The sequence below is a fragment of the Canis lupus genome, chromosome 5 (genome assembly GCF_011100685.1).
Source record: "Canis lupus familiaris isolate Mischka breed German Shepherd chromosome 5, alternate assembly UU_Cfam_GSD_1.0, whole genome shotgun sequence".
Taxonomy (NCBI): domain Eukaryota; kingdom Metazoa; phylum Chordata; class Mammalia; order Carnivora; family Canidae; genus Canis; species Canis lupus.
Genome location: NC_049226.1, coordinates 10,360,814 through 10,432,902, shown reverse-complemented (window position 1 = coordinate 10,432,902; position 72,089 = coordinate 10,360,814). Strand labels below are relative to the sequence as shown.

At 38.9% G+C, this 72,089-nt stretch overlaps 3 protein-coding genes across 10 annotated transcripts; 1 reads left to right on the top strand and 2 right to left on the bottom strand.

Annotated features, from left to right (window-relative positions):
- Window positions 1–16,164: 16,164 nt before the first annotated feature.
- OR10D4 (olfactory receptor family 10 subfamily D member 4) lies at window positions 16,165–17,100 on the bottom strand. The gene has a single exon (NM_001389098.1). The coding sequence runs from the start codon at window positions 17,098–17,100 to the stop codon at window positions 16,165–16,167; it is 936 nt and encodes a 311-aa protein (NP_001376027.1).
- Window positions 17,101–27,140: 10,040 nt separating this feature from the next.
- Window positions 27,141–28,079, bottom strand: OR10N1 (olfactory receptor family 10 subfamily N member 1). The gene has a single exon (XM_038535567.1). The coding sequence runs from the start codon at window positions 28,071–28,073 to the stop codon at window positions 27,141–27,143; it is 933 nt and encodes a 310-aa protein (XP_038391495.1). The 5' UTR covers window positions 28,074–28,079.
- Window positions 28,080–39,448: 11,369 nt separating this feature from the next.
- Window positions 39,449–63,864, top strand: VWA5A (von Willebrand factor A domain containing 5A). Of its 8 annotated transcripts, none has more exons than XM_038535822.1 (19): window positions 39,449–39,605; window positions 40,895–41,087; window positions 42,773–42,819; window positions 42,939–43,141; window positions 43,447–43,669; window positions 43,790–43,965; window positions 44,253–44,367; window positions 47,833–48,005; window positions 48,268–48,356; window positions 48,561–48,705; window positions 49,152–49,231; window positions 53,091–53,205; window positions 54,068–54,232; window positions 54,511–54,611; window positions 54,850–55,103; window positions 57,235–57,372; window positions 59,235–59,365; window positions 62,135–62,261; window positions 62,821–63,864. In XM_038535822.1, exons 2-19 carry the CDS (start codon window positions 41,023–41,025, stop codon window positions 62,898–62,900), a joined length of 2,427 nt encoding a protein of 808 aa, XP_038391750.1. In that variant the 5' UTR covers window positions 39,449–39,605; window positions 40,895–41,022; the 3' UTR covers window positions 62,901–63,864. The 8 variants fall into 8 exon arrangements, 7 of the variants coding, with proteins under 7 accessions (XP_038391750.1, XP_038391751.1, XP_038391752.1 ...); XM_038535823.1 differs by having other exon boundaries at window positions 42,770–42,819; window positions 47,836–48,005; XM_038535824.1 differs by lacking the exon at window positions 57,235–57,372 and adding an exon at window positions 57,429–57,557 and having other exon boundaries at window positions 42,770–42,819.
- The last annotated feature ends 8,225 nt before the right edge of the window (window positions 63,865–72,089 follow it).

Genomic DNA, 72,089 nt, shown 5'->3' with positions numbered 1-72,089 from the left:
TAAATAAAATCTTAAAAAAAAAATAAAATCACAAATCTGTCCTGACAATTAATACAAAGAATAACCTATTGGACATAGTTATGTGTATATAGAGAAGAGAAGAGAGAAGAGGTAAGAATATAGAGAAGAATATAGAGAAGAGGTAAGAAGGGTGAAATATTTCCCCATTGTGCCAGGATGACATATCTTTGTGGTTTTGAATAAGAAGAAAGGAGAAATGAATTCCTAATGAAAATCTTGTAGAAGAAATGTTATCAAATATTTCAGTGCATAAAATAATTCTGGTACCATTTAATTCTCCCTATAGTCGATTCCTATATGGTGCTAATTCCTGAGATCCTACTTTTACACCTCATAAACTGATTTAAGTTATGTTCAGGGTAAAGTATGCATCATGCAGAAAAACGGAATTAAGACTCTTGATTTTGAAAACCTGCCATTGAGATTGCCCTCTGAATTAAGGTGAAATGCCCCACCATGGTCTGCAGATGGCACCATTGGGACATCGACAAGCTAGATTCATTTCTGCATCTTGAGAGGCAGCTAAAAAGATCCTGGAACTGAATCGAGAGGATAAAGAAAGGTTGAAATGATGATTACGACCACGTGAGAGCGGACTGGGAAGCTTATGGTTTTCTGATGATACCACCGTGAATAAATATCTTTTTGGAGAAACAGCTTCAAATTACTGTCATTTTTACCTGCAGGTGCCGCTATATGCATTGTTCTGTGTGCCACAGAAGGAATTTAGGTGAGAAGAGAGAAAGTCTTGATGGGAATATGGCTGGGAAAGGTTACAGGAGCCCTTGCCTTTGCAAACTGCAAAAGCACTACTCTGATGCTAATACCTGTACCTGTGTTAGCCCATAGCTTCATTATTCTCCCCCTCTTGGCTACTAAAGGAGGAAGAGTATTGGATATTTTCTTTATCATAAAAAGAGGTTTCATCCCCTTTATCAAGAATCCCCAGGGATGATTTTAGCCTAGAAATTGAGTGATGATAACATGTTACCAAATTTTAGTTTCAACAAAAGGAAAGGATGGAGTTTCTTAGCTACAGGATATTATCACCATTCCTTGACAGTAACGGTAGCAATCTATACTGTTGGGTGTTGTCAAGTCCCTTTTGATAAAATGATCAATGAAAACATTCACAAAACTCCAGGTCTTGAGAAAACGTATAGTGCTGTATTTCTGTCTTTGTTTTTTATAAAATTGCCCCTGTAAGTGTTGCTTTAACAATGTGAACGTTTAAGACACCCACTTGGACTGGGGAAATTGTTTTATGTCCTCTGAAATGAAACTTTGGCTGCCTAAAACCTCTGGTTTCCTATTTGGTGACTTTGGTTGATAATTTGTTGCATTGATTTTAGTACCTAAATATGCTTGTAGGTTTCCTCAAGTATCACTACTTGAAAAATTCATTATCAGGCAGGATTGTTTTCCTCTGCCCGGATCTTATTTAAAATCACAAATCCAGAGATGCCTGAGTGGCTCAGTGATTGAGCATCTGTCTTTGGCTCAGGGCATGATTCTGGAGTCCCGGTCCCATGTCAGGCTCCCTGCATGGAGCCTGCTTCTGTCTCTGCCTCTCTCTCTCTCTCTCTCTCTGTTTCTCTGTGTCTCTCATGAATAAATAAATAAAATCTTTTTTTAAAAAATCTGAAACTGGGCCCCATACACATTGCTTTCTCAAGGCTGTGTACCTGGGGGCAGCTTCTGGGAGTGGGGAAGGCAAGTGGGATGCACATTCCAAGGACAGGAGTGGGGGAGGAGCCTCAGATTGCCAGGTTCAGTTTAAGGTCAACCTGTGGTCACATCCTCTTGATGACCTCCTCCAACATCTCTTCTCCATGTATTCATAAAGGTATAATATAAACCTATTAGCCCAGGGTGTTTCTTATTTAAGCAAAGTCTTTGAAACCCTTTGGCTCTTTGTGGTTAACACAAGTCATACTGGGTGGCTAAGGAACCTGTGTCTCTTTCATTTTGCTCTTGGAAGACCATGAATAACCGTGTAAGCAATGAAGGAGCGGTGAAAGTCTGCTTTCCTCCCCACACCCTCAGCTCATACTCCTGTGGGAAAGGCTAGCTACAATTTTCTTCCTTTCAGGCTGTCCCTCTAAATAGCCTCTGTTTGAACTGCTTGGTTTTTAACTTTGAGTTTCCTTTTTTTTTTTTTTTTTTTTTTACCATTTTAGAATGCTCACTCCCAAATTTTATAGCTCCCCCCCCACTTGTTTTGAGGTGATAAAATTAAAGATTTCCCTTTTAAGATAATGCAAAAAATATTCTGGGAGAAGATATGAGATTAAAGCTATGTTTTCATTGCCTTCCTAAACCAGGGAAGAAACTGAGGTTATACATGTGTGGAGGAAATAGCCCTTATAAAGTAAGTTGTCTCAGTCAAGAGGATTAAACATGATGGTTTATGATAGTGAACAGTTAAGAAACAGTATTTCCATTAGTGGGTTAAGTACATTCTGAGGTCATAACATGGATTTTTTTTAGTAGCTACTTTACTTGAGATGGCTATCTATCTATATTCATTGATGTGGAAAATGTTTAGGGAATAGGAATATTAGAGTATAGAATAGTAACTACAATATTATTTCATTTGTGTAAATTTTTATATATGTGGGCATACATATATGTGCTTGGGGGAAGATGTCCACCAAATTATTATCAGTGGTTCTTTTTTTTTTTAAGATTTTATTTATTCATTCATGAGAGACACAGAGAGGGAGAGGTAGAGACACAGGCAGAGGGAGAAGTAGGCTCCCCACAGGGAGCTTGATGCTGGACTCAATTCCAGGACCCCGGGATCACGACCTGAGCCAAAGGCAGATGCTCAACCACTGAGACACCCAGATGCCCTCTTTTTTTGTTTTTGTTGTGTGTGTGTGTGTGTGTGTGTTAAGCTTTATTTGAGAGTGAGAGAGAACTTGTGAGTGTGTGTCTGTGTTGGGGGAAGCGCAGAGGGAGAAAATCTTCAAGCCGACTCCTTGCTGAGCATGGATCCCAGCATCCTCCCCCCCCTTCCCCGCGCCCTGCATCTCACAACCCATGAGATCACAACCTGAGCCAAAACCAGGAGTCTATTGCTCAACCACTGAGCCACGGAGGCACCCCTTTTTATCAGTGGTTGTTAATGGGTAGTGGGATAAAAAAATATTTTTATTTGGGTGTTTCTTTACTTATGACATCATTAGCATCTTATTATTTAAAAATTACATAGTTTTTAAGAGGAAAAAAATAATAGTCCTCTTCAATAAATCTTCTAGTAATTGTTCTCACCTAACATAACTGGAATCCACTGACCCCACTATATAAAGCTAGATGAGAGGGAAGGAAGCCCAATAAGTTCTCAACATACTCCCAAAGGAAAAATGATAAAACCAAAAGAAGACTTCCAAGGGAGGATGTAAAATAGGAATCCGAGGATGGGGAACTAATAATTAGCACAGCTAATTCTAGAATTTCAGAAAAGCCATGAACTAACTTCTAAGAGAAAAATGCTAAAAATTATTGATTTTACATTTAAATTTTTTTGTGTGTGTGTGTGCTACATTCTGGATGATTTCCATAGTTAAATTTCTGGTTCAGCAATTTATTCTCTTTCAGCTGCTCTTCAGTCATATATTGTTTTTTTTTAATTCAATAATATTATTTAGGGCCGCCCGGGTGGCTCTGCGGTTTAGCGCCGCCTTCAGGCCAGGGCATGATCCTGGAGTCCCGGGATCAAGTCCCACATCGGACTCCCTGCATGAAGCCTGCTTCTCCCTCTTCCTGTGTCTCTGCCTCTCTGTCTCTCTCTCTCTCTCTCTCTGTGTCTCTCGTAAATAAATAAATAAAATCTTCAAAAAAAACTTTAAAAAATAATATTATTTATAAGATTTCTATTAGTTTCTTTTCATAACTTTTCTGGTCCTTATCTCAAAATTTATTGTTTTGTTTTATAATAAGATTATTGCTTTAATTGCCTCTATTATATTTTAAATTCTTTTAGATGCCCCATTTTAAAATTTCCAATGACTTTTTCTGATTATTTTTTTATTTTTTTTGTATGTCTTTTCAGAGTACTGGTTTCCTTGAATAGTTGATGAAAACTCTTGAAACAGTTCTCAGTTGTGAGTCCTCCACTGTGTGCTGATTATTTTATGGGTGTGGCTCTGGCCTGGAGCTGGCTTGGGTTGTCCAGCTCTGGTCTGAGCCTAATTTGGATAGGGCGGCTCAGGTCCCCAGCCTCAGATGGGTGCTATGGGTGTCCTGGCTGAGTATTTTCAATTTCTTGTTCATAGAGAATTCTTTCTACCTGTTTTCATCTGCAGTTATATATTTGTTATAGTTTTCTATAAATGCTCCGTGTTTAGAGTAAGAGATCAAAGTTTTGGTATATATTTACTCTTTCTTCTAGAACCAGATATCCAGGATTTAATTTTTTACTTTATAACTTCATAACCTTTTTATACTTCTGCTTTTCTGACCACCCTGTAATGATCCATGATAAAACCTTTGGAATGAAGAGGAAGTAGTGGTAGAATTAAGTGGAAGAGGGTTTGACTCACTGGAGCATAAATACACTGGGAAATTTGTGTCTTTTCACATTCTCTTCTGCCAAAAGAGAATAAAACCCAGATTGGAAAAAGTGAAAAGTGAGAGTTAGGAATAAAAGTGGACAGCAGGTTGATTTTATAGGGCTTTTAAATAATTTAAAGTAGATGTATAGCAATAGATGCATAGCAAGCAGTATCAGTATCAAGAAGTGGCCCAGGACAGTACTAATGAGCCGGAGGCCAGTGTGCACCCCCAAGAGCATACACTGGCAAACATCACAAACTGCTCCAACATGCCACTGTGAGATAATGGTGTGTGTCTTAAAGAGATAAGAGGAAATGGGCCTGCAGGTCTAATCAACATTCACTATTTGACAAGATTATTTCAGTTTCCATCAGATTATCATTTATCTCTGACGACTTTCCTGCCCTTAATGTCACTTATGATTAGGTAAATATTCATTTCTGACCACCTCTCTGCTTATTTTGTTCCTATTTAGATTTTGCTACAATTATTAAGAGTTCTTTGGTGATCTGCTACTGTTGACACAATAACTGTCTTTGACAGCATCTTCACTCTTCTTTTAGTGAAGGTAACTTTATTTCCACTGAGAAATTCTACTGAGTCTTTTGACTGGGTGGAAAGAAGAGAAAAAAGGGATAGGTAAGGGCATAGGAAGTATAATCTCGAAGTTCTTTCACTATATTGTAGCTGTGAGATCCTTAGGCCACAGCCCAATCCATGTATCAGGCTTCCCTCTCTCTTGTTGGGTTGTCTTCCTCAGGACGTACTAGCAGGGGAAGGCTTGTCCTCCTATCTTATCTCTGTTTTCCTCCTGGAAGTTGTCCCCCAAGGACTTCTGCTGCTTCTAAGCTCTGTGATGGCCTCTGATCATTTCAACGCCTGCAACTCTTAGACAGAGTCCCTAGAGAGACTGTTTCTCTCTCAACGTGGGTATTCCTGAAGGAGACAATGTGAATGAATTGCTACCTGTAAAGCTTTAAGGACTTTACAGTTTGATAAACTCACAGGACCAAGCTCATGTGGCTTTAGACACTGATGCAGGAGAGGAAGCACGGCATTCCTAGTGAGAACTCAAAAAATAGCCAGGCACAGCTTCCAGGCCCCATCACTGCACAGGAGATGTATGTATGTAAGAGGTGAGGCAACATGTATCGGCATTCCCTAGCACAAGGAAGTTGGCCTCCCTTGTTAATCGTATGGACCCTTGCTCTCAGTTTTCCTGCTGCTGGATCACATCAATTCTATTTTGCAATAGAGAATCTCAATAACCAGTTTCCGGTTGCTCTGAGAAACACTGCAAAGAAGCAGACAACCTTAGAAATATGCCTCAAATTATGATCAGTTGATGATAATTCTTTGCATAAGTCGTGTGATCCATTTTCATCTCTGGGCCTGGAAGGGGTGTTTGATAGTCTGGCTGGGAAGCCCTCTCCTTCCAGTGGGGCAGGCCACACTTCTTCCTATTTCTTTTCCTTATTCTCTATGACATGCCCCCACAAAGTTGTGAGGCTATGCCAGACACTTAAAGGATTTACAAGATAGAAATCCACACTTCAATATTAGTATTTTCATAGGACAGGATTAATTCACTGAAGAAGGTAAACCCTTTGTGGAGGAGTCCCCTTCTTTTGGGTGGAAGTTCCCAGTTCACAATCTTGTTTCACTCTCCTCAGATCCCCATCCTTCTGAAAATTCTAACTCTGTCATCTGGTCATCAAATGTCTAAAAGCCGAATTCCTACCCAATCTCCATCGCCCCCACCTTCCCGAAGCCCTGTCTCCCATCTTTCAGATATTCCTCTTTGCTTATCTTCATGTCTATAAACTAACTGTTGAATCCGAGCCTGATAAACCTCCCCTGTCAAAACATTAATTTTCAGGCTTAATGCAGTCTATTTCGAAGAGAAGGAAGAAATATATATTTTAAACTGTGACAGTTTGCAAGATTGTCTCTTTCACAATGAAGTTAGTATTTTGCATTATTAGGTAGAACCTAGCAATTTTTTCCTACATTCTCCCCTTCAGTCTGTTTCATTATTTGTAATGAAAATAAGCAACAGCCTTAATGGTGAGTCATACAATTTTCAATTGCTTCATACTGCGCTGCTTTGAAAGTATATGATTAAATCCTCAGGCATCAATGGCTAAATTATTTCAGTAATAGAGTCAGCATGCATGAAAAAATACCATTTTCTTTAAATAATCAAGAGTCCTTGAATTTTTCTCTATTTAATAGAAAAGAACTGGATAGAAGATAATATAATTCCCACCCACACGAACATAATGCTATACTATCCTATTGTGCCCACTGAGGTGACCTTTTCTCTAGATAAGGGGGGCTTTATAAAAAAAAAAGAATTACCTTATCTATTTTTGTTTCATATATAGGAATTGGAAAAGATTTAATTTTTAGTAATGTTCCTCTAAAAAACATTTGAAAACCAACATTCTTAGATAAGGGAGAGATGCAATTTAGTGAATGTTTTGCAGTAACATAGTCTCCCTTCTTGTGCTTTCTCCACAGAAATGAGAAAAGAATAGAAAATTGTTTGGTTTTGAGGAGGGAACAGCAAAAGGGGGATAGCCATTGAATATCTGGCATTCTTATACTGAACTATATGCCAGTAAATACCCACAGTATAAAATAGGATTTAGGAATGAAGTTAAAGACAGTATTGGTTAAAGCATAGTTCCTTAAATGTGGCTAAGAAAAACTAAAGATTCCTCTAGAAGTCTTGAGTCTTCTCATTTATTTTTGTGAATAAAGTTTGTCTTTTAACTATTTTATTTGGAACCTGAGTTCGATGAGGCAGTCACACAAATTGAGTAGCCAAATCACAGAATAAAGGAAGGCTCTAGTTCTGGGCTTTTGTCCATGGCCACAAAGAATTGCAGGTTGATGGGTTGAGAAAGCATCATGCGTGTCTCCTCGGCTGAGAGAATTTTTGGTATTACAGTTCCATTGCAAATATGAGAATAATGGAAATAGGAGGGGGGGGGGTGGAGACCAACATTAGGAAAATGTACCCTCTCGGGTTGTTTGCATGGGTCACAGATTAGCTTCAAGAATGTTCCAGCAATGACAGCCCATCTCTTTGGCACTGGATTAGGGTAACAGTAAGGTGATGAGTGAGGAGATTCACACATAACCAGCCTTCTACCCAGGTCCCTGTGACAAGTAGCATATATATCTCATGCCTCCTGGGGATCATATATTGCAGTGGGTAGCCAATGATGGCAATTTGGGGGCACTGCATCACTGTGGACAGAAAAATCTCTGTACATGAGAAAAGAAAAGATGGGCCACAGAACCCCTAAAGTGCATGACCTGTCTCTGCTTGCAAGGCAAGCCAGTCACTGAACACAAACTCTTGTCAAACATTAGAAACATTTTTCAAGGCCAAGTAAAGGGGGTGGTGTGAAGCCCAAAGGAACAAACACTAACTCAGAATATAACATTTCCCAAGAGGATATGTAACTAAAAAGAGAAAGGCAGGATAATAAAATACAGTTGCCAACCCTTAGCTATTTGTAGTAGGATAAACTCAGACTTTACTCTGTGACTTTGTATTTTAGGGAAGAGTCAACAGAAGAATGCCAATGAAAAAAAAGTTTTGCTTAATATAAATTTATTAACATATAATATATAAGATCCTGTTGAAGAAACCATTTTTAGGCATAAGAGATAGAAAAGCCATGCAAGGCACTGTAAATTTACATTTTGGATCTGTAGGCCATTCTTCTTTACCATGTCTATCTTAAAGTTAAGGTGACTAATTGCAGGAAATCTTCACTTGCCTTTTCCTAAAGAGGAACTGAAGAGTCTTGGATTCATTTTTTCCATGTGTTTTCATCTTATAAATCTTCATAGAACCAACATATAACATTCTTCCCTGTTCTTCCTTTGACCACTCTGGACCAGCGTGATCTGTGCCCATTAGCTCCTGCCTCCACTCCAGCATTGCTCTCATCTCTGTGCTTATCTGAATTCATTAAAATTATAGACCCTTCTCTAAGAATAATTAAAAAGTCTTCACATAAGAACAAGAGGCCTATTTTATCCTACCTCAAAACTCGTCTCATTACATGGGAGTATCAAAGATGGAGACAAGAACACTGTCTCTAACAAATTATAGAGTAGCCAGAAAGTGTCATTTTTAGGATCCACACAGCAGAAAGTCTCTCACAAAACATCTCATCCAGATTTTGATAGGTATCCCAGTTTCTACTTATCTTGCTTTGAAAGAAACAAACCTTCTCCTAGTCCCTGAAAATTTACTCAGTCTTGATCTTACTTTGAGATTTTTTTTTCTCTGTATAGTCATAGCTCTTGTTAGGAAAATATTAATTGATTCTTATTGTAAACTTTGGTAATAATAAAACACGCAATTCTGGGTTGAAAACTGTTAATGATTTCCTTGTAGAACCAGTTTTAATTAAAGAATCGTGACTGTTGTCAGAACAATTTAGTTGGTGTGTGTCATAATATGACATGTATAATCATTTTACATGATTCTTGTTTCTCTGAGGCTATTTTTAAGTTACTTTGTATCTCTAAAAGCACACAAATTAATTCGTTGGATATCATAGTTAATAAGTGTTTGGTCATTGACTCTGGTTTATAAATGTATTTATTGACATATTTCGTTACTGAACATTTACTGAACATCCGTATGTGAAAGCATTGTATTAAGCGCTTAAGATTTATAATTGCATCAAGGAATCTTTACAACTTAGGTGAGAAGGAGATGAAAGGGGAAAAAAGAATTAAAAATTACTGTGCTAGTGGCACCTGGGTGGCTCAGTGGTTGAGCATCTGCATTTGACTCAGGTTGTGATCCCAGGATCCCGGGATCAAGTCCCACATCAAGCTCCCTGCAGGGAGTCTGCTTCTCCCTCTGTCTGTGTCTCTGCCTCTCTCTGTGTGTCTCTCATCAGTAAATAAAAAAAATCTTTAAAAAAAAAAACTGTTAGCTCTAAGAGCCAGGATCATGATGGGTGCTTAGAATATTATATAATCCTGCCAAAGTCCACATGAGGGAGGTGTTATTATTCAGAACTGAAGGGAAAGAAACTAAGGCCTGGAAATTTTAATAAGGCCAATATCATGCAGTAAGTGTGAGAATTGAACCCAGGTCTGTATTTCTCACTACCCCTAAAGCATGATGCTGAAGGAAGCCTGTCAGTAAAAGTGCATGCATGTAGACAGAGGAGAAATCATCTTCTCCAGGCTGCATCATGGGAGAGATACTATTTGAGAGAAGTCTAGATTGAACAGGTTAATGGTGGTTCATCAAACATTCCTAGATGGACCCACAGCATGATGTGTTTGAGAAAATCACAACTCAATTTTGTATATGGTCATGTGAATAGAAAGTTCTGTGGGCATCAAGCTGTATAGGGCCTTCTAAGATGTGCTAGAAAGTCTGTACTTTCTACTGTAGACTATAGAGTGCTGTTGGTGAGTGAGGTGACCTGATGGAGTTATAAGAAGGGAATATGAATCAGCAAGGACAGGCAGCTGGACTCAGGTCATGGTAGCACTCAGCATTCCATTTGGGAGGCCGTCAGAGTGTGATGGAGGTGTGAAAAGAGGTGGTGGCCATTTGGAGAGAGAGTGAATGATAATTAGCGGAAAATAATTAATTTGAATAGTGGAACTTCATGGGTGATTCTGAGTGAGAGTGTGAGAAGGTAAAGTGTGTTCTCTCTGACTTGGGGATTTGGGCATGTTATAATGTCATTACTCAAAAGATTTGAAGGGAAGAAAGGAGGTGTTAATTTCTCTTGTGTGCTATTTTAATCACTTAAAAAGGCATTGATTTTTTTTGATATATTATTTATTTATTCATGAGAGACACAGAGAGAGAGACAGAGACATAGGAAGAGGGAGAAGCAGGCTCCCCACAGGAAGCCTGATGTGGGACTCGATCCCAGGGCCCCGGGATTATGACCTGAGCCAAAGGCAGATGCTCAACCACTGAGCCACTCAGGTGCCCTGGCACTGATGATTAATAAAGAATTACTTTCTTTGTCTTGTTCTCAGTATAAAGCTTAGCTTGCCATGCACTTGGAAAGCATTTGAAGATGCTTCTTTATACATATCAGGCCAAAGTTAGAATTTTAAATATTGAACCACACTTCACAAGTTCATGGATTCACCTGCAAGCAAGTTTGGGCTAGTATCACAACAACCCGAAGATAAAATAATGTAATAATATATATTGAGGGAACCTATCAATCATCTTTCTGCCTACTTCCTCATGTCTGAGTGCTAAAATTGATGGATACATCTAAGGATCCATTTGATGGTCAAAATAAAAAGTTGATTTTATTACTAGTAAAAGTGGATCGATAATGCAAGACAATAGCTTATCTGCCTCTAAAACCTTGGGACCAGCAGCATCTTTGATTTGCCCTCTCCCTTCTCTGGGGGCAAGCAGTACACCTACTTCAGCCCGCTGGTTGCCTGGCAACCTAGAGAGATCTGCCTGGATCATCCAGCAGCCTATCCTGCTGGTCTCTTCACAACAGAACAGAAATTGATTTAATAGCAAGGACACACTGCACCCTCAGCCAAAAAAGCATTTTCTAATCTATTTCTCATCAAAAATTATGTCTAGCCACGTTTTCCAATATAGCTCAAGAGAAGAAGCTGTAAAATGAGCACTCTTCACAGTGTGAAAATATGCCAAATAATATAATGCTAACAAATTAAACTACGTATGGATGTCAGTTCTGAATATGAATCTTCTTATTAAAATTTCAGAAAGAAATTAAAATATAAATATGAAAGGCCCTTTGGTTGTAGATTAAAGTACAAAGAAATAAGAGTTCAAAATTCTCTTCACAATTTCATATTCATCTTATTCTAAGGTAGAGGAGCCTCAGGTCATGGTACCTTCTTCTGTGGCTAATTTCTGGGTTCTTTCCTGATGAGGTGGGATGAGCCTCCGTTAGTGTTTTCCAATTTGAATTTCCCTACCATGGAGGCTCTCAATTAATTTCTATTTTCCCACTTGGAAATTTATCATTTTCACAAAACCAGCCTAGTACCTAAAACGTTAAAAACAAAAGCATTCCTAGCCATATAGTAATATGCCAAGCAAAATAATATTCCCAGGACTTAGTACATGATATAACTTCAACCCAACTGCTATTCTAAACAAAAACTATGTAAGAGAAGGAGGTTCTCTGGGGTCAGAGTGCAGGCAGAGAAATGTGAGAGAAGAGAAGTAAATCTTCACATTAGCTATCAGAATGCCAGTCAGCCTGTGTAGGTTGCCTGGAGCCCATAAACTGTGGATTTGGACTTCATATTCAATTGTGAGAAGTATCTTACTGCAAGGTTTATTATGGTATTGGGCTGCCATATCCTGGGGAAGAATTCACAGAGAGATACTTCTTCTTTAATAGAGGATTTTCAGGTATTCCTGTTTATTGCAATATTATAAAAATGTACACTGGTGACCCCTAATTTCCAGGTCTTTCAGCAGTTTTCCAGAGGTAAACTTACTCATTCCTATGTTATTATGAACAGTGGTGATATTTAATGATATTTAGTGGCGGTATTTAGGTCCAAGAACCTTGCATCTTCTGTCTTGCAAAATGTTGTCATTGTCTCTGTAATGTATCCTCATTATGCCACTTGTCTTCTATATCCTTAAAATAAATAAATCCAATTATTTGGTTGACTGGTATCCTTGGCTTGTGTTTAGTAGCTAGTATTTCAATTTTTTAATATATTTTTTAAAGATTTTGTTTATTATTTATGAGAGACACACAGAGAGAGGGGCAGAGACACAGGCAGAGGGAGAAGCAGGCTCCACGCAGGGAGCCCAACGTGGGACTCGATCCAAGGTCTCCAGGATCACGCCCTAGGCTGAAGGCAGTGCTAAACCGCTGAGCCACCCGGACTGCCCTAGTAGCTAGTATTTCAACTAGCTAGCACCAAACAAGTGAAAGAGGAATTTTTATTGTTGTTGTTGTTATTGGATAATTCAGCAAGGATTCATATGAAGAAATACTTATTTATGTCTCTTTGTCATCTCTCATTTGTATTCCTTTCTCTATCCATACTCCCATTTACTCAACCAGAGAAGTTGGTCCACGGTTACAAGATAGCTTTTTTTTTAAAGATTTTATTTATTCATTAATGAGAGAGAGAGAGAGAGAGAGGCAGAGACACAGGCAGAGGGAGAAGCAGGCTCCACGCAGGGAGCCCGACGTGGGACTCGATCCAAGGTCTCCAGGATCACGCCCTAGGCTGAAGGCAGTGCTAAGCCGCTGAGCCACCCAGGCTGCCCCACAAGATACCTTTATGAAATCACAGAATTCGTATTTCAGAGTTGGAAAGAACATGGAAGTCATTTAGCCCAATGGAAGAACCTTATTTTGATATCTTTTATATCTCCTTTCTTAAAAAGGGATGCGGCTCCTCAATAAGATATGGTCCTAGTATGATCATTTTATCCTATGGTCCTATCCTTTGTCATATTCTCAACAAGATAGATGCTATATGCTTTATTCAGTCTGTGAGAATGTCATTCTTACATAAATAAGGAAGATAAGAAAGCTCTTCCTTATAGTAGAGAGCCAATTAGTAAGAATAATAGGAATGATTATATTGGAAAATCATTATTTGGCAGCCATCATAATACTTGATTCAGGCAAGAACCACATATGGATGCTAAAACTAGCAGGTAAAAATTTAAGGAGTAACAGAATATTTACATAATCTCAAAGTACACTTCTTCCCCATGAAAGATCACTATTGATTAGGCAAGTAAAATAATAACTTTGTACTTGAGTCATCTGGCAGATACTACCTTAATCAAATGTTCAAAATTAACCTCATTAGTTATAAGACAAAGAGCCTAAGCCAAAGCAAAAGCCTCCTGGTATGATACGTTGGGAAGAACAAAGCATCATTTCTGAGTTAGTTCCTCCCAAAATACATAACCTGAACCTAATGAGGAGGAAGCATCAGACAAACTCAAATTGATGGATATCCTACAAAATGCCAGGCATAAAATTTTCAAAAACATGAGTATCTTGGAATATAAAGCATGACACAGGAACTATTCTTGATGAAAGGAAACCAGAGAGAAATAACTTTATGCAATGCATAATTCCTGGAAGTTTTTAAACTATATAGGCCACTATTGGAATAATTAGTAAAATCTAAAGAATGTCTATAGATTAGATAGCAGTACTGTATTAACGTTAATTTCCTAGTTTTAATAACTGTATTATAGTTATGTAAGGGGGTGTCCTGAGTTTTAGAACACACTCTAAATAAGGTATGTAGGAAAAAGGCACTATGTCTGCAACTCATCATATCTACAATGAAATAGCTCAGAAAAAAATGAATATACACACCTATGTGTGTGTATGATATATATATGTATATTTGTACTTATAAATAGGGAGAATAAGGCAAATATAATGAAAACAGTTTTGGGAATCTGAGTGTGGAGTGTACATGGATTTTTTTGTACTAATTCAACTTTTTGTTAAATTTCGATTATGTCTAAATTTAAAAAGTCAATTTAATGGAGCTTCTATGGGTGCTTCATCACAACAGGAAAACTAGACATCTTTTATATTAGAATTTTTTTTAGAATTTTTTAATGTTAAAACCTTTGTATGTTTTATGTTAGGAGAAATAAAAGTTCAGATTCACTGGAGATGCCTCCTACAACAAAATGATGAATTATGTTTTATTTTAGTAGTTTTATTGTCCTGATGACTTGCCTAGAAATTAACCAAAGTTCTGTAGCATCGAGATCATCCATAGATTTCTCAGTTAGCATTTATAAGTTTGCGAGATGAAAAAGAACTGACCTGCAAATCAAAAAAACTGGATTCTACCTTTGGTTTTGCCAAAGAAATATCTCAGCCCAGGCTCTTTAGCCTATAAACCTGGCTCTTCAACAGAAGGTGAAGAAATTCGAAGAAAGAAGAGATACAGGACTGGCTGGTATTACATTTTAATACACATTGTAGGAAAACTGTTAAAATTCAACCACTGCAACTTTACAAGTGTTCATTATCTTTTAGTATTGCCATGTGTTTCTTCACAGTGACAAGTGATAAAATGCTTAAAACGTGTGTTTCTGTGTGTGTGTTTAAAGAACATGAGTAGAGGTTTTTTATTTAAGTATTTTTAAAAAAATTTTTATTTATTTATGATAGTCACAGAGAGAGAGAGAGAGAGAGAGATTGAGAGAGAGAGGCAGAGACATAGGCAGAGGGAGAAGCAGGCTCCATGTACCGGGAGCCCGATGTGGGATTCGATCCCGGGTCTCCAGAATCGCACCCTGGGCCAAAGGCAGGCGCTAAATCGCTGCGTCACCCAGGGATCCCATGAGTAGAGGTTTTAAAACATATGCTTATTTCAGCACTTGCCAAGGGGGTAGTTCTGGGAAGAAAATGAAAGTGTTCACATTTAGGAAGATGGAAAGCTAGGAGCACACATCTTTGGAGTCTGGAGGAAGAGAGAGGTGAAGGAGTATGAATGCTACTGACAGCATCATGGCAGGGCTTAAAGAACTGGGTTAACTCTTGTGTTTTCCAATTAACAGAATATTTTAAATGATAGCAACTTTCCTATAATGGAAGTTATTAATTTTGGTGAAATTTATAATACAGTGATAAGGGAAAATCGAACCATGGTTTACATTTTATCCTTTAACATTTAACATGTTTATTATTTCAATTCAATTGTTCCTTATCTGGATAGGCCTTCCGTGAGTGTAACAAAGGTTGCTTGAAATTTGATTTTTAGCCAGAGTGACCACTTAATTGCTTGTAAGGTACAATTACAATATCTCACACTAGAGAATTTTATATAGCAAACCACAAAGCACTGGTGATTGGCATTTCTGTCACTGGAGTCCATTCAATATCTTCTAACAGCTCACGCCACAGTGTGAGGCTATACCTTCTACCTGGAGAACTTATTTTCAAGCATTTGCTGATAAACAGGAACTGAAGATAAGGAAAGGAAGAAAATAATCATTCTATTATGAAGAATGCTGTTTTACTCCTAAAATACAGCTTGTTTGCTTTCCCTCTCTCCCTCTCTTTTTCTATTTCTTTCATTCTCTTTCTTTATTCCTTCCTCTTCTTTCTTTCTTTCTTTTTTCTTTTTGTTTTAGTGCAAAAAGGAAGGATATTGAGTTCTGATATTCTATTTTATTCTGAGCTTTCTTGACTTTCTTTCCAACCTTCCCTCTTTCTAGATTTTTGTGAATGTGCTTTTAACTGAGATTATGAGATTATGTTCTCTTAATTTTCAGAGATTAAACAACTAAGAAATGCTTTAGGGATGACGGTGGTTCTGGGAAAGAATTCCATGAAGTGTAAGAATCAGCTCATTCTAAATAAAGTGACCCTATTAATCATCTTTCATTATAAAATAGAGGGAAACAGGAAACAGGCACATATTTTAAAACTTAGTGAAGTTAATTAGTAGATTGGCTCAGAGTATATTTAATTTAAATACCTTGGAACCTGCAAATGGGAATTTGTCCTAAGAAATGGAGAATCAAATTTTGCCCAGCAAAGCTTTAGGTTTTTCTCACTTATTCTCCACAGCAAAGCCTCTCTTATGAAATACATTCCTCAGGGCTGATTTTACATCCTTATTCCTCAGGCTGTAGATGAGTGGGTTCAGCATAGGGGTTACAAGATTATTCAATATCTGAATTATTGCACCGAGCAAGGCACTGGGATTGGGCTGGAGATAGATGATGATTACTGGTCCATAAGCACAAAGAATTGCAGTGATGTGGGCACTGCAAGTGGAGAAGGCTCTCTGCCTGCCTTCTGCCGAACGGATTTTTGATATGGAGATCCCAATGTGAGTGTAGGAAACAAGGATGAGAAAAAAGCAAATGAGAGACAGAAGACCAACATTTGTGAAACCTACCCTCTGGGCTAGAGATGTATCACCACAGGCTAGAGGTAGGACTGCAGGTATGTCACAGAAGTAGTAGTCCACCTCATTAGAGGCACAGTAGGTCAACTGGAAAGTGAGGGAGGTTAGAATAATGGCGTGAACACAACCACCCATCCAGGTCCCTGTGGCCAAGATGGAGCAGACCCTGTGGTTCATGATGACCATGTATCTCAAAGGATAACATATGGCAACAAAGCGGTCATAGGCCATCACTGTGTACAAGAAACACTCAGTGCAGCCCAGGAAATGATAGAAGAAGAGCTGGGACATGCAGCCCTGAAAAGAGATACCTTGACTCTGCCCTGAAAGGTATAACAGCATCTTGGGAACAGTTGTTGAAGAGAAACCCAGGTCGAACATGGAAAGATTTCCCAAGAAAAAATACATAGGAGTGTGCAGCCGAGAGGAAGAGACGATAGCTGTAAGGATGAGCACATTTCCCAACAGAGTGCATAAGTATAACGAGGAGAACAGGAAAAAGAGGACAGTCTCTAGGCCCTCTGTCTCAGGGATTCCCAACAGGATGAATTCTGTCACCAATGTGTGATTTCTCATTTTTATGGAGGAATCAACTCTTGGGTGTCTGTGGAAAGAAATCTGTGGTTAAATTTAATATGTATGTAAATTAACTGTGTTTAATTCAATGAAGTGGAAAAGGAGCCAAAGGATCCAGATGTTTACAGAGTAGTGCTTGATCTGCCTGCTTCTATCTCCATATTGGGTATCTTTCTGTAGGAGCAGTTTCTATTTGGATGCCCCTTACTACAGTCTCACCAAGAAGCCCTATCTGACTAGTCTTCCACTACTCATGTATGCTACCCAATTGCTTTGATTCCTAGTGCTACTTTGTGATTCTAAGAGGACAACTATGAAGACTCAATGTCTTTGTCACAAACGAGGTCCCATCCAAGTTTCTTATATTCATCTAAGACAATTTGGTCACATTAGCTCTCCAAAAATCATTTATGAACTGATAAGTCATACGTACAAAAGATACAGAATTTTTCCCACATCATCTCCTTAGGTATGAGGTCAACAATGGGAAACTATCCCAAAGAAGGTCTCAAATAGCTCTTCATGAAGCCAAGATTATATGAACAGGCTCCGTGTGCTCTAGGTTTTAGAGCATGTAACTGGTAGTCACCAATCCAGTCTCCAGAGTCTATAATTGTCTAATCAGACCCCCGTTAAGGAATAGCCTAATTTTATGGCAGCAGAAGGCACAGGGGTGATCGTTAGAAGTTCCTATCCAATTTCCATATTTAAAAAAACTCTGATATCTTTTTCAACTTTTCAACTTGTTTTAACTTTTCCAATACAGTGAGATCTTTAAGTTATAGATCAACTTGTGAATGCTGTTGCCTAAGCCCTTTACCTACCTATCTATCATCTACTTTTTAATTTTTTGGTGATTGTGAGGGGAGAGAAAGAGTGAGAGCCAAAATAAGAGAAATAAAGGGAAAACTCTGGGCACTTACATGGCAAATGGGGAATATAACTGGCTGGTGCTACTGAATGCACTCCATTGAAGGAAGGAGCCCTCCTCTGCTAAACCGTCATCTGCTTAGAGTTTGCAGGTGGATATCCTGAATTCTTCTCTTCTCAGTCACTTCCAATAGAGAATGTCACAGACCTAAATGTGCTTTAACTCCCTGATAGACTTCTCTCTGACTCTAGGAATTGCTATCATTCCCAAATACAGGCAATTTTAAATAGCTTTGTCTTCCTTTGGGTATTAATCCCTCAAGTCTGGGACCCTATTGAACAGAAGAGCAATTAGCTACTTAGACTAATTGGACCTTAGAGATGGGGTGGGGCAGGGAAGAAAAGTTACTAAAGGTGAAATCTTTCATGATTTCCATTGTAAAACATACTTCAGTGGAATAAGAATTATAAAAAATTCATTTGGTGCATGTATTACACATTTTACATTTACATTTATGTATTTCCTACTCTTTCATGTGTATGTGTTATTGTAATAAACAAATTATGTTATTTTCTTGCACTGTATGAAAGGATTGACTGAGTGCAAACAACAGCAACTGGAGTAACCTAGAGAATAAAATCAATGAGTGAAAAACTAGCCTCATGGAAGTGTGGAACTAGGGTAGCTCCAGGGCCCTCAGCAGTAGGAATTTGTGGAGCAGCCCCCGGGGAATCACCACCAGATGATTCAACCTCAGCTGCCTTTTGCTTGCACATGCTTCAGCTCCAGATTCAAATCTGATTTCCTTGGCTGGGTCACATGCTTACCTCTGTGGCCAGGGTACAGAGTACAGTGAAATGGAGATGAGCAGTTCTCCAAAGGGTAGTGGAAAGGCTTATTGCCAGGAAATAGGGGGAAGAAGCATGCTAAGAGGCTAAGAGAAAGTTTAGCTATCACTCGAAGCATCTGTCTCGTACCACTTGGCATTTGTTCAAGCTTCCAAGTTAAATGCCTTTATATGCTAGAAGTATTTTTTTGGCGGGGGTAGGGGGTGGCTTACCAAATTCCTCATTAAATGCTTTCATTCATTTGCTTATTTGCGCATACATGATTCATTTATTCCAACAAATACCAGTTATGACAGGCAGGGCATCAATTATTGGAAATCCAGAAAGGTCAGGGAAGGAGTGGTCAGATATAGACCTTCTGCTCAAAAAACTTAAGCGTCTGAGAGACAGTGTTTTATTTAAACCTCATAAAACTCTGATGAGTCTTCTACAGATGAGGAAAGTTAGGATCAAAAAACAAATCATGAAAAAAAAAAACAAATCATGAAGCTCGCCATATAATTTTTGATCTTCAAGATTCAGTGTTTAAGAAGTGTTTAGGTAGATACAGTATTCCACATACTTCTGAAATTTCGATGTGAAAAGTAAACTTAGTGTCTTTTTTTGCACATCTACCTAATGGTAAAAGGGTGTAAAAGTTCACAATTCTACTATTCTGTTTATTCTTGTCTTTGATGTTTTGAGGCATGACAACTGCCTTGAAAAAGTAATGTGTACAAATAGAAAAGATGGTTTAAAAAAAGGATGGTAAATATGCCTTTGAGTAGGAAGTGAAATACCATTAAATTTGTCTTGGTCTGGTAACAATTTATTCAGGGAAGACATACGCCATGGACTGTCATAGATATCCAACCCAAACATTGAGAATCAAGATGATCTTGTGATAAATTAATATCACAATCACAGTGAAAACACAAATAGTCTACATTCCCAAAAGGTCATCTGCTTTCAGTGATGATACCTATTACAGAATGGTGATCAGATCTCAATAGGACAGACTTTCATAGAATAACTTAGGAAGTTTTCTTATTTTTCCTCCAGAAAGTGTAAAGATGTTCTAGAATTATCATAAGCCACAAAAGTATAATTGCAAGTTGTATTTCTTCTGCATTGTTTTTTTTTTAAAGATTTTATTTATTTATTTATTCATAGACACAGAGAGAGAGGCAGAGACACAGGCAGAGGGAGAAGCAGGCTCCATGCCGGGAGCCTAATGTGGGACTCCATCCAGGGTCTTTGCCTCTCCCTCTCTCTAGGATAGAACCTAGCAGTTGGGTAGTAGTCTATGTGCTAAGCCTATAAAAACAGTCATTCCAATAGGGCATGAGAGCAACCCCAATAAAGAAAATTAATAGGATTGCTAGCAAACACTTGAGATAGGTAACCATGAATGTATAGTATTGCTAAACTGCCTGATTTGTGATTTTTCTCTAAGAAAGCCTAACAGGATGGTTTTAGGAATGGAGCAAGTAGGTGGGATCACTGAAGACTGGGTAGGAAGACATGATGGAGGGAAGGGTTTGAGTACTTTGGAACTATTTATAATAATAATAATAATAAATCTAAACTAATAAGAAGCTAAGACAAGAAATGTTGACAGGAGGAAAGAAAGTCACGTAAACAAATGAGAAGTTTCAATGACGTCATTTGTTAATTCCCCCCAAATTTAGTAGCAGCTGCAGTGATGTGCTAAAACTGCTAAGTTCACACCCCAGGCTGTGCCAAACTGCTGCGCCACCGGGGCTGCCCTTTTATCTGCATTGTTCAGCAAAATTTCTATTTGGTTTTTATTTTAATAGATTGTTATTTAAGCTACTAAATTTTGTGGTTGCATTTTGCGTAGCAATAAATAACATTAATTCTTGGCCTTGAGGCTACATCTGTAAAAGCAGCTTTTATTCTTCTTTGCTTGTTTATTTTGTTGTTTGCTTTTAAAACATTTTTTTGTTTGAATTCCAGTTAGGTAATATACAGTGTAGTATTAGTTTCAGGTGTCCAAAATAGTGACTTTACACTTCCATACATCACCTGGTTCTCATCACAAGTGCCCTCCTTAATCCCCATTGCTGATTTTGCCCATCCCCTCACCCCACTCTCTCTGGTAACCATCAGTTTATTCTCTATAGTTATAAGTCTGTTTCTTGGTTTGCCTCTCCCTCTCTCTAGGATAGAACCTAGCAGTTGGGTAGTAGTCTATGTGCTAAGCCTATAAAAACAGTCATTCCAATAGGGCATGAGAGCAACCCCAATAAAGAAAATTAATAGGATTGCTAGCAAACACTTGAGATAGGTAACCATGAATGTATAGTATTGCTAAACTGCCTGGTTTGTGATTTTTCTCTAAGAAAGCCTAACAGGATGGTTTTAGGAATGGAGCAAGTAGGTGGGATCACTGAAGACTGGGTAGGAAGACATGATGGAGGGAAGGGTTTGAGTACTTTGGAACTATTTATAATAATAATAATAATAAATCTAAACTAATAAGAAGCTAAGACAAGAAATGTTGACAGGAGGAAAGAAAGTGACGTAAACAAATGAGAAGTTTCAATGACGTCATTTATTAATTCCCCCCAAATTTAGTAGCAGCTGCAGTGATGTGCTAAAACTGCTAAGTTCTGGGGCACCTGGGTGGCTCAGCTGGTTAAGCGTCTGATTTTGGCTCAAGTCATGATCCTCACTCGATCCCATATGGAGTCCTGAGATCATCCCATATCGAGTCCTGAGATCAAACCTCGTGTCTGGCCACCTGCTCAGCAGGGAGTCTGTTTTCCCTCTGCCCCTCCCCCCCACTCATTTTTTCTCTCTCTCTCTCTCTCTTTCTCAAATGAATGAAAAACATAAAAATAAAAAATAAAACTACTATGTCCTGGTGAACAGGGATTGTCCTTGGTCTCTGCCCTCAGAGACCTTACAGTCTAGTAAAAGAAGAAAGACATTAACCAACTAATCATACATAACATAATTATTTAATAAGGCAAATGCTAGGAAGAAAAGTTCAATGGATTGAAAAGTGATAATGGGAGAGTATTTGTGTTCGCTCACGTTCCTCCTTCCTGTCAGTAAACATGTGTGCACATTAGGATTTGTAGCGAGGTGATGCTCCCTGAAGGTTGGGGAGGACTTCCTTGGGAAAATGTTATCTGAGCCGAGACCTGAAGAGTGAGTAAAGGTGCAGGAAGGGGAATTCTAGGTGGGGGGCAAAGCACATGCAAAGGCTTTGAGCCCATTTGAGAAACTCAAGGAAAGAGAGGAAAAGAACTGTGAGATCAGGCTTTAGAGGCCGAATGGGAAATGATTACCAGGGCCTGGCCTGTCACTGTAAAGACGATGGAAGGTTTCTATGAGGAGCTTTAAGAAACAGCAAGAGGGTTTTCAGCAGGATTGCATTTGAGTTTTATGGGAGTGAGGGAATATGAGGAGATAATCCCAGCTATTGAAGTGAGCGAGAATACACTGAGGGCGATAAATAAGGAAGATCTTTGCACTACAGAATTTAAGATACTTGGTCAGGAAAAAAGGAGAAAAGACAGTCAACTAGTTCAGTGAGATGTTTACTGAGATTGCGTGTGGACTAATGCCTTGCTTTAGTTTAATCTGACAACATGAGAACAGAATTCATTTTTTGCTTTTTAAGTTTTTGTACCTGAACATACACCAAGAACCAAAATTTGATTCTGATAATCAGGTAAAGCACCCACATGTGTATCTTCTGGAAACAGACGATTGTAGCCAACTGAGGACAGAAACTAATGAGGAGGGGAAAAATAGAACCACAATCCATGGGATTAGAATATTTTATTAGAAATTAGTTTGGACACCATTTAACAACATAATATAACATAATACACACTACACCACTGGTTTTAGAAATGACTGGCCATTTTTTTCCTCCAATGTAATTATTCTTTTTTTTTTTTTTTTGCCTTAAAACTTTCTGGTTTGAATAATCATCCTCACTTGATCCCATAATAAGGTGTCTTTTTTCTTTTTTCTCTTGAACATAGCTCTTTTTAAAAACAAATGTTACAATCTCATTGCAAAATCATGAGGGTAATGCAGAACCATAGAGAAGAAAGTGGAAATCACCCAAAATTGGATTATTCATTTTTATTATTTGGGTGACTACTCTTTCAATCATCCATTTATAAACAGATACATTTATATAAAGATAAAAAATAAGGTATATGTATTCACAATCTTTTTGTTATTTCCACTTGCCATGGGAATTTTGTCTTTGCCCTATTCCCTGGGCCTTTGTTTCACAGAGTCAATATACTGGGTAAGGAGAGGGCTAGAGAAGCTAGAAAGGAAAGATTCATGAAAAATAGAAAAGCCCCCGAGTAACTTGTGGAAAACAAAAGGAAAAGTTACAGTTGGTTAAGAGAAGGGATTTTTGGAGAACTTAAAGACAGAAATAATAAATAATGTGGGACAGCTCTCATACATCAGAAATAGTAAAAGGAAAAAAACTGGAAGATTTTTTTGGGCTGTGTGTGTAGAAGGTCAAATATTTATTCTCAAAAGTTTCAGCGAGGGACAGATGGGTGGCTCAGTGGTTGAGCGTGTATGTCTTCAGTTCAGGTTGTGATCTTGGGATTCTGAGATCGAGTCCCTCATCGGGCTCTACCTGGGGAGCTTGCTTCTCCCTCTGCCTATGTCTCTGCCTCTCTGTGTCTCTCATGAATAAATAAATAAAATATTTAAAAAAAGGTTTTAGAAAAATCGCTAGACTATGTACAGCTGTGTGAAGATGTGAGCTAGAATCCTAGTTCTATCTATGAGCAAACTGTGACTTAAGGGAATTTACCCGACATCCCTAAACCTTATTTCACCTTTTGTAAAATGATCTCCACATTCTTACATAGATAAATTAGATAATATACACAAACCAACTGTACAGAGCTTGGTAGGGGGTAAAGACTCAGTAAATGGCAACTTTAGGCAGATCCCCTGAAGGCTACCTTAAGCTACATATCTTCTCTGCCCACACCAAACTGAGGTATTTAGCAATTAAACTATGATCTGAGAGGGTTCAGCAGTATATGTAGTTGCAAGACAAGAGAGAGAACCAGCAAACTCAAAAACCATAGGATAGGTGAAAACTGGATAAGCAGATTTATTTTAAGTTGTGGTAAATTACACATAGCACAAAATTTGCTATCTTTGCCATTTTAAAAAATATTTATTTATTTATTTTAGAGAGAGTGAGTGGGCATGAGCAGGGGAAGGAGGAGAGGGAGAGGCAGGGGATGAGAATCTCAAGCAGATTCTGTCCTGAGCCTGGAACCAATACAAGGTTCCATCCCACAAGCCTGAGATCATGACCTGAGCCAAAATCAAGAGTCGAGGCTTAACTGACTGAGCCACCCAGGCGCCCCTACAGCATTTGTAAGTGTACAGTTTGTTAGTGTTGAGTGTATTTGTACTGTTGTGTAACCAATCCCCAGAATGTTTTGCAAAACTTGTTGTGTAACTGAAACTCTATACCCATTAAACAACTACCCATTTTCCCCTCTCCTCGCCTTTGGCAACCACTATTCTACTTTCTTTTTCTATTAATTTGACTACTCTAAGTGCCTCATATAACTGGAATCACACAGCATTTGCTTTTTTGTGACTAGTGTATTTCACTTAACATCCTTGAAGTTTATCCCTGTCATAATATGTGTCAGAATTTCCTTCTTTTTTAAGGCTGAATAATATTCTGTGTATGTATATACTGCGTTTTGTTTATCCACTTGCCATCAATGGATACTTGGATTGCTTCTACTTTTGGCTATTGTGAATGAACATGCAATGAATATGAATATCTTTTCAAGACTTTGCTTTCAATTCTTTTTGATATATACTCAGAAATGGAATTGCTGGATCACATGGTAATTTTAAATTTATTGAGGAAGCACCATACTATTTTCCACACTGGCCACACCATTTTATGTTTATACCTACAGGGGACAGAGTTTCCAATTTCTACACATCCTTGCTAACAATTATTATTTTCCTTTTTAAGTAACAGTCATCTAACGGGTATGAGGGGATGATTCATTGTGAGTTTGATTTACATTTTCTTAATGATTAGGGATACTGATAGGCTTGTTGGCCTATGTATGTCTTCTTTGGAGAAGTGTCTATTTAAAAATGGAGCTACCCATTTCTAGATCAAGTTATTTGTTTTTGTTGTTGTTGATGAAATAGGATTTTTCTTGATGGAGTAAGATTTTTAAGAAGTGGTTTGCACATGTGTATGTGTACAGATGTTTTAAATAAAATGTCACGTTGAATGCTTGGCTAAAGTTTTAGATATAGGAAAGATTTAAACTGTTTTGAATGTTTTGTTTCTTTTTCCCCAATTTCAAACAGTCATTACAACAATGATTTAGAAGTGATAAGAAAGTGATCAGAGTTCATTCACATGTCACCTTAAATTATATACCTTTAATTTTACTTAAATGTGGATCTATGTTTAAACTAGTGCCTGTTGTCATGCATTCTGATTATTTCACTCGTGTTCTTTCTGTGTGAATAAATATGTAATATGTCATAATTTGAATGGTTAATAGTCTTCATTCATTCATTCATTCAACAAACTTACACTGGATGCTTACTATGTCATTGGGCTATGTTCTGAATACAAAACAGTGAATAAGGCAGAAAATAAATCTATTGAATGAGTATCAATATTAGTGTGATGAATATATGTCTGTCAACACCATCCAGGCTTTACCAGATATTATAGCATCATAGCGAGTTCTTCCACCAATAGCTAGCATTGATGGGACAGCACACTAATACTAGAATTGCTTGGATCCAGCATATTATCTAGGATAGGTATTTTCAAAGTGTGGGAATAAAATTCCATGTGATCTAAATTTTAGTTAACCAGGTTAGGAGGCATCATAGGACTCTTCTATTGTACCTTAAATAATTTATTTACACTTAAATAGGCTTCTTTTTGTCTCGTGCCTTTTGTAAGGGCAGCAATATGTTTTATTTGAGATTTTCACTTTTTTTGTTTTGTTTTAATGGTTTCAAATAAGATTTGTGAGTAAAAAGGGAATGCACAAACTACAAATCACTAAAGAGTTATGAAAACTAAGAGGTAGTATGTCCATGAGCTCTCTAGTAAATAATACCTTCTTTCTCCCTAGATTCTGGAAAAAAATTGAAAAATAATTATCGACTCCGGTATTACTGGAGATCACGTTGGAAAATGTAAGTTGGTGGGAGAACCAGATGATCATGGTAATTGAACCCCATAATTAGATCACCTTCTTTTCAAACTACACAGGACAGGAAGATACCCAATACCCACTTTCCTAATCCTTTTACACTAAGGAGTAACATTGGGAGGATGGGGTAGTAGGAAAACCAGGACAACAGGCGTTAATAGGGTTGGTCTAGGCCTGGCTTTACTATAACTAGATGTGTTACAAAGGGCAAGATAATTATTACTATAGCTCAGTGTCACTAATCACATATGGGAGAATGGGTAGTTACAAATAAATGGATAATGGTGAAGTTGACAGACAAACACGACCTTTGTCAGTGCATATTTTCCCAGTTATTTATTTAACACTTTCTATGTATCATGAGCTCTGGAAAGGGGTAATGAGGTTGAGTAAATTGCCAAGCAGGACTTTTAGGGGAGTTATGTAAATGAGGAATTAAATGTAGAGCCTTGGGAGTTAACTGGAGTTCAAGTTTGATGTACTACTTACTGTGCAATGTTGGGACCATTATTTAAAATCTTTAATCCTCAAAGCTGTTTTTGTTTGATTGTTTTGTTTTGTTTTTACAAAATGGAAACTCTATTATGTGAAAGTGATTATAATCATCATAATGCCTGGAAAGCAGATCGTGCTCTATAAATGTTAATGAATACTATTCTTGGCAACACGGAGGAACTTAAATGTTTATAAGCATAAAAGAAGAATATTCCAAGCTCAGAAAGAGAAATGAAATGAAGAGTGATCTGGCACAGAGGTGGACTAATGAGGTGTGTATCTTGGACCACCACAGATCCTCACTGTCCTCAACCAGACAAAGTTGGCTGCCCATTAGAAAAATAAGAAATCTATCTCCAGCTGCTTGCTATGCCCCATGGATTCCTTATCTAAGAATAAGTCGCTGAGGATGACATTGATTGTAGACCTATTTATAGGGCCCCAGGGGTTGCAGAGACACACAAACCTAGAAAATTTTATTAAGCAAAAATTACAATGCTTTTAAGGCAGCATTTACTACTATTTATTTGAGAGGAGGAAATATGCAGATGATATTGAGAAATAAATTTCCAAAATCCATTTTAAAAAGCCCATAATTTATTCCAGAGAAATAAATACTAGATGGCGGAACACTCTTTTTAGGGAACTTTTCACTTCTTTGTTTCTTAAGGAATAGATTAATGAGTTCAGCATGGGTGACACAATATTATTTAATATCTGTACCATAGCCCCAAGCAAGGGGTTGGGTGTGGGCTGCAGATAGATGATGATCACAGGACCATAGGCACAGAGGATTGCAGTGAGGTGGGCACTGCAGGTGGAGAAAGCTTTCTGCCTGCCCTCTGCCGAGCGGATTCTCAGAATGGCAATCCCAATGCGCGTGTAGGAGACACAAACACTGAACCAGAGCATTAAAGCCAGAAACCCAACATTAGTGGAGCCCACTCTCTGGGCCAGGGAGCTGTCAGCACAGGCCAGGGGTAAGACAGCAGGAATGTCACAGAAAAAGTAGTCCACCAGGTTGGAGCCAGAGTATGTTAACTGAAAGGTGAAGGAGGTCAGGATGGTGGCGTGAAGACAACCCACCAAGCAGGCTGCCATGACCAAGCCAACACAGACCCCAGGTCTCATGATGAGCATATACCTCAGGGGGTGGCAGATAGCCACAAAGCGGTCATATGCCATTGCAGAATAGAGGCACCCTTCAGTAGACCCCAGGAAATGGTAGAAAAAGAGCTGTGCAACACAGCCCTCGTAAGAAATGGCGTGACTTTGGCCAGAGAGATAGAACAGCATCTTGGGACAGGTTACAGATGGAAACAACATGTCAAAAATAGATAGGAGTCCCAGGAAGAAGTACATAGGGGTGTGAAGGGTAGAGGAAGAAACAACTGCTGTAAGGATGAGTAAATTGCCCAGCAAGGTGAAGAGGTAAATAAGTGAGAAGATGACAAATAGCACAGTCTCCATTCCCGCTGTCTGAGGTATTCCCAGTAGAATAAACTCACGGAGCTCTGTGTGATTCCTCATGTTCCTGGAGCAGACAAGATGGTGAAACCATGAATGTGGAGGCTGACTCATGGCAGACACAATACCAACACATTCATCACCATCAATTTTTTTTTAAGATTTTATTTTTAAGTAATCTCTATACACAACATAGGGCTTGAACTTAGAACCCCAAGATCAGGAGTCCCATGCTCTGCCAACTGAGCCAGCCAGATGCTCCAGCCTTTGTTTAAATATAAATATGCTGAAATTAAGAATTCAGGATTCCACCAAAGACATTTAGGGGATGGTAAAACAAATCTATGCTTTTATATCTCAAGATATCATCTTCCTTCATGAATATGGATACAAAGCAATATGAAACACCACCATGGTGAAATACTGGATGGGCTAAGGGGACAAAGACCTCAATATCAAACTATGAACGTAATTTAATTAATATCCATAACCAATTATACAGCAATAAATGCCTCCAAATAGACTTGCCTGGAAGTCTCATCCTCCTGATTCCTTTTCAGAACATGCCTGCAGTAATTCAAAGACATCATCCAATGCCCTGAGTATTCATCAAAGGTTAATGTGGGCACCCACACCTTTGATGACAGCAATGGATTGTGATTCAGTGCAATGAGCATTAGTGTTTGGATTGTATTAATATTATCTTAATTGAGTATATTCCTTAATCTGGGCATTTTCTTATTTGGCGATGCTCATTTGACTGAAAAGAAACTGAATCTGGATGTCATCTTGGGATTTTAGGTGGTTTAGAGATTAGCAGCTAAGTTGTATTATGGAGAAGGTAGGTTTTAGTGAAATTATATCACATACAAAGATGTAGCTATGGGATATTTAATCTTTGCTAACAATGAGAATTTTGGATCCTTAGTGCAATAAAAATATATCAATTTTGCAACTGTTTTGTGTTTTCCACTTTTTATTTGTTTATTTTTGATTCTGGTAAGAAAATTTACAATGAGACCTACTTTCTTAACAGATTTTTAAGTGTACGTTATTGTTAACTATAAGCACGATATTGTGCAGCAGATCTCTAGACTTTATTCAGTTTGCCTTACTGAAACTTTATACCCTTTGATCTGCTCCCATTTTCTCTCTCATCCCTGCCCCTGGCAACCACCATTCTGACTCTGCTTCTATGAGTCTAAGTGTCACTTTAAAGGGAAAAGTCAGTGTGCTGAGAATCTGGAACTGCCGCTAGGGCGTGCTGTGGGCAGCTGTTACAGTGCCGGAATTCAAAGGTATTTATGAATTGTTCCCAAAGAGATGATGTTTTCACTTTCGGTTTTTACTTTCATGATTCGTTTTTTTTTTTCTTGAAATCCAAAATATATGAAAACTGTCAGTTATAATTTCCTAACTTCTAATTATAATTCCTGATTGATTTCTCCGATCCTGTTTTATAATTAAGCTACTAATTGATCATTTTATCTTCTAAAAACATGACAAGTGGTAAGATAGGTTAGTACTATTCATAGATACCAAAGAAATTCCAAAGGAACTAAATTTAGGTTCCTTTAGATTGTAAAGCCTCTGAGAGTAAACACCTTAATTTGCCACTAAATCTGCAGTATTTATCACAGTGCTTGTAAATGGTTGGCGTTTAAATATTTGTTAGGTAGGTAGATGAACAAAAGTTGGAAATTAGTTTATGAATATAGTTTGGTTGTAAATTCAATGAAGAGACTGTGTCTATTCTTGTTCAGCACTTTATCTTTAGAACTTAGAAAATAGTAGTACCCAATAAATGTGTTTATTTGAATAGAATTTTAGAATGCTCTGCAATGAGTCCTTTTGTCTTTAGACTACTGTGAGCCTTTTTTATTAACCCTGGAAGTCAATGGCTGTAGTGAGCCTCCTTTGGCTTGAGAGTCCATGCCTAATGAAAGAAATTCAGGTACTCAGTGAAATGTAGAGTACCTAATTCTCGACCTAGAAAAGAGAAGATGTACCTTGAACATTTTCATAACTGCTTGGCAACTCATCATTGTCTCTTGCTGGGGGGGAAAATATGTAAGTGATAGACAGAAGTAGAGAGCTAAGGAAGAAGACCTTCCTGAAAAGAAGGAAAAGGAGTAAGATATGACTGGTGGAACATTCTGTAGCAAAAATAAAAGGACATAGAAAGGAATTAGTGCAAAAATACTAAAATTCAACAAAAATAATTCACACAACCGTAAGTTCTAGATTTGGATTATGCATCTTAGTTCACGTGATAATTAGAGTGAGAACAGCATTATCATAATATATTAATGCAACTGATTTACTTTGTTACTACCATCTTACAGTATTGAGTCTCTAGAGAGACTTGTATTGAGTTCTTTGATTCATTGGGTTTCTTGCTGGAGGAAAGCCAGTATGCCTCACTTTTTTCCTAGATGACTTTTGGGTGCTTCCAATGAGCACTCAAATCTGAACCTGAAGTCAGTTTGTACTTGTGTTGAAGCTGTTACAGGAAGACTGCATGGCCACGGAGGGGGTGTCCCATGCTCTGGATTAGCCATCTCTTTACATAGGCACCCTTGTAAATTTCAGAACAATTTTGGTCAGGTTCAATAAACAGAGAGGACTAGTAGAATAGCTGCTGTGAGGGAATGGTGGTAAAGAAAGACAAGACTTTTATGCCAGATAGATTTAATTTTAAATCTAGTCTCTTGGGGCACCTGGTGGCTCAGCTGGTTGATCATCTGATCCTTGTTTTCAGCTCAGGTCATGATCTTGAGTCATGAGACTGAGCCCTGTATCAGGCTCCATGCTTAGCATGGAGTCTGTTTGAGATTCTCTCTCTCTTTCCCTCTCCCTCTTCCCCTACTCACACTTGCTCTCTCTCTCCCTCTTAAATAAATAAATAAATAAATAAATAAATAAATAAATAAATCTTTAAAAATATAAATCTAGTCTCTTGCTTACTGATCTTGGGACTTTTCTATGTTTCATTTTACTAATCTCTAAAATAGGAATGGTATAATATTCTAAGTATTGTTGGGTGGATTAAGTGGGATAATGCAATATGAGGCTTCTAATGTGGTGTCTTATCATATTGTAGGTACCCAGCAACTGTTACTGATTTCTATAATCTGGGCAAGAGTAAAAACACTCTTGTAGTATACTGACTTAATATTAATATGAGCATAGCTAATGTCAAAGAACTCACGGTTTGGAGGAAGTGTTTAGAAAATATCCCTGGGTACCCATGGTGGTCTCCTCTAAATTCTGCTGAGGTACAAAAATAAAACATGTGAGGGAAAAAATTGGAACCATGCCTTAAATGTCTGCCTCATCCCTTATACCTCATATGCAAACACCCATCTCTCTAAACCATTCAAAACATGGTAAAATATGGATCATGCTAATTCATGATATCAGTGATATGCAAGATAAAGCATGAGATGTTTCTGTTGATTCTAAAGCAGTTTAAATATTTCTGTAGCATAAAAACTGAAAGCAAAGAAAAATTATGAGAAATATCTCCTGAAAATAACACTATTTCAGATTGAGATTTTATTTACCATATTCTAAAAAAATTATACCTATAGCTTCAAATGTTATTTTTTAAAATCTTAAACATTCGAGTTCCTCACCATTTCTAGCTCTGCAACTAGACAGGCATCAAAAATGCACATGGAGTCAAGAAAGATAAATCAAATAGCAATTTAGAGTTGCACCCCTAGTAGATACAGACACAACTTTCTTAGACAATTCAGCTCAATACAAACATTTATCTAGGGCAGAGGCCATATTGTTACAAAATTTTTATTCCCTTGGTGCCTGCAGTTCTTGGTCATGCTGCTTCGAAGAATGGAGAAGGAGACCAGATGAATGCGGTGGGCAGCAAGGCAAAGTTTATAGAGCAATAGTACAAAGCTTCTGGAGAGGGAAGGGGCCCAAGAGAGTTGCTGTTTTGGTGTTCAAATTGAGGGGTTTTTATAATTTCTTTTGGGGAACTATCTTGAGCATCTGCGGGTGGGCTTTGTAGATTGGCTGCTAAGGTGTGCCAACCAGGGTTTTGATCATGTACCTGTTTACCTATTGGGTTATTGCTCACATGTTGATGGTTTTTGAGCTAACATCTGGAGACTAATTGCCTCAACTCGTGATAGTGATCAATGTTTTATGATTAATTATTTTGTTTCAGGGTGTTTTGCAAAAGTTATCTCTGCAGAGGCTACTAGACAGAATACTATTGTGGTCTTGTCTAAGCTATAAAATAGGTGCTTGTGCAGTTTCATCTTGGCTGTCTGGCTTTCTATTTTCTTGTTAGAGATCCTGGTCCTGATTACCTAATCTGCCTAACTGTCCAACTAACTCCTAACAATGTGATATATTAAAAGAACTTGGATTAGAGGTCTAAAGACTGAAGTCCAAGTTTTGATTTTTGGTGGTGTGATTATGGATAGGAAACTTAAAATTTCTGAACCTCATCTTCTCATCTGTAAAGAAGAGTAATGAGAATGTAAACATTCTCTGTACCAGTAAACTCAACCTAAATTTCTCATTCTAACTAGAACATTTTTGAGAGTCAAAGAGGTCATTATTAATAATTAAAGCAGGACAGTATGAGTAACATAGGAAACTTCCTGCCACATCACTGAGTAATCTCCTTAGCATCATGCCCTTCATTTGTGTCCCACATATCTGGATTTGATATGCACCACTAAAACTGTGCTCCTTGAAATGTGGGATATTTTTCTCTTTTAAGGAGGCTACATGCCTAGTGTGGAGCCCAACATGGGGCTTGAACTCATAACCCTGAGATTAAGACCTGAGCTGAGATCAAGGGTCAGATGCTTAAGCAACTGAGCCACCCAGGTGTCCCAAAATGTGGGATATTCTTATAATTGTGCTTGGTATATAGTGTATACTCACTAAATGTTTTTGATTAACTGAGATAATATTTATTTCATGGAATTTTTGTAAAGATTTAATATGATGATGTTTATGAAAGATCTTGATACATAATAAAGTGCTATATTGTGGTTAATTATTATATATACTATAGAGAGTCTTGTGCTAAAGAATTTGGGAAGTTCTTACCTGTATGAAGAGGATAGTCAATGTCTTAAACTTGAATGAGGTCACTCTGGGAAACACAGTAAAGGAGGCCAAAAGAGGTGTGGAGGCCAAACCTTGAGAAATACTACATTTTTTGGAAAAGGAAAAGGAAAGGGAGTATGTAAGAAGAAATATATCCATTCTCTGAAGAATTTAAAAGATAACTGAGAGAATGTCTTTTATATATGTTTGTATCAGAAGGATTATTTTCTCCATGCCATAGAAATATATTTTCTTGAACTACCTGGGTGGCTCAGTTGCTTAAGCATTAGACTCATGATTTCGGCTCAGGTCATCCTCTCAGAGTCATAAGATAGAACCCCACATTGGGCTTTGTGCTCAGTGGGGTGTTTGCATCTTTCCCTCTCCCTCTGCCCCTTCCCTCTCAAATAAATAAATAATTCCTAAAATAAATATATTTTCTCCATGTCAGGGAATACATCGAATTCTTTAATCCTAAGCAACTATGTGGTGCTTGGAATATGATAGATGCAGAATTAAGTCTTGATGAACAAAAGAAAGAGTAAATGAATGCATTCCTGCATGCTATTTGATGGAGTGAATGGACGTAAGGATTATAGTCATTGCATGAAATGAGAAGGAAGCCCTTGGCTGTGATTTCTTCCAACAGTCCTTGCTACTCAAGACTCTAGAGTGACAAAGTAAAAAATTGAGAAAGATGGGGAGATGCTCTGAGACTTACGTGGTCAAATGATCATGACTGCCTCAAGTAAGGAAAACAAAATTTTCCTTCCTTTTATTTTCAGTTTCTTCTATAGAGGTGTGGGGCTCTCCATTTCAAACGTCTGTCTTCCCTAGGTGGCATGGAATTGGACTTGGATGCTCTAACTGTAGACCCCAAATGGTCTTTTTGCATTCAGACTCACACAGAGGGAGGATGCTATACATTTGATGAACATTCTATTGCCTAGTGTGATTATATTATCTCAGAGTTAGCAGAAGTAGAATGATCTCCTACCTTTTAGGATTTTAAATTATCTCATAGTCCCTCTGGAACCCTATCCATGATGTATTACAAGATTCAGGGAAACAGAAGCCCTCTGAGCTTAGGGAGCAATTAAATGCTGGGTGCTGAGAGAATTTAAGAGTGAAAAAATAGTACATGGTAATCAAGATAATCTTGAAAGGAATTAGGAGTCAAAGAGCTGTGGATCCCCTTGACCACCCTTTTTTTCTTTTTCTACTTTGAAGAGACTTCCCATGGAATCTCTTTGTTCTTTACAAACCTCAGGGATTAGACCTGCCATTCCTCACCCCCCAATTTCTACCTATTCCTTTACCTCTTTTGGTTGTAAAAGAAATTCTAAGATAGTGAAAAAAGTATCCACCTTGGAGCTTCTGGTGTGAAGAACAGGCTTGTTTCTCAATAGCTGTAAGTCCTTGAGAAGGTCAGTAGTCCTTTCTGAATCTTAATATACCCATTCATAAAATGGGGTTATAATAGTATTTCACAAAGTGATTGTGAGAAGTTAATGAAATAATGCTTATACATATCCTAACACAAACTACTCACTCTTATGATTATTATTGAAAATAGATGGAATGTTAATTTTATTAATAGAATCCCTCCCCCTTACTCTGCCCTACCCAATATTAGGATGAAGTTTTGTTTTCTTTGTTGGCTTAGTTTTTTTGTTTTGTTTTGTTTTGTTTTTAGTCTTGTCTAACTACATGTAATAAAAGTGAAAGACATGGTGAGTAACAAAAACAAAAACTAATTTTTCTAGAGTCATTAAAAATATAAGAAATCTAGTAATGCTTCTCTTCTAGAGAAGAGAGAATTTAAATGGTATAAAATTTCCAGACTCTCAGGATTTAACCAGGGTAATCCAAGAAAAGGAGAAAAATCCCAAGAAAGGGAAGGTGGAACTAACATTTAAAGAGTGCCTACTTGTGACAGATGTCTTTAAAAATAATATTTTATTTAATCCTCACAAAATATATATAGGGTAGGTATTATTAGTCTACTTCACAAATGATGACATGGATCACGAGAGAAGTTGTTTCCTCGAGATTACACAATTACTAAGTAATAGAGGTAGGAATTGAGCCTAGACTCATAGACTGAATTCAATAGCAAAACCAAGTTGATATTAAAACATCAGAACCTGGGACGACCGGATGGCTCAGTGGTTGAGCATCTGCCTTTGGCCAGGGTATGATCCCGGGGTCTGAGGATCAGGCTTCCTGTGAGGAGCCTGCTTCTCCCTCTGCCTATTTCTCTGCCTCTCTCTCTGAGTCTCTCATGAATAAATAAATAAAATCTTTTAAAAAAATCTATCAAAACCTGATTCCTAGTTTTCTGTACAATTTTTGCCTCTAGATGAGGAAGGTATGCTTTCTATTGATCCTCAGGGATTCAGACCCATGAGCTTCATTCTGCTTCTCTCCTTTGGTACTTATTTGTCCTTATTTGCCCAAAGTATGTTTGCTTGTAGTTGATGGCAATTATTACTCTTAAACAATAGCATCTTCTAAAGAGTTTCTGACAAGCAGGTAAGAGGTTTTTGATGACAGCCATTATCCCTGTCTGAAATGAAAGCTGTTCATCTTACTGTGTAAATTGCTTGACACTGGTTTCTAACAAGAATTCAATATCTAGTAGCTAGATCTGTATTTTTTTCAATCCATCCTATTTATTATCCATCCATCTATGGTAAGTTCCTTTTGGGCTCGGTTTTCATGTGATCTCTTCAAATATAAAATTTGCAAGTTACCAGTGATTATATAGAAATGAGTAAGACTTTTGTACAGGGGTGCCTGAGTGGCTCAGTCGATTAAGTATCTGCCTTCAGCTCAGATCATGATCCCAGGATCCTGGGATGGAGCCCTGTATTGGCCTCCTTGCCCTGCAGGGAGCCTGTTTTTCCTTCTCCCTTTTCTCCTCCCCCTGAATGTGCTCTCTCTCTCTCAAATAAATAAATAAATAAATAAATAAATAAATAAAATCTTTAAAAAGAAAGATTTGTGCACATTTCTGAGCATTTATTCATTTGATCTTTTGAAATCTATCTTACAATGTCTACTAAGGACAGCAATCACAAGACCTAAGCATATACAACCATCAGCATTTATATGTATCTATTCATGAATCAAATAATTTCATGCATGTTAGGCATTTCGTTACTTAAAGGTTTGAAAGTTTTAAGAACACATAACGGGCTCAAGTATGATAAGAACAATACGAGGGCTTAGATGAATCACTAAGGAAACATCAGAGGAGAGAGAAAAACAGAACAGGAGGCTTATAAGAAATCATATGATGATAGGAAAGATAAAGAGCAGCAGGAAATGAGGGGATGAGCAAAACAACTTGTTCTGAACTGTACTAAGTATTTTTTTTAAGGATTTTATTTATTTATTTGAGAGAGAGAGAGAGAGATTGCATGAGCAAGGGAAGGGGCAGAGGGAGAGGGACACACAGACTGTCTGCTCAGCACAGTGCCCGACATGGGTTCAGTCCTAGGACCCTGAGATCACAACCTGAGCCAAAGTCAGACACTTCGCCAACGGAGCCACCTGCCCTGTGCTAAGTATTTCTATGCAGTAACACAAGCAGCTCTTCTTTTAGGAAGGGAAATGACCTTAAAAGAACTGGATGAAAATAAGTAGCATTTAACACACACAGGCATAAGAAGGGCATATGTGTGGCCGTGGTAGGAGCTGAAATGAATCAGACACTGTTATGCTTACGGATCTCTCTTTCCATTTTATGTAAATATGCTTTTCACATTCAAAAGAATATTGTTGGCTTTAAAAGTTTACTCTTCTTATTGATCATAATTAGGTATTAGGTAGGATACGGAGTGCGTGGCAGAGCCCAAATAACTGTTATGAATCATAGAGAAATTCATTACTTTCTCCTGTAGAAGTCGGTGCTGTTATAGTGGTTCTACTCGGTGAAAGCCTCAGGGACTTAGGATCCTTCTGTCTCGTGGATTCTCCATTTTTAGGGATTTTTGCCCAATGTTCATAGTCTGGCTATGAACCAGACTCAGAGTATATCTGCATTCCCATCAGTGAATAGGAAGAGGGGAAAGTGAGGACGAGGCCATACTTTTCTTTGAAAGGTGTGATGTGATGTCACACACATCATGTTTTGTTTCCCATTGGTCAGACCTTAGTCCTGAGGTCACATCTAGCTTTAAGGGAGGCTGGGAAATGTCTTTATTCTGAATGGCCAGAGACTTGGCTCAGCTTGGGCTAAGCTTGAGGATTGATATTGGAAGATACTTAGCCACATGCAGTCATGAGGACAGATTTTTGGGTGGGGACATCTAATCTAAAGTAGCTTGTCTTTATTCTCTAGTATACTACACATTTTGTTTTCCTTAAGCATTTATACTACCAGATGTTTTCTTATTTATTTCCTTGCTTATTTGTTTATTGACTATTTCCTCCCCCTGCAATGTAAGCTACAGCTAGGGAAGGATCTTTGTATCTTGTTATTGTCACAATGCCAATGACTAAGACAATGCCTTGCCTACAGAGGAAGCCCGATATTTATATTGGCTGAAAGAATGAATTACATGTTCTCTTTCAAAATTTGATCACTGGATTCATTTAACAGGGTATATGCCAAGAGTGAAATTATTCATTGTGTTTACACAAATTGTGAATAAACAGATAAATAAAATGTATTCATATTTTTAATAGGTATAAAGGTCTGTTTAGTTATGTGTATTGTGGGGATCCTGGGTGGCTCAACGGTTTAACTCCTGCCTTCAGCTCAGGGTGTGATCCTGGAGACCCGGGATCGAGTCCCGCATCGGGGTCCCTGCACGAGGCCTGCTTCTCCCTCTGCCTGTGTCTCTGCCTCTCTCTCTCTGTGTCTCTCATGAATAAATAAATAAATCTTTTAAAAAATCATGTGTATTGTGCCAGGTTCAGAGGCTTTTCATATAAGCATCCTTCCAAAAACCAGCATCGTATGTATGTTTTCTGATTCAGTTCCTTCCACCCCAACCACCATGTATATAGTCTGTGGCAGACCTGTAGTTTTGATCACTCTGGTCTAGTCAGATGATAAACTCTGCCAATGTTCCCAGCATCTCCCTGTTGTTGACCAGGCACTGTGGCCAACAGAGGTTATAGTCAGGAGAAACAATACCAGGTGTGATTTCTACTGAGAGAAAAGGATCATTCTCTCTCACAATTAGTTTGGTACATGTAAAGAACATAGCCCTAAAGCCTAATAATGATAAATTAGAATCTGTTCTTATATTGTGCTTTACTACGTGTGTTTATACGCACATACACACAGACATCACATCCATAAGATCCATAGGATTTTAAAAAACAAGCCAGGGAGCAAGAGAGGAAAAAATAAAACAAGATGAAATCAGAGAGGGAGAAAAACCATAAGAGACTTTTAATCATAGAAAATAGACTGAGGGGCACTGGAGGGGCGGGGCTGGGGGGACAGGGTAACGTGATGTAATGAGCACCAGGTGTTATATAAGCCTGATGAATCACTGACTCCTACCTCTGTGGAGTCAATAATGCATTATATGTTAAATTAATTGAATTTATATGTTAATAAATACAATAATAAATTATATGTTAAATTAATTGAATTTAAATAAAATTTTAAAAATAAGTAAAAACAACCTATGGAGGTAGGTATGCCATTATTTCTCTTTTATAAATAAGACAACAAACTCAGTAAATATGACTGACATTGCAGAGAGCAAGATCAACCTGAGTTTTTATACATATTACCTTTACCTATACATATTCTCAATAGCAATATGATTTTATCTTTAAGTCTCAGATTTGAATATCATTTTGAAATAAACAAGACATAAGAAACTTGAGCTTCTAGTGTCCTTTAGCCAGGAAAATGAGGATAGATATTCTCACTTACTTACATTGTTACCCTCGCCATCAAAAACCGTCCCCCCCAAAAAACCCAAAACCAATCACCTTAATTTTATGATCCTTATGCAAAACCCATAAACCACCCATGACTGGAAGACTTGGTCCCTGTGGGCATTGCCCTGTCTCCTTGTCCCAACCCCCAGCCCCATGCTGTTAGGAAGGATGCAATCTTGGGACAAATGACTCAAATTAGAGATGGAGAGTTGATAATACAATGCCCATACAGTTTTGGGCCTACTGCACTGTATTATTAGCAGGGCCTAGTGCACAGCAAGCCCTTGATAATTGAATGTGTTACAGAAATATGATGTGACTTGATGTGATTGTTGATGTTACCGTTCAAGCATTTCACTGGTTTAAAAAAAAAAAAAAAATCTCTTCCCTTTATCTACCCTCTGTTCCTTCCCCAAATGAGGCAAAGGAAAACAAGCAAACGTTCTAGGGTTGAAGAATTTTCCGTTGATCCCTTAATGAAGTGGTCGCTACTTTATAACCGGTCCCTAGAAGGGGCAGGTCTTCCTGGAAATTTTGACAGCAGCTGTTTGCTTCTGGCTGTGACTCGGAGCCCTCAGCCTGCGGGAGAAGGTAGGTGACCGGGCAGCCCACTCGGCCCCATCCCACCTTCTACCCTGACGGCTGAGATCTGCCCTTCCTCTGCCCCAAAGCTTCTGGGGCTTGTTTGAACTGCAAACCCAAGGGATGGGGGATTGAGTCCTGGTGTTCGGTCCCTGGGGGGTTTTCTGCAGTTTAGGGGAATCTTATGGGCGCTGGGAAAGGGATTTAGGCATCTCCTGATCCTCTCGAGATCCCCCCCTTTTTTTTACTTTCCTTCTCTTTCCTCTTTCTTTCCTCTTTCTTTCTTTCTTTCTTTCTTTCTTTCTTTCTTTCTTTCTTTCTTTCTTTCCTTCCTTCCTTCTTTCTTTCCTTCTTTTTCTTTCCTTCCTTCCTTCCTTGTAGAAAATTGCTGTTTCCTCAATTTTATCTAATTTAATGATGTGGAAATGAAGTTTAAAACCTCCCCCTCCCGCGCCCCCAGCGGGATTGCAGCACCCTTTCGTATAGATATTCAAGGGGCTGACTCTGATGCCCCTGTTAATGCTTGGACGCTACAAATCTAGGGCTGAAATTTTAAAGATGCAATCACTTTGCGTTTCTCTCCAAGCCCCACTGCGCATTCAAATCGCCTGTTGGGCTGCATCACGAGTTTTCCAAGGGTCCCCTGCAACAGGCTGCGGGGAGTGGCTCACTGCGCCACTAGCGCTCGGCTCCTCCCTCTCCCTGGAGGGCGGCTGAACTGCAGGGTGCAGAGACTTCTGGATCCCTGAAGGGCCCCCTTAACACGCAGCCCCCAGGCTCAGTGAGCAGCCCCCCACACACCCCCCGCCTTTCTCCCAGCTGTCTCAGATTCAAGGCTTTGACCTGGGTCACCTCCCTCTTTGCCTACCTGTTGCTGGGTGCATTTCTGAAATGCCATCCCGAGGGGCAGAGGACTGTGACCCACCATAGTTTATACTGCGAAGGGTCCAGGAGAAGCTGCAGAAAAGCAAATTTCCCTAAGTGAGGGGTTTGTGCTGGGGTTAGAATCAGGACATAGGAAAAAAAAAAAAAAAGAATCAGGACATAGAGCTGTTTCTTGGTAGGAGACACCCCTCTGCTTCTGTGTCTTTACCTGAAAGCCACCATGGGTGAGTATTGCCACCCTTTGAGCTTTGGCTGTGGTACCCCTGGCTCCTGGGGCCTTCTGTTTTTCAGCTTCCTACTGATGTTCGAGATTCTTCTCTCCCCCAGCACCAGCCTGTTCCACCAGAGATCTTACCCCAGTCAAGTGTCTGCAGGATAACCCTTTTCCTGAACATTCTCTCCTCTCCCCACAGCTGCTTGACTACCCTGTTTCTGTCAAATGTGAGCCATATTGCCACAGTTGGTTTTTAATCCAGTTCTTCAAAATAACAAACACGGACAAAAAACCTGATTAATTGGTGCTGACCTGTGGAGATGGGGGATGGTATATAAGAAGCACCATTGCTATCAGACAGATGAGCAACATGGACATCGCTCTGGATTGGGGTAGGGTGCGAGGTTTTAAGTGGTGACTGGGATGAGCACAGAAGGCCTGCTGAAAGCTTTCAGAATCCTCAGTGGGGGTGGGGGCGTTGCTCTAGGAGGGGAAGTTGCCTCTCTCCAGAGCCTATATGTTTTTCTGGCCTGTGGATTCCTGAATGAAAGTTGGGCTTTCCAGTGACTTATCTGCCCCTGGAACTCTGGATAAGGACATTAGTTTCACTTTCCTTCAGCATTCTCTGTGCACCAGGCAACTCCATTTTAGCTCCTGAAGGGGTATTTTCAGTGAAAAGCCCCCTAACTGCTGCTGGGGGTTGCAGATCATGTCACCCTTTGACAGAGCAGGGAGAGGCAAGATCACAAGTGATTCTATTCAGAATGGTGGGAGGGCAGCTTCCAGGGGCCCTAGGACCAATGATTAGGACTAGACCTACATGTTGATTCTCTGGATGAAAGAATCATAATGTAAGTCATGATCTAGGTATGTCAATTTATCTCCTTGTTACCATATCACAAGAAGTGGTTGTCTAGTGGGACTCCTGGGGGGCTCAGCGGTTGAGCATCTGCCTTTGGCCCAGGGTGTGATCCTGGAGTTCTGGGATCAAGTCCCACATCGGGCTCCCTGCATGGAGCCTGCTTCTCCCTCTGCCTATGTCTCTGCCTCTCTCTCTCTGTGTCTCTCATGAATAAATAAATAAAAATCTTAAAAAAAAAAAAGAAGTGGTCGTCTAAGATCATAATAAAATTTGGAAGATAACAGGATGACGTGATTGAAAATAGAGGATGTGTTACATATATGATATTTATTTATGCATATTAGAATATCTTGGACAGGGATCCCTGGGGGGCTCAGCGGTTTAGCGCCTGCCTTCAGCCCAGGGTGTGATCCTGAAGACCTGGGATCGAGTCCCACATCAGGCTCCCTGCATGGAGTCTGCTTCTCCCTCTGCCTGTGTGTCTGCCTCTCTCTCTCTCTCTCTCTCTCTCTGTCTCTCATGAATAAATAAATAAAATCTTAAAAAAATTAATGAATAAAACATTAAAAAAAGAATATTTTGGACAGAGGAAGCCAACAGTGGTTTCAATTATGAGCCCCCAAAGAATGTCACAAAGTAAGTGATCTAAGTTGCAGGGGACCATTTTGGATCAAGCCGGTCTCTGGATAGCATGATCCAAAGTAATAGCAAAGGTCTATTTAACAACTTTAACAATTAAAACAGGAGCAAGACTAGTTTATTATCATTCATTAAATGCTTCCTGTAAGCCAGGTACTATTTTAGGGACTTCATATATAAAAATTTACATATGCGTCTAAGACAGATAGGTATATGGTTTTCATTTACAAAGAGAATGTTGAGGTTCACAGGGGTTAAGTGCATTACACCTATTCCATGTAGCTAAGGAATGGTATATTAAACTCGACTTTGAAAAAATGGAACTGGTATTTGAACCAGCCTCAGGGTGTTTCAGAGACTTCCTGTTTAGTGGGGACTTCCCCACTTGGGTCTGGCATTTAGAAGGAGCCTTACTATTGGCATCTTTGTCCCCTTCTTTACAGCTACTTTCTCCTTCCCAGCTCCATTATTAATCCTGAGTATATTCTGCTGCTGGAGAGAAGCACATAAGTCTGGTATTTGAATAGATAATCCCCACCATATCACTGTATTCACGGTGTGTCTTTTCCACAGTAGCCCCATGGCGCTCCCTGGTGGTTTACTAACCCGCGGTGAGGAGCCAGGTAAGCTTGATTCATGACCCTTACTTGCCACTGTCCCTTTGGCATCTTGCCCCATGCCTGGCTGGCAGGAGGACTTCTATTAAAGTTTGTTCACCTCTTGTACTCTGGTCTATCTCCAGTACCACTGAAGAGCATCAGTGTAACCTTGTCCATTCGTGAGTTTGTGGCTGGTGTGTCTGCCACCTTAAACTATGAGAATGAGGAGGAAGTTCCTTTGGAGACCTTTTTTGTGTTCCCCATGGATGAAGACTCAGCTGTCTACAGCTTTGAGGCCGAGATTGATGGGAAGAAAATTAAAGCAGAATTAAAGGATAAGAGGAAGGTACTCGGGATGAGTAGATTATCTCCTCCCTCCCTTTATTTCCTTAATATATGTGCAGGATCTCTACACACCTTCATTAAAAATGCTGATGTTGAATGCTTTCTTCAATTCCCTTTAGCTGGTATTTTCCTAAAATCATCTGGGGTGGGGAGCAGGGGCATCAATCAGAGGCATTCAAAGTTTAGCTGTGAGCCTGGCAGGCCTGATCGTAGGCCTTCTCCATTAATTTCTGTTTTCTGTACTACTCATCTCTTCATTCAACCAAGCCACCTTTGATATTGCCTCTCTTTCCCCATTCTCCTTAGGCCCACAGCATCTATGAGAGTGCCTTAAGCAACCGCCGCCAAGCTTTCCTCCTGGAGGAGGACCGGTACTCCAGGGACGTCTTCTGTTGCAATGTGGGGAACCTGCACCCTGGGTCAAAGGTGGCACTCACTCTGAAGTATGTGCAGGAGCTACCCCTGGAAGCAGATGGGACCCTACGCTATGTGCTCCCAGCTGTCTTGAATCCTCGATACTGTCGCCCTGGTGAGTATCCTTTCTTTTCGAATACTGGTGGTAGGTGATATAATTTGGGAAACCCCTCAAGGGTGTAGAGGTGCTAAGAAGTGTGGGAAGGGGAAACAGAACTAAGGTAACTCTTTGTAGGATCATCTGAGGACAGTTGCCTAAATATGAAGACTCCTGTAGTCCCTTTGGAGGAACTGCCCTATACATTCAGCATGATTGCCACCATCAGTTCCCAGCATGGCATTGAGAGGATCCAATCCAACTGCCCCTTCAGTCCTATGGAGTACCTTGGAGATGATAAGACCTCTGCTCAGGTAATTCATAAGAAAGCACTGTTGTTGCTGGCACCTCTATTCTTTGGGTTCTGATCTTGTTTCTCAGTCCTTCCAAAGTGTTCCCTATTTTCCCTATTAACTAGAGGGAATCCCACTTTGTTCCTTCTTTATCCTTGTTTCTTCTCCAGACCCTTCTCTATTCTTGCCGCTGCTCCTGACCACGCGCTCTCTTGTGGAAGAAGCCTACAGTGCTCAGTTCTAAACTCAGCCCCATGCAACAAGCAGTGATAGTTCTAACATGGATCTTTTGCTTGTTTTCAACTCAGGTTTCCTTGACTGAAGGACACAAATTTGATCGAGATGTGGAACTCCTGATTTACTACCGTGAGAAGCATACCCCCAGTGTAGCCGTAGAGATGGGGCAGGCTAAAGACAACCCAGGTATTCTCTTTTTTCCTTTGTAGTTAACCTCTTAAAAGGGAACTCCTGTCTTGGAATTGTTTTGTTTTTTTCTTTTTTTCCCCTTCTATCCAGTAGTGGGTAAAGCATTCAAATAGCTTATATTTTAGTGTGCAAAAATGGTTAGATACAATGAGTTTCACGCGATTGTGTCATGTAGACAAATGTAAGTGGATCAGTAGGTAACTGGATCAAGGACATGGACAAATAATTCACAAGAGGAAACACAACTAGTTTACAAACACAAATGACAATGATTAGTCTCTGCAAGTATGGATAAAAATGAAATAAAAACAATGGAAGCTTGTACCTCTTAAATCCCTTTTATCTATTTCTATTCTATTCTATTTCTATTCTATCTCCTTAACTATTATCGATTGTACTAAGAGGTATAAACTTCCAGTTGCAAAATAAATAAGTCACAGAGATGAAAAGTAGAGCACAGGGAATAGAGTCAGGAAGATTGCAATAATATTGTTCGGTGGCAGATGCTGACCACACTTATTACTGGTGAGTGCTGAGTAATGTAGAGTTGTTGAATTTGAAATACTATAATACTTGTGTTAATTATACACAAGTGTTTATTATTATCAATAAAAAATTAAACATTCATTTGCAGGGAAAAAATAAAAATAATGATGTGACATTTTCAGTTTTTAAATTATCAAAGACTTCCAAATCTGATAATGCCTCATCAATCCATCTTCAGAGATTTTTCATCTCACCCTAGTATCTTAATTTCTAAGACTAAGTTTAGTTTTGTAATAAATTTAGTTTATTGGGACATCTGGGTGGCTCAGTGGGTTGAGCATCTGCCTTTGGCTCAGGTCATTATCCTGAGGTCCTGGGATCCAGCCCCAAATCAGGCTCCTTGCTCATCAGGGAGCCTGCTGCTCCTTTTCCCTCTGCTTCTCCCCCACCACTCACACTCTGTCCTTCTCTCTCTCTCAAATGAATAAATACATTTTAAAAAATCAAAAAAATAATTTAGTTTTATTAATTTCTTTAATTTCTCTTATTTTCTAAATTTTCTTGACTACATGTGCACTTTTCCTTATTACTGCTATCACCCATGTCAGTCTGTTGCTCTCTTGAAGCCTTCCTAGGCAGCCAGCCTTGGATTTCAGGGATCCTGAAGCCTCACTAGAGAGATACTTCTGAAGCATTTTCCACATTGGTGGAATGGAAGGATGTTTGGGGACAGTCATACTCAAAATACTATAGCTTGGATTAGGTTCCTTACTTCTGTAACTACAACTACTATGAAGACCATTTCCTGTAGTTGGTCCTTCATAGCCAACCTCTCTCATTGTTAATGTTTGGCCAAGATTGCTGAGAGCTCCTTAGTTTGTACTCACTTGTTCAACCATTTTTCCTTCATGCAAGCTGTCCATGCTAAAGCCCTTGGTGGGGCTCCATCTTAATCAGGTTTGCTCCATCTCCTCTTCCATGAAGCTCCATGCTCTGTCTTTATACATTAGTTTGGTCCTTTTGTACTGCTTTTGTCCTTTCCCTTTTGTGGGTTCTCCCTTGGGTGCCCATGAAATACTCCCACTGAAGAACTAGTCTTCTGTTAGGATTATTTTAATCCACCAGAGAAAGTTTTATAATGCTGAATCTTAGTAGGTATGAATTGAGATTTCAATTCCTTTCCTTCCAAGAAATTCCCTTGGCCCCCATGCAGAATTCCTGATCTGTTCCTGTGGTAAGCCCTGTAGGCCAGAGGGGAGAGCAAGGGCAGCCTTTATGATCTTGTGACTCCCTTCTAGCAGGGCCACTCAGATCATATATCTGGTCAAGACAACCTGCTGTTCCCATCCATATAAAGAAACAAATGACAACTGGGAGCTGAGGTCACTAAAACCATTGAGAGTTCTCAATGAAGCATACCACTATGTGATGAAAATACAAAATATGTATTTATGTTAAGTACTTAGAATGTACTTAACTAAATATCAAGAACATGATTTTTAAAAATTGTATGTATAATTCAATAAAATAACCTAAAAATTATAAAGAATTTTCTAGAATTGTTATTAAAAGTTTAACCTGAGCTAAGCCCTAGGTTGAGTCCCTTACATGTATGATATCACTTAACCCTTAAAATAATCATGAGGCAGATATCACTAATTGGATTCTTCAGATGAAGAAACTGAGGTTAGCAAACACAGGAGCTAGGGCCTGAAGTGCCTTATTTAAAAATGAGGAAGCAGAAACTAGTGAAGGTGAAAATAATATGAACCAAGCCAAAGGAATTATAGTAGAAATATCCAGATAGTACATACTGTGTATCTGGGATTATCCTAAACACATTAGATATATGTACCCACTTCATTGTCATGGCAACCTTTCTGACTTACCAGTCTAGCACCAATTCCACTACAATCAGCTGTGTCTTAAAATGGAAAGCAATTTACCTTGCCTATTAAGAAAAGCTACTCTTCCACCATATATGCAGAAATCTGGAAGGTTTAGAACTTATCCTTGAACCAGTGGTCAAACAAATATTTGCTGAGCTGCACCCATTTTATTTGGAAGCCAGTTTGGTTGTTGGGGTATCCCAGGGCAGGAGATTAAATGGAGCCGTATCCTTTAATCATACTGAATCCCAAGGCTACTGAGAATTTAAAACTATCATCCTGGACCCTCTTTATAAAATAGGATATTGGAATTCAATTCTTTGTCAACTAATATTTTCTGAGCTGCAAAACGAGTGGATATAACCTAGGCATTCTCATTTCATCTCTATCTCAATACTACCATTTCAATTCCTGCAACAGTTTTCACTTATTTCTCAAAATAAAATCAAAACGTTGACAACTCGGTGACAAAGGTCAAACTCTCATGGTTTCCTTCACAGTATTGTTTGGGTGATGCTATTAGAGTCTAACACACATCCCAGTTCTGGAGAGTATCAGTGAGTATTTCATACCCAAAGCAGGCAAACTTTCCTTGGTATGAATGACCCTATACTCTCAGCTTTTGCAAACTGTCAACATATGAATTGCCCATGAGCTTCATTTTTTTTCAAAAGTGTAAAGACTTAAACAAGGACCCGTGTAATAGATTTCCCATTGATTTGAAGGGAAGGTGTCTTTGCAAATAAATTAGCTTCATTCTTCTGACAAATGCTGGAACATTTTCAATTCATGCATTTCACTCATTTACCTAGCTGCTAGGAAACTAGCATATAATTATATATTTTAATTATTGTTTGTGCCTGGTAACCTCTACCTCCTTTTTTCTCTTTCATATCTTTTCTGCTTCTATATCTTTTATGTTTATAACTCACCTCAAATCCTTTGCCAGCAGATCCAGTACGAAGATCAAACAGTGTTATAGATTTGGATTTTTTCAACTCCTTATATAACTCACTACAATTGATTCTTGAGGTCTTTAGTATTCTTGAGTTCCTTTTCATGGTAAAATGTTCTTATCCTTTCACAGTAGATGGTTTGATGAAGGATCCATCTGTGATGGTGTGTTTCTATCCAAACATCCCAGAAGTTGAGTCACCAGTTATCTGTGGAGAATTTGTCTTCCTCATGGACCGCTCAGGAAGTATGCATTGCCCCATAAGTAAACAGGATAAATCTCAGCTGCGCATAGAGGCAGCCAAGGTAAAACTAGTTACTTCCTTTTTCTGGTCACATGCACAAATGAGGATGAATCTTTGGGGTTAAGTTAGGGTCCATCTGGAACTTTGAATGTGTTCACCATCTGCACTACATCTAACATGACCATAACATGCTAGCCTTGTTATATAAGGGCCTGGACTCAAGAAGTGGGTGAAGGCCCACCCTCACCCCCCTCAAGAGTCAGATTGACAGCATCTGTGCCTGAGAGGATCCTCTCTCACTATCTCCTCCTCTCTTCCTTCAGGAAACACTGATTTTGCTGCTGAAGAGTTTGCCTATAGGCTGTTATTTCAATGTCTATGGATTTGGAACTTCCTATGAGGCATTCTTTCCGTAAGTTTCTAGAAAGTCCATAGAGAATCCAAAAAGATACTTTAAAGAAAGGACTAGATTGTTGAAGGGGGTTACTGTATGGTTGACTTTGGCATTGGGCATTTCAGGTGAGGTTGTTTACAGTGGGGGCATCTCGATTCAGGGACTCGATACTATGTGATTTTGAACAGCTATCACATCACTGGGCGTGTTTGTTTTTCTCAGGAATAGCGTGAAATACACTCAGCAGACCATGGAGGAAGCACTGAGGAGAGTTCAGCTTATGCGGGCTGACCTGGGGGGCACAGAAATCTTGACACCACTCCAGATCATCTACGGGGAACCTTCCATCCCGGGCCACTCCCTACAGGTAGGACCTGGAAGAGAGCTAATAGAAGGAAGAGGAGAAAATGAAATCTCTGTTCAAGAATCTGTTCCTGAGCTTCATTGTAGGATTGTTAAAATATGACATATAATTCAGGGCCTCCTATCATATAATAAAGAGAAAAAAGGAGGCATGTAATAGAATTCCTCTTCCTTAGCTCTGTGCTGTGGCCTGTGGGTGATGGAAGTCCTTTTGCAAAGTGCCACAGAAGCCTGCGGTGAGACGAGAAGGGAGAGGTGAGGAAAATCCCAGGTGCCCAACAAATTTTGGGAGAACATGGTGCAAGTGACCATGGAAAATTAGGGACCTCATGCCAGTCTGCAGAGGCATCGATCTCTGGAATGAAATGGTTGATTTTTCCCAAGGGTATACTGTGGTATCTGAAAAATGGTCTTCACAGAGATTTGATGAATGTCTTCTTCTTTTGACAGCTTTTTATCTTCACAGATGGAGAAGTTACTGACACATTTAGCGTAATTAACGAAGTCAGGAGGAACAGGACGAAGCACAGGTATGAAGAGAATGTGATTTCTGGATAATTGACCCATCTAGTGCCACATGTAATCTAGTGCCACAAGATCCGAGTGTTGACATTCCTTTCAGAGGACAGAAGATTCTAGAAGTTTAGTTTTACTAGCCAACAAGCTTTTTCTACATCATTTCCCCCTCTCTACTAAAAGATAAAAGTAATTTTCTAAATAACGTCAGTAATGCCACAAAGTTGTCCCTTATTCTTTCTAAACCACAATGGAAACCAAAATTGAATAATATGAGGGTTTTTTTTAACCATAAACATTTCAATCAAAGTAGAGCATACACAAAGCTATACAAATCTCAAGGATACAGCTGGATGAATTAGAGTTGGTCACAACCAACTTTTTCCTCTCCAAAGGAAATAGCTTTCTTAACTTAAAACACCATGGATTATTTAATCTTTACTCTGGGAAAGATCCTCAGCTTTTCATTATCTTTCATGACAGTGATATTTTCAAAAAGTACTAGCTGGTTATTTTTGTATATTTATTTGACTATTTAAATTCATGTTGAGGGTAATATTAAACATTTTGGGGGATCCCTGGGTGGCGCAGCGGTTTGGTGCCTGCCTTTGGCCCAGGGCGTGATCCTGGAGACCCGGGATCGAATCCCACATCGGGCTCCGGGTGCATGGAGCCTGCTTCTCCTTCTGCCTGTGTCTCTGCCTCTCTGTCTCTCTCTGTGTGACTATCATGAATAAATAAATAAAATCTTAAAAAAAATAAATAAATAAACATTTTGGGAAAAATACTTATATTGTAAGTATTTTAAAAGACTTCAGAGGGAACATGTTCAACACTGCATCAATAAGTGTGATTGTTGACTATAGATTTTTTTGTAGATTCTTTTATCAGATTAAAGAAACTTTGCTTCTGTTTGGAGGGTTATCAGATTAAGGAAATTTTATTTCTGTTTTGAGATTTCTTTGTTCTTTTTTTTTTTTTTACAAAAATAATGAATGTGGAATTATATCAAAGATACCTTATGTATATATTTAGATGAATGTATGATTTTATCTTTTTTTATTGTGTGAATTTTAATGACCAGTGTTAGACCAATTTTGCATTTCTGAAATAAAACCAAATTAGTTGTGGTCTATTAACCTTCTCTATGTATTTTTGGATTCAGTTGGCTAAACCTGTTGGGAATTTTTAAATCTGTTTTCATGAGAAATATTAACATGTATTTTCTTTTCTTATAATATTCTTGTCAGGTTTTGATATCAATGTTACACTGGCATCATAAAATAAGCTGAGGAGAGTTGTCTATTTTTCTATTATCTGAAAGATTTTCTTTATTAAATGTTTACTAGAAGTTGCCAAGAGGCTGTTCTTATGGGAAAGTTTTTAAATCTCTTTAATTGAAATGGACTATTCATACTTCCATATGTTTTTGCTTTTTATGAGAGTTTGTATATTTTATCTAAATTTTCAAATTTCTTTTCATAAAATTCTCTTGTGCTGTATTATCTTATGCTGTTGTTAAATTTTGCAGAATCTGTGATATATTAGCTTTTCTTTCCTGATGTTGATTATTTGTGTTTTCCCTGTTTTTCTCCTTGTCCTAAATGCTTGTCAATTTTAATAATCCTTTCAGAGCACCAGTACTTTTAAGGTTTTAAAATCCTCTCTATTGTATGATAGTTTTTTCTATCAATAATGCTTTCCCCCATCTTTATTATTTCCCTTTAAATTCACTCCTGTATTTATTCATTTCCCTTTAAATTCTTTGGGTTTACTGGCTGTTCTTTTTCTAATCTCTGGAGATGGATACTCAGGTAGTTGATTTTGAGACTTCTTTTTCTTTTCTAATATATGTATTTAGAACCTTAAATTTAAGCATATCTACATCTGAATCTTAATTCTAGATCTGTCACTTTCCATTGACATCCACTTAAGATTTTCTAATTACCATTATGATTTTTTTAAAGCCTATGCTATTCAGAAGTTTAGTGTATAATTTCCCATTTGGAGACTTTTCTATTCTCTTGTTAGTTGTCAAGATATTTTATATGAAAAGCCATAGAAATTCTTAGAACCTCTAGATGATGTTATCTTCCCTCTGTGAGGATGTACTCTGCTTCTGATGGGTTGCTAGACTAGAAGCAGATAATCTGAGTCCAATTAGAGTCAAATGACTGAAGCTCATTTGATGGCTAGTTTATTTCAGATCCCTCTCTACCTCTGGGCTGTAGTTCTACAGGGTTGTATTAAAAAACCTGGGGTATCTATAAAGGCACCTTTTCTTTGGAAAGTCCAAGTCTGAAACTGCTTGGCTTCTTAGTCTTTGAGCCATCCATTTTGTACTTGACACTAGCTTCAAGGGTAACAGGATACCAGATGCCACGCCCATCACTCTTGGCCTCCCTCCTCTCCATGTCATGGCCCATAGATTCCTATAGTTTTGGTAATCATTTGATATTTTCAAAAAGATTATTAAGAATATTGTATAAAGCTTTTCCAGTTCTCTACTGGCTGAAAGAAATTTGGCATTGCTGTGAGCAGAATGGTGTTCTGGTGTCCTATGGTGTTCTACTCTAAGTCAAAAATCATGTAGTTAAGTTCCACTTCTGCTGCTTGCTAGCTGTTTGGATACATCAAGTAAACTCCCTAAGTCTTAGTTTCCTCATTTGAAAATGGGAATAATAACAGTACTTACCTTATGGGTTTACTGTGAGGGTTCAAAGGGTATACTTACGTAAAGCATTAAGAACTGTGCTGGACACAAAATATGTGCTATATGAATTTTTGCCATTATTATAATTATTATCCTTATTATTAATATACAAAGAAGCACTTCAGTTCTAAGCATATTGTTAGAAATCAATAAACATTGCTTAGCTTTAGTTTTATAAATAAAACACTTAAATATACACATAAATGCCCTTTGGAAGCCATAAGAAATGTAAGCTACAGTTGTAGGATCTTGTTGGAAATTTGAAGGTGTTAATATCAAGATGTGATCTCTAGGGGGCACTGTCATAGGTAGGTTATCATAATTAGAAATTCGGTTCTTAGCCCTACAATTTTAGAGTATTAGTCCTGTTGCTGACATCACTAGAATTGGGGATGATGATTCACATTAACCCAGTTCAAAAGAGACTGATACAGAAGCCAAAATTCCAATGTATTAATTTACAATGAGAAATCTCATTGTCATGCCTTCTAAAAATGCTTCTATTACTATTATCAACACATTCTGTCTATAAACAGTTCCATCTGGGAAGCAAATTGTGATTACAAAGCTATTTGGTGCACATAGACTATGGCAGGGAGAGAACTCTCCAGTTAAAACCCTTTCCTACCCTAAGACTAGTCTTGCCATGGCAGATGGGGTTCCAGTACAATATTAGTCAAGCATTGATGATAGGGGCTATTTTGTCCTAACTCAGCACTGTCTGATGAACCAATTCTTTGGATTTATTATTGAAATAATTGATGAGGCTATAGTCCTGTGGTTTTGTTTTGTTTTTTTTTTTTTTTCTGCCTCTAGAATCAGTATAATATATATTTTTACCAGGGGGCTCTTACGGTCAGATAGACCAGTACTCAAATGTTATCTGCACCGTAGTAGGTGTGCGATCTTGGACATATTTCTTAAATTCTTTGGGCTTCAGTTTCATATCCATAAAATGAAGCATAAGCCTGCCTCTTAGGAATCTTGTAATGATTAAATTACATCATTAAGGCATTTGGTCTCCTGAAATATAGAATCTGCTCAATAAATTGTAGCTATTATGCTTTTGGTCAAGGAAAAGACTATCTCTTTAGGTATTCTTGACTAGTATGTATTAATGTTATAATTTCACTCTAAGCTCTTATCCTGTACAATTGCAGATGTTTCTCCTTTGGTATTGGAGAAGGAGCCTCTACCAGCCTAATAAAAGGCATTGCCCGTGTAGCAGGCGGCACTTCAGAATTTATCACCGGCAAGGCCAGGATGCAGTCCAAGGTGAGGGGCAGTCCTTGTGTCCAGAGGTGGTGATCCAGAGGGAGTGTGGAGCAGAGGGGACATTGCCACAAAAGCAGAGGCAACAGCTTGACACTAGGATTCATATTCTGTTTTTTTTTAAGATTTTATTATTTATTTATTCATGACAGACAGAGAGAGAGAGGCAGAGACACAGGCAGAGGGAGAGGGAAAGAAGCAGGCTCCATCCAAGGAGCCTGACATGGGACTGGATCCTGGATCTCCAGGATCGCGCCAAACCTCTGAGCCACCGGGGCTGCCCGATTCATATTCTTATACCCATAATGCCTTGGGCTGTAATACACAGTGGGACTACTTTTGGCCTTATGTAAAAGGGGCCCACTATAGTTTCTAGAGAAATGGCCTCTGATCCTACTAGTTGGAAGTCCAGAGACAAGATACTGGAAGAGGTTAGGGTTTTGTGTATAAGAACAGAAATGGAGAAAAAAAGAATTTTGACTGTCATGATTTAGATCCTACAAGTGTGCTTGAGGAACTCTTTTGGTTGGCTATATCCTATCTTCCATGCAAATGAAACAAAGAAAACAAGAAGGAACAATGTAATATGTCTGGTGGATTGGTGAGGTGGTACACTGATACTGCTTTTGGTTAGTACACACAAGGGAAGGCGTCTTTGACCTCTGCTGCTACTTGTGAGTTCCTCTTTCTTGGGTGGTGTCATCCTTTACCTTATCCTCCCTTACCATGTTCTAGTAGTATTAAGGAATAGACATAGCATGTACTGTGTTGCATAGAATCTGATGTATAATAAATGTTCAGCTAATAGTGGTTATTATTGCTATTATTATTTTCTCTGCTTACTCTGTTCTCTTTCCTCCACCAGGCTCTTAGTGCCTTAAAACGTGCTCTACAGCCTGCAGTAGAAGATATTTCTGTGAGCTGGGATTTGCCTCGTGGCCTGTCTGCTAAAATGCTTTCACCAGAACAGACTGTCCTCTATAGGGGTCAGAGGTTAATCATCTATGCCCTTTTGAGTGGGACCATGCCGGTGAGTTCCTATTCTTATTTGTTCCTCTCATCAGAGTAGCTACTTCCCTCAACTCTGCTCTGGACAATTTTCTTAAAACTGGTGGAGTCTCATCAAGAGATCACACTTGCCGGGTAGAGCCTGCTAACACTGTTCTCCATAATTTCAGGGTTCTGATTTCCTCAGCAACCTGGTTCCTAGTCAGACATTTTCATGTGTTGGGTTGGGGTGTTTCCTCAGCTATGACTTTTACTTGGTGACTCTCCCTTCCATTGTGTCTATTCTTGTCTACTTTGTAGCCAGCAGATACGACAGGAGAAGTCTGCCTCAAATACATGCTCCAGGGCAAGAGTTTCGAGAATAGGGTGACATTTTCTCTGCAACCCAAGCCCGATGACAAGTGAGAATTCAGTTGCTTTGTTATTTTTGTTCTTTTGTGTTTTTGTTTTGTTTTGGTCTCTGCTATTCTTGAAAGACTTGGTTTCCTTCCTCTTAATTTGGGGGGCTCAGTTGTGTCCCTACAATCACTTTGCCTTTCTAACCCATTCAAGTCTTATATATCTCTTTATCTGGCTTTTTCCTCACTCTACTCATGCTAACTTTTGAGGGCCCTGAGTAACGGGATGATTTTCTTTTAGCTTCACCATTCACCGCCTTGCTGCTAAGTCCTTTCTCCAGACCAAGGATATGGGCTTCAGGGACACTCCAGCAAAAGATAAAAAAGATGTGCTGAAGGTCAGCATTGACTGTGGAGTCATAAGCTCCCAGACAGCCTTCATTGCCGTCAACAAAAGTCTCAACAAGCCAGTTCAGGGGCCTCTGGCTCGTAGGGATGTTCCAAGGCCAATTCTGTTGGGTGCTGCTTCAATGATACCACGATTCTATGGAGGTGGTGAGTTTTACCCCATACCACGATTCTATGGAGGTGGTGGATTACATTCAAACTCATGTAAAATAAAGGGCCCTGGATTTCTAAACACATCATTTGAAGCAAAAGCGTGTGACAGTGAATTTTTTCCCTTGTCTCTCCATACTTAGGATTTCTGGCTGGTTTGGTGCCTTTCTGGGGAACCAAGGAGATTCTAAATAATCCAAGGGGGAAAAAGAAACAAGGAAAATTAAAACAGAAAGTGTAAATAAATATTGAGTATTCAAACTGTCTCAATATGAAGCTGATTTATCCTATGGATAATTGGATGATTAATGATGATACAGGTGGCTGATGGTAATGGTCTGGGAGTGTTAGGGAATGGGTGTCCCAAGTGAAACCCAAGCAGCCTTGAGAATAGATATGAGGGGCTTAGTTAGAATAAGGTAGAGAAATTTCCTGGGCAGGATTCTGTGGCTGGAGGGGAATGTTTAATGTTTGTTGTAGAGACAGGCTTCAAGGTGAGCCCAGATTTTTGTTTGGACAACTGCATGTATAATGGTTCCATTTATTTAAATAGAGTAAGAGAAGAACAAGGTCAAGTTTAGAAGGTAGCATGTTGAATTATTTTTGAGTATTTTGAACTTGGGATCCTTATGGAACATCTATATGAAGATGTCCAGTAAGAAAACAGATGGGTTTGGTGCTCAGAGGAGGAGAGTTGAGGGATAAAGATACACATTTGGCAATATTTAACATCTAGGTTGTAACTAAAGATGCTGTCCCAGTATTGCCAAGTAGTTTGATTCTAGTTTACAGGCTGAGGAGCAAGAGCTTAGAGTTTCTGTCTGATGAGTTTTCAATAGTTTTAGTGAAAGAGCAAATATAACTAATGAGTATGAAACAAGACATTGTAGAATAGAGAGTTTGAGGAAAGGATTTGAAAGATGGATGATTGGAGGGTGAAATTCCAAGGGAGAAATAAAGCATTTGCCAAGAAATGTTGAGCATGCGGTTTAATTCTGATACCTTGACTTTTTTAGTGGCACTAAACTAAGGGAAGCCGAGCCCATGTGGTTCACTATAGCAGGACTCAGCAGCTTTGGTGTAAGAACAAAGAGGGTACAGTGTTGGCTCTTTTTTGAGGTTGGGATTTTGCCTGGTGTGTGATGAAAAGGAAATCAGGTACTTGGAATTGGAGAGACTGGAGAGAGAATGGTGAAGTGTTGGACCCAGGATTGAAGCTAAATAGAAAAGATACTAAATATGGAAGGAAGTGGATTGTAGGGAAAAAGCAGAGGAGACACAGATTTAGAGGTCCAGATGAAGTCAAAGACCAGGTAAAAGAACTTTGAGTCAGAAGGCTTCAAAAATTGGATATTATATGTAAAAAGTAGGATTGCTTTTTTTTTTCCCCCAGTTTGTTTTTTACAGATGGAACAATTCTGCTGGATAACAAGATTCTGGCTTGGGAGGGAGTGGCTGAAGTAGAATGAAGGCTGAAACCATTTGATTTGAGGAAGTCAAGAAGCTTTGAATGAGAGTGCTGGATAGGTTACCTACAAGGGTACTGAAATCTCTCAAGATGATGGCAGGCCTTGAAATGAAGTAGAAGTCTAGAAACTATATCTAGATACTTTAGTGCATAATGGGAAGTGACAGAAAGGTGGGAGGCAGCCCTAAATGAATGTGAGGGAGGCAGTCCAGATGGGGGTGGAGCAGTAATGAGCTGGATGCCACAATTGGAACTGAAGAGGTTGCCCATCTTACCTTCCAAACCTGGGTGCTTGGGCTGTGGTACCTCAAGAGAGCACCCAAAGAGAGAGACAGAGGGATATAGGGAAAATGGTTTTTAGAAGAAGAAATTAGTTTTGTTAAGATAAGTAGTTGGAAAAAGACTCCTGTAATGAAAGGAAAGATACAGGAAAGATCATTGGCAAGTATCAAGGGTTCCAGAGGACACAGTAGGAAAGGCTCAGGGGGTGAGGGCATGTGCAGGAGGTGGGCTCATGGGAGAAGAAAAAAATGCACAGTGAAGATGGTAGCTGAGGCAGACATGGATAGGAGGGCATGTGGCCCACATTCTCAGGGCCCTTTGCCTGTAGCAGAGAGCAGAGGATATCTCAGTCTTAATGTCTGTACTGGTGTTTTTCAGCTCATTCAAAGCCCTCATCCTCCTACTCTCCTCCTGCATCTCAGCCCACGCGGACCAATCATTACCCAAGCGTGTCATATCAGCAGGATGATTACAAACCCTGTAGGCCCATGATTAGCAAGGAGATGTGCGCTCTAGGTGAGCATCTTTCCAGGGATTTTTTTCTCACCCATATTTGTCTGTCACATATATAGGACTAGACAGGTCCCCTGCTCCTGATCATACACTAAGGAAGAAATGCATGTCTCTCAAAGAGGCCTCTCCTGAGATAGAAAGGGCTCATTCTTCCACCAACAGGATGAACTTGGAAACTCACCCAACAGGTAAGATGGGCCTCAATTCTCTTCTCTGATCTGTGGGGACTGAAGAACCAATCTTCTACGCTCTGCTTCCTTTGGCTTTCTCTAGCCAGGAGGTAATCTCTTTGAAAAGTGTCAGGCAGAGGGTGAGATTTGTCTAGCTCCTATGTTTCCCAGGGTCAGCCCACCTTCATTAGTCTACAGTGAAACCTACCGAGCAGAGCCTGGGTTAAGCCCTATTAAATGCACCCCCCTTACCATCTCAGCTCAACCAGCAGGCCTACAAGCTGGGCCCTCCCCTCCCCCTGCAGAACTCTGCTGCTGCCTTCTTTGAGCCACCTGCTACATTGGGTTTGAAAAGGGACCTTTCCATTGCTGGCTAATGACTCATTCTGTTGCCAGAGGGTGTTCCTTGGCCATTACCTTGTGTTCCAAGCAGCTGGGCTTCTCCTGTATGTGACAGATTGAATCAAAGTACATTTTACCACCAAGAGGTGCCTTTTCTACTCAAATGGTCTTAAAGGCAACTTCTTTCTAGTCTCCAGTTTTTGTAGCAAGATTTGTCATATACAGTTGTTTAATTGTTTAAACATCTTATTTGCCATTTACCCTCTTTGTATTCATTCTCTTTAGGTTGGTAGTTAAAGAGAGGGCATCAGTGTCTCAGGTGGAGTCAGATCTCTGTCCTCCAATTACTGTGGGGTTTTAGGCAAATTAATTCACTATCTAGAGCCTTAGTTCCCTCAGGTGCACAACTACCCACCTCACGGGGCTGTCATAAGAAAATTCTGAATGTTAGCCACAGAGTAGCTTCTGACTTTATGTTAGTTCCCTAGGCCTTCCTAACTTAGAATAACCCAGCTCTGACCTCTCTCGCTTATGAATCCTCTTACCCAAGTAGAGAGAAAAATTACTCAAGAGTGTTAAACTTCTGTTTTTTGTGAACTAATTAGCAACTACTTTTTGTAGGGAGCCAACAAGGGGCCTTCTTGGTACTTTGCATTCTTCCTCATGCAATAGGCATTGTTAGCTCCAGTTTACAGAGAAGACTGAGATCCCCATTTGTTATATAACCATTGCGTTTTGAGCATTAGCAAAGCTGAGATTCAAACTAAGATGATTGAAATTCAGAGCCTTAAATTTTTTGTTCCCATTAGAGTAGAATTGTTTTTTCTAGTTATGGTTATTCTTACCTGCTAATTTTTAAGTTGCTACAGGTACATCATCATATATGACAGCCAGATGTGAAATACTTTGTGTGGTTTTTAAGCAATTGTCCAACCACCAGGATTAGACACTAGACTATTCTTTGAGGTACATTGCTGAAGCTTCCTTTATATCTGCGTTCTTTTGATTTTTTTTATAATTAACATTTGAGATATACTGGTCTAGAATTTTTAAATATATGTCAAGTTTTAAGGCCCATTTACATAGAACTGGATAAAACTTTAAGCAGCATTATCACTTCCTTGTTGCTAAATTTTTAAGTCCAGCTCCCCTAGAGATAGTATATCACTCAGGTGGCCTACATTGTCACAGAGAAAATATAGGGGAAGGACTATAACAGGTATCTTGGTAAGATCTGCTTCGTTCTACGCTCTTGCGATAGCCTGTCTCTGAAGTCAGACCTGTCTTTCTCAGGTATGCTAAGGGGTCAGTGGCTCCTAATTTCTAATACTTTCTTTTTTTCCTTCCCCAAAGTCTTTGGGGATAATCATCTTGTACAGCTGATTTCCCTCCAGAATGCAGATGGTTCCTGGTATCCAGATGAAAATCTGGCTGGGATCCTAGGTAGAAGTTTAGAAGACCTACTGGCTGCAATCCCTGTCAAGGTAAGATTCAGATAAGAAAAAAGAATATGCATGCTTTTGAGAGGTTGAAGTCAGTAATGAGATTTGGGGTGAATCATGATTCAACTGAGAAAGGAGAATAGAGAAGGCCATAAACTAAATTAATTTCTCATAAATAGAGGTTGAAGATTTTTTCTTGGAATGTTAGAGCAGAAAGAACAAGAACTAATAACCTAGTTGATGGGAATCGACAGTTGACAAAGGGAGATCAAGCATCCTCTTTAAGTTTATATTCCTTGCCAATCATCTAAATTTTTTGAACAATTACTCTGTGCCAGACACTGGCTAAGCACATAACTTCCACTTATTTGTTCATCACCATAATTAAATAAGGTAAATCCTATTTGCATTGTTGTTTATAGAGAACTCTAATAATGCATCTGAGTTTACCCAGCCAGTCAGTTCTAGACTCAAGTCTAGAACTGTTTTCAGGACCCACATTGCTTCTCTTCAAAATAAAGGACGTGGTCCATAGCCTGGCAAAATTTTTCTGAAGTCAGGATAGGTGACATATTAATAGGGATGACTTAGTTATTTCAAATGTTTTTGACTATGCTGATGAGGACAAGTTATACTCCACAATTTCAAGGTAACTTACCAAATCTTCTAATTGAGAAATTGTTAAATATGGGCAAAATGCCAAAAACCTGAAGGATGGGTGTCATTCTGAATTTTCAAAATGTGAAAGGTATTTAAATAAACCTCAGAAATCCTAGAGCTGCATCACCTAATACAGTGTCTACTAGTCATGTGGCTCTTGAGCACTTGAAATATGGCTAATGCAAATGAGAAGCCAAATCCTTAATTGAATTCAAATATCCTATAACTGAAACACATGCTGATTTAAAACTAATGTAAAAAATGTAAATATTCATCAATAAATTTTATATTGATTACATGTTAAAATCACATTTTTAATATGTTAGGTTAGATAAAACATATTGGTAAAGTAATTGTACCCATTTTTATTTTTTTACATGTGGCTACTAGGACATTTAAGATTATATGTGTGTCTAGCATTATATTTCTATTAAAAAATATTGTTCTAGACCAAATAATTAAAAGGATAATTTATCAACAAACACAAAAATTATGACATTCTAACTTGGTTTCATTGGGAAACCAATGACAGGTCAGACTAACATTTCCTTCTTTGACATGGTAACTGGGCCAATAAATCCAGGGGCTCAGAAACCCTGTTGTACCTGAATTTCAGTGAGGAATTTGAATTTTGTAAATGATGAGTATATGTACTGAGAACCAACTCATTGAAAAATTCATGGCACTGAATAATGAATTTATTCAAATTCAAAACAGATTTTTAGAGCAACTAGGCTCTGAATTCTCTGGAGGTTTATATTTTCAGTAAAGATTCAGATCCCATGCTTTCCTGGTTGTAAATTTGCCAAAACTGGGAGATGAGGTATTAAGAATAATTGAGATCCCAAAGACCTTGAACAATGAATGATTTGCAATTTTTTGTGAAACAAAACAAAACTTACTAGTAATCAAAATGCTGTTTTTGGTTCTAAAGCCTCAACTATTTAAGTAGAGATACAAGCAAAATGACTTCAGAGCTGTTGCACAGGGAGATTTGAGGTGGTCGTCAACTGCCTGTGAACCAGCAGACATGATACATAATTGTGTATCGATGACAATGGGGTTGTGAAAAGAGCTGCTGTGTGTGTTGTATATTTTGGGCTGTGGTCATAGAATTTCATAAGTACACTGACCTTCAGATATGACCATTTAAGGAGATGTAGTTTTAAAACCATGTTTCTAGGCTAGGTCAAGCATGGGGATTCTCACTGCTTTGACATGAGCAGTCCTCTTAAAGAAGAATTAAAGGAATTGAGAATTTTGGTTAAAACAGGACTCCTAAAAAAAAATAAAATAAAATAAAATAAAATAAAATAAAATAAAATAAAATAAAACAGGACTCCTGCGGGCACTGAGAGGGGCACTTGACGGGATGAGCACTGGGTGTTATTCTGTATGTTGGCAAATTGAACACCAATAAAAAATAAATTTATTATTTAAAAAAACAAAACAAAACAAAACAAAACAGGACTCCTCAGAGAGGAACCGATAGCTGTTTACAGATTTTAAAGGTCATGTCATAAAAGAACAATTTTTTCTTGATCTGTTGACTCCCAAAACTGAGGTTGGGACCATGGGTGAAAACTCACAGAAGACCGTTTTCTGTTCTGTGGCTGAGACTCTGTCTTGAGTGACATGAGCAGTATGACTCGAATCAGAATATTGGGGCCTCCAGGCCCAGCTGTGTTGTTTGCTAGAAGGCTAACTTTGGGCAAACCATTTCACTTTTGTGAGAATCTCTTTTCTCTCTTACAAAGGCTATTATTGATAATTCCTCTTTTTTTGTTTGGCAAAGATTCAAATGAAGATCTATTATACAAAGTGATTATGCATGTGTTTCATTTATCATAGCTTAGTTATCCTTGTTGGGGATGTTGTAGGACTTTTAAGCACCATCTTGATGGTTAAGCTGGATTTAGAATTTAAGACTTTTCTACCCTAAGACTCAGGGGATTGATTATTGCCCTGAGGTTCAGGGCCTGGCATTATGCCTTGCAAGGAGGAGAGGAGGTATAGAGAGAACAGGTCATCACATTTACCAGCAGGGCAAATGGGGGCAGAGCAATGAGGTGGGGAGGGAGCTGTTTGCATCCCCTGAGGGGCTGCCAGCACCCACGTGGATGCTTCAGGAAGTCTCTCTCTATGGTACAGGATGCAAATTCCTCAAGCTGGGCCACAGTCCTGGCAATGGTCTGGCTGCATTCCAATGCTAAGCAAATGAAGTGCGAGTGGGAACTTCTGGAAAAGAAGGCCAGAACGTGGATCCGCATCCACGCAGGTAGGAGTTCAATTGTTAGACCCCATCTCCTTCCCTCCAAAGGAAGGCAGCCATCTTCCCCAGCATTGAGCCCCCAGGCCTGCTAGAAGGTGACAGGGAAGGAGTTCCTGAAGTCCCCTCCCCAACAGTCCTGGGTCAGATCTTTTCTGATCTCCTAGATAGTTCTTTCCTTGGCAGGATGAGGGTGCCATCTTAAATTGAGGGAGGGTGGAGGTGAGTAAAGAGGCAAAGGGATATGGGATGCGGACTGTGAGTTGTGAGAAGGACATTAAGGGGCCTTTGTTCTCCTTGCTGTCTCACTACTATACTGAGTACAAAGCTGGACTGGAGCTCTCACTCCTTGGGGGTCTATTATTATCTCACAGCTGCTGAGTATTTCTGGGGCCTGAGAAGATGAAAGGGAGTCTAGGCAGTAGGAAAAGCAGAGTCAGGGGTATTGAAGAAAGACAAGAGCAGGAGTCAGGGGCGATGAGCAAGCAGGTGTAGGGGAGGCTGGGGGATGAATATTTACTCTTGTCATGGTTCATCCACTCTAATTCTTGTTTTCTCCTCATGGCAGCCTCCATCATGCAAGAGCTTGTGAAAGCTGCTATTGCTTTTACCAAGTCATCCGTGGACCCCGCCATCTTTGCCCTCTGAGGAGACTGTCCAGAAAATCAAGTGCCTCTTGCATGCTCCTGCCCTTTCCTTTACACTCTCCTGCTGTGGTGTGTTTTTGTATTTTACCCATATCCCATCAGTTTCTTGCCATAGGAGTGAAGGATGTCCCCCCACCCCCCGCCACCTCGCTTCTCTGTTCCAGGTTCCCTTTGGGTAGGATGATCTACCTTCTCCAGAATATACCCTCAGCCCAGTGTCAGTGGTCCCAGAGACTGTTCCCTTTCTTGGAGGAATTTAAAGCATTCATAGGCAGTGATATCCCTCCTGGGTTTTCCAGAGTGACCACATGAAATACAGGTGGCGTGGACTCCACACTATAGGGTACAAGAGTGATGTTAGGGGGATACTTGAATAAGAGAATGCTGTGCATTTTGTCTATTCCCTTTGATCTTACATATTTATCGGGATCAGACTAGTGAGCTATCCAATTTTCTATTCTAAGATAGGGCAGAGAATTGGAGGGGAGGTTGGAAGTCAACATCAGGATGGATATAACCCCAAGACCACAAAGAGAGAGACTCCAGGGGTCCACTGTGAGAGGTGGCACTTCTTGCTTGATCCTGCTTGGATTTTGCTCCCCAATACTGCATGCCTTTCCTCTCACTGCCTACAGTACTGGATTGAATCATACCCATTGGAGACAGATATTTCTCCTTAATTGTTTCTTAGTAAGAAGGTGATAATGGAATCTTTAGCCCTGGCCTGAGCCGGTGAGGCCTCTAAGTCTGGCTCTGATCCGTAATAAAGGAAAAAGTGGGTTGAAAGGCAGCTTTGCCTGAGACCTGGGCCTGGATCATTCAGCCCATGAGGAAGAAAGGAACTCCCTGTGATTGTTTCTGACCTTTGTCCCACATACTCTATCCTCGTGGAAATGACCTTGTTCCATATGCTGTCCCCTAAAATACTATTGTGTCAATATTAAAATGACTGTCTCTATACTGCATTTTCTTGTATCTGAGCTTTTGTACATTTAATGTTTGAACTTGTGTTGGTTTTATTATCTTTTGTTTTCCTTCCCAACTTTGCTGACACCTGCACCCTACACACTGTGTTCTGTCCCCATTATCTTCTGCTGTAGGCTCATTTCCTATCTTAAGTGTCCTTAAGTAAAGGACTCAGAAAATCACTATTAGAATCCTGATAATAGGGATGCTTGGGTGGCTCAGTGGTTGAGCATCTGCCTTTAGCTCAGGTTGTGATCCCGGGAGTCCTGGGATCGAGGCCCACATCAGGCTCCCCTCAGGGAGCCTGCTTCTCCCTCTGCCTGTGTGTGTGTGTGTCTCTCCCTGTCTCTCATGAATAAATAAATAAAATCTTTGTAAAAAAAAACAAAATAAAACTGAATCCTGACAATATTCTTAAATAGTTAATTGATGAGGAACAAATGATTTAACCCCTGGGAGCTTAGTGTTCCTATTTGTAAAAGTGGGATTACACTAGAACTCCCTTATCACTTTCATCTTGAATACTCAAGAATTCTGAGCAGAACCTCCGAATATCTGTTTACTTAGGTAGAGAATGGCCTAGACCTGAGTTCTGTTAAGCTGTTGAGTGAACATTAGCCTGACTTGCAGAGTGGAGACTGATTTCCCAGGATCTTCTTCTAAGTTGGCTTATGGCTGAGTCTGACCTGTGCAATAGGGCTGTGGCATCACCTGGAAGCTTGCTAGAAATGCAGAGTTTTAGGCAACCCCAAAAACTACTCTATCAAGGTCTGCCTTTGAAGTTAGACTTATTTAAAATCTGCCAATTACCACCTTCCAGGTAGTTCGTGTGCACATTAAAGTTTGGGGGCTCAGTCTTGAGTCTTGTGCTCACAGCTGCCATCTAGATAGATCCTATTAATGCTATGACAAGAGACAGCTCCCTAAAGACCATGCAACCTGTAGAACTACCATGTGCACATAAGGAGATGGTCCTTTACATTTATTACATGGATCATTTTTCATTACATTCATTGTTCCTTCCCTTTTTCTTATCCTTCAGCTGGCGGACTAGGCCAGGGCTTGTGGACTTTGAGAGCAAAAAACAAAACAAAAAATAACAACAAAAGCAACCCTACACCGGTCTTCTTTAAAATGCAGAACCAACCACAGTTTTAAAGTAGCATGGTTTTATTTTTTCCATTCGGGCTCGTGCGATAAAATGTTGTGCCAACTGCAAACCCCTCAAATTTAAACAAGTGTCGGTCTTCGTAATCAACAAGTATGTCTTGGCACATTTATCGAAGCCCACTTTCAAGGCTGGTGCCTCATGTTTTCAGAAAATATAAAGCACCATCTGTACTTTCAGGAACTGATGATCTGGGCAAGTTGCCCAGGAGAGAGAGCTGAGCTCAGCTCCCATTGGTTGTCTACACCCTGCAGCTCTTTCCTGGCTGCAGAGACTTGGCCATGAGCAGGATAGCACTGCCTCGAGATGCTCCCACTCAAGCTGGGCTCAGTACCTCCAGTTCGGGGGTACCCTGCTGCACATGCACTTATTAATGAAACCCGGTGCCAATTTTCCCCAGATCCAGCGCAGATACACTGGGGATCACTTAGCATGTCCTGTTCCTCTCCCAACCTAACCATTGCTTCCTTAAAAACAGTCCATGTGTTTCTCATATCTGATTGGAAGAAAACCAAGAGAAACCTCATGCATGAGATAACCCCAGGTGTTGTTTCTCCTTCCCGCTTCATCGGTTTTTGCCTCACATATTTGTGATGTGTTCTTGTTAGGTGTACACACATTTAGGATTATTATTATATCTTCTTGGAGAATTCACCCTTTCATCATTATGTAGTGCCTATATCTCTGATAATTTTCTTTGTTATGAAATCTACTTTCTCTGAAATGAGTATAGCCCCTCTAGCTTTTTTTTGATTAGCGTTAACATGGTATATGTTTCTCTATCCCTTTACTTGTAGCCTACCTATGTCTTTATATTCCAAGTAGGTTTCCTATATAGACAGCATATACTTAGGTCTCATTTTTTTTATCTGCTCTGACAATCTATTTTAATTGATGTACTTATTCATATTTAAAGCAATTATTAATGTAATTTGGTATATTTCTACCATGTTAAACTGTATTCTATTTGTTGCATCTTTTCCCCATCTTATTTGCCTACTCTGATAATTAAATATTTTATGTGATTTCCTTTTACCTCTACTCTTAACATATCAATTACATTTCTTAATTTTTTTAATTGGTGCCCTAGAATTTGCAATATACATTTGGAACTAGACTGAAGTCTATCTTCAAATAGCACTGTACCACTTTATATGTAGTGCAGGTACCTTATAACTGAGTTTTCCTAATTCCCCCTTCCACTCATTATGGCATTGCTGCCCTTCATTTCTCTTACCCATGTATTATGATTATCCAATGCTTTTTATGGCTATTGTTTAAAATTGATCTTTTAAATCAATTAAGAAAGAAAAGTTTTATTTCACTTTTATTCATTTATTCTCCAACACTCTTTTTATGTTAATCTTAATATCTGACCTAATATCATTTTCCTTCTTAGTGAAGGATCCCTTTTAACATTTGTTGCAGAACAGGTGTGCTGGAAATGGATTCCTTCAATTTTTGTCTGGGAAAGTTTACAACTCTTCTTTACCTTTGAAGGAAAATTTTGCTGGAAGAATTTTATATGCTATACTTTAAACATTTCAACACTTGAAATAATTTCACTCCACTCTTTTCTTGCTTGTATAATTTTTGACAAGAAATCTGCTATAATTCTTGTCTTTTTTTCTTCTTCTTTTTATAATGGACAAGATGTTTTCCCTCACTCTGGCTTGTTTCAAGATTTTTGCTTCATCTTTGGGTTTTCTTTCTATGTATGTTTTTTCCCTCCTTTTGTAGGGATACTCTACTGTATCTTCTAGGATATCTGTTGCTTACTAAAAGCTTTACTCTTTCTGAACCTTGACCTATTTGTCTGCTTATGCCATGGAAATTGGATACTGTAGTTTGCTTGGCAAATGGGGCTCTATCTCAGACCCTGCTAGAGTTGTGTGATCTTTCTGCTGGCATCTGTCTGCTCTCCTTGATCCAGGAGCTGTTCTAATATTCTAGCCTGCTGTGGCTCCCTGAAGACTTTGATAATGGGAATGGGGACCAGATAGGAGCAAGAGAAATCACTTAGGAATTGGTGATGACGGAGGACATCAAATCATTCAAGAGAGATCCAGGGGTTCAAGTCCCTGATTTTTTTTTTATCATGCCCATCTCTTTGCCACCAAAATGTAGCAAATATGAGTTTTATTCCTACATTTGTTACTTTAACTTCATCTGTAGGTGGATCGCGTCTCTTTCATAGAAATTAAATTGTCAAGAAGTTAAGCAAAGAAATTGAGCACTGTCCCACTAAGAGAAAGAAACAAAGAGAGAGAGAGAGAGAGAGAGAGTAGAAATAGCAGCCTAAGAAATTTATCACCCCTTAACTAGACATCATCCTGCTTTTTTTCATTTTGGCACATAGTCCAATTCTTTTCTTTTCTTTTCTTTTCTTTTCTTTTCTTTTCTTTTCTTTTCTTTTCTTTTTTTTTCTTTTCTTTCTTTTTTCTTTTCTTTTCTCTTTCTTTTCTTTCTTTTCTTTTTTCTAAAAGATTTTATCTATTTATTCATGAGAGACACAGAGAGAGGGAGAGAAGCAGAGACACAGGCAGAGGGAGAAGCAGGCTCCATGCAGGAAGCCCGGCGTGGGACTCAATCCCGGGACTCCAGGATCATGTCCTGGGCCAAAGGCAGGCGCGAAACCGCTGAGCCACCCAGGGATCCCTATTTTCTTTTTTTTACACATGATGTAAGAACCTCTATTTACTTATTTTTCTTTTCTTAAATTTTTTTTAAATTCTACTTAACATATCATGTAATATTGACTTCAGGAGTAGAATTTAGTGATTCATCACTCATAACACTCAGTGCTCAACACAAGTGCCTTCCTTAATACCCATTACCCATTTACCCCGTCCCCTGCCCACCTCTCCAGCAACTCTCAATTTGTTTTCTGTAGTTCAATTCTTCCCCAGAGTTTTTGAAGTAAGGGAGGAAACTTTGGCTTGGCCATTCCCCCCAGGCCCCAGTCCTGCCAACAAACACGAAAGCACCTGCCACTGGACCAAGAATACCTAGACTTAGCCCTGCTATTTATAATCAGAAAGCTCTGCTGAATGCTTAGTTGAGAAACCAGTTGTTTCTGGAATATGCCAGAGACTTACTTAAATTCCTGGAGTAGAGGGAAAAGGAGTTAAACAAGGCAGGTGATTTCCTCTGATTAAAACAAGGATGATTTCAGTATAAGGGTAATTTCCCTGCAAATATGCCATAGCTTGCTTATGAAATATCTACTGAACTTTCTGGGATTTATTCCCTATGAAACAGAACATGAGTGAGCAAACTTCTCTCTCTTGCTCTCTCACTCTCCTTCATAGTGTAAGGCCATAATCTTGTCAGATAATACAAGATAAAAACAGTAATGACTATGAGGGATACATAAGGCTCTTCTAAATCTCTAGGATGAGTCTACTAATAATTCCTCTCTCATACAGGGCCAGCTGCTGTGTGTATGAAGTCATTTTTGGAAGCAATAATGATATAGTGGAAAGAGGGCTAATCCTGGGAATGCCTGGGCTCATTTACTGTCTAACTTTAGGAAAATCACAGTTGCTCTGAGTTCCAATGTTCTCATTTGCAAAATGGGTGTCATAAGGGCCCAAGAAGCTTACAAAGTTCTTGATAGAATTAATTAAGATGACATAAAAGTGCCCCAGAGAACTGAAGCAATGACAAAAGTAAGGTGATATTAGTTATGAATGAGTATTTGAAAGTCAGAATTAGTTATGAACATTTTTCTTTATGTCTCAAAGGAAAGAGTCATATTATCCTGGATTTCAGATAGAGCTCTACCATTAACCAACTTTATTACCTTGATTAAATTGCTTAAACCCTTTGAACCTGAATTTCCTACTAGAAATGGGGGAAATAATAGATTTCTGATGAGAACCGGAAGAGAGAATATATGTAGGGCACTCAACACAATTCCAGCATACAGCAAATGCACAATAAATGTTAGCTGTTATTAAAACTGTGGTCTGAGAATAAAATAAAATAATAAAACAAAAATTAAAATTGAATTAAATTAAAAAGTAATAAAATAAACTGTGTTCTACTCACTAAGACATCTCAACAGGCCACTCTCATCTTGTGAGACCTTGTCTGAGTAGCATCTGGACTCCCTTCATGACTTGTTTCTCTTTTTTAAAAATGTTTTCACAACAGCCTTGGTATTACAATAGTTACTTTTGTAACCATATTCATAATGTCTTTTGCATAGGAATTAGAATTATCATTAAAGAAAAAGCCCACTTTTATTGTGCCAGGTCAGTATCATTGAAAAGTTTTGCAGATTTTATAAATAAAACCAGATAATTGTAGAATTAGAATATTAATTCAAGTTATTAATTAAAATTGAGAATATTCTTAATGGCATACCTACAAGGTGATTCTCTCCACACCTTGGATATTTCCAGTGACAAGGAACTAATCACATCATAAGCCTACATTTTCATCTACGTACATTTTCTAATAATTTAACACTTTCATTCTACTCTGAGAATAAATCTGTCATCTACCTCATCCACCCTTAATTCCTGAGTCATCACATGGAGTGGCCACATATCAAGACCATCAGCCCTGCAAGCACTTGAGGACCACATTATATCTCCATTTTAGTTTTGGGTACAAAACTCAAATCTCTGGAATTCATCACAACACAAAGCTTTAAGGCATTAGCTTAGTAATTACAGTCTCAGTTCAATCTCTTTCTAGCTGTGTAAACCTCAAGCTATTTCATCTACTTTTCAGTTTCTTTTTTTTAATTTTATTTATTTATTCATTAGAGAGAGAGAGAGAGAGAGAGAATGCACAAATGGGGGGAGGGCAGAGAGAAAGAATCCCAAGCAGACTCTGCACTGAGTGTAGTGTGCAATGCCCGGCTCGATCTCACAATCTCAAAATTATGACCTGAGCCAAAATCAAGAGATGGATGCTTAATGGACTGAGCCAACTAGGCACCCTGACTTTTCAGTTTCTTTGTCAAATAATACCACTTTATAAGGTTTCTACTGGAGATTAAATGTAGTAATAAATTTAAAATTTTGTGTAGTACTTAGCTCATGGTAAATTCTTACTATGGATTAACTGAAGATTAGCTAGTCATTTTTGTCAATCATTTTGAGAAAGGTTATAGCCAGTTCCTTTATTTATACCAGTCATCTGCTACAGATGTCCAGTATAAAAATATTTCTCTTTAGGAGTACCAACCTGAAGGACACATAATGATAGGAAATTCATAATAAATAATTACTAACTGATTACATTTCTGTCTCAAATAGTGATGTTTATTAGAAGTAACTATGTAGTCGCATGAATGTATAGATGACTTCAAAAGCAATTGACAGATGATATCATAAGCAAAGCCTTGAAGGTGTATAAGGCAACCAAATAAAGGGATAGAATTGGAGCTCATTCTACTATGTGAGTGATCTTGAAGGAACACGTATTTCCTGCTTTAAAGCATCCCTTTCCGATGATCTTACTGCTATTATTTCATAGCTGAATGATAAATAAGATTGAAAAACTAATTGCTCCCTGAGAGCTACCTCCGTGTCCCAAGTAGGGCTTAAGGGAGTCCGAAAAAAACTTCCAAGGAAGCAATCCAGAGAGAGTGAGTATGTACCAGTCTTGAGTGTACAAACCCTATGGGACTCAGTTCTTTATAAGTAGGAGAATTGAGGCTCCTTTGGCTAGAGCACTCTGTGCTCTGCTCAGAGACAGTAAAGGTGAGGTCTTGTTACAACACTTTGGAAAACTTGACTGTGCTCTCAGATGGACTGTGTGACGTCCAGACTACTGCCTGTGTCTCATTGTTAGCCTCTGCCTCTCACACACCAGCAGGTCCACACACAAGGGTTTTTCTGGTCCCTGGGAACTTCTTTTTCCTGAAATAGACTTATAAATCAAACAGGATTACAGAATTATATAATATCTGATTGTAGGCAAGGACCACAGACCTCTGAGAAACTTTTTTGATCAAGGAGAGGTGATCCAGAGCTCACCAAAATTTGCTTTGGTTGGGGACACTAGTCTGGTGTGAATAGAATTAGTAACAAGAAGCAGGTTAGCAGCAGCAGTTCTCTCCCAGAATGTGACTCTTCTCTCTTTGCTGTCTTCAATTTTGCTCAATTGTAGGGTGATGTATGAGTGACTCATTTTGGCTTGGTCATTCTCTTTGACTTTTTAAATGTTACTTGCCACAGCTTATGATTGCAATCCCCATATTGAATGTGATTCTATCACTTGAAAGCTTCTATATTGGGGTTGATATTAAGGTCTAGTGTCAAATGGTTAGAGAAAGCCTGTCTCTGATTTCCAAAACTAAATTAGCTATTAACTAGGTGTGCTATGAAGTCAAGATTGGAAGTAACCAGGAAAAAGTAAGACAAGAAGGCGTTTCCCTTCCTAATATAAAATGATGACGTGAACCCATCTAGGACAGTGTCTTGCCTAGTAGTGGAAAAGGCTGTCTTCGAAAACAGAAGCCAAAGGCAGTTTTCCTAATGATTACTTGTATGAAGCACAAACATGAAGTCTGGATGGAACAAAGCAGGACGTCAGCTGCTGGGTCTGGGTCTCAGCTCTATCACATGTAAGCTTTGTAATGTTGGGCAACTTGCTTAATTTTTCCAAGCTTTAATTTCCTAATTTGTAGATGAAAATGATAGTAGTGAAAAAAAAAAAAAAAAGAAAATGATAGTAGTGGCTTCTTCTTACAGGTTTACTTAAAAAAAAAAAAAAAAAAAAAGGATTATCTTTGGAAAGTGTTGAGCCCAGTTCTTGGAACATAGTAAACATTCATTAAATGGTATCTCTCTCTCTCTCTCTCTCTCTCTCTCTCTCTCTATATATATATATATATATATATATATATATATATGTCTATGTAGTAGTATTATTAAATAAGTAATGGGAGGAAGAGGCCTCTGTGTCTTCCAGGTACCATATCCTGCTCTTGCATTGTGTGAGCTGTTCTTTGACTTCTTGCTATAAGGGTCCCTGTATTTCTTCATCACAGTAACATGAAATTGATGCTTTCCTCTTGTTATTATTTCTTTTGCT

Bases quoted from the DNA above. Each gene is read 5' to 3' on its own strand.
- OR10D4 (NM_001389098.1), bottom strand. From the start codon at position 17,100: ATGAGAAATCACACATTGGTGACAGAATTCATCCTGTTGGGAATCCCT.
- OR10N1 (XM_038535567.1), bottom strand. From the start codon at position 28,073: ATGAGGAATCACACAGAGCTCCGTGAGTTTATTCTACTGGGAATACCT.
- VWA5A (XM_038535821.1), top strand. From the start codon at position 41,023: ATGGTATATAAGAAGCACCATTGCTATCAGACAGATGAGCAACATGGA. The intron at 43,966-44,252 runs GTAATTCATAAG...TTTTCAACTCAG, and splicing joins ATGATAAGACCTCTGCTCAG to GTTTCCTTGACTGAAGGACA. The intron at 55,104-57,234 runs GTGAGTTTTACC...GGTGTTTTTCAG, and splicing joins ACCACGATTCTATGGAGGTG to CTCATTCAAAGCCCTCATCC.